Source organism: Canis lupus, chromosome 13 (genome assembly GCF_048164855.1).
Source record: "Canis lupus baileyi chromosome 13, mCanLup2.hap1, whole genome shotgun sequence".
In the NCBI taxonomy this organism is placed as follows: Eukaryota; Metazoa; Chordata; class Mammalia; order Carnivora; family Canidae; genus Canis; species Canis lupus.
The window spans coordinates 32,927,734-32,999,822 of NC_132850.1; the positions used below are offsets into that span (position 1 = coordinate 32,927,734).

At 37.7% G+C, this 72,089-nt stretch overlaps 2 protein-coding genes and 1 long non-coding RNA gene across 4 annotated transcripts; 1 reads left to right on the forward strand and 2 right to left on the reverse strand.

Annotated features, from left to right (window-relative positions):
- Window positions 1–9,601: 9,601 nt before the first annotated feature.
- CCER1 (coiled-coil glutamate rich protein 1) lies at window positions 9,602–11,654 on the reverse strand. Its single transcript, XM_072773037.1, has 2 exons — window positions 11,523–11,654; window positions 9,602–11,393 (listed from the first exon to the last, which is right to left on the reverse strand). Exon 2 carries the CDS (start codon window positions 11,160–11,162, stop codon window positions 9,816–9,818), a length of 1,347 nt encoding a protein of 448 aa, XP_072629138.1. The 5' UTR covers window positions 11,163–11,393; window positions 11,523–11,654; the 3' UTR covers window positions 9,602–9,815.
- A 7,149-nt stretch (window positions 11,655–18,803) lies between these two features.
- On the reverse strand, window positions 18,804–57,301 carry EPYC (epiphycan). 2 transcript variants are annotated; one of them, XM_072773040.1, is made up of 8 exons: window positions 57,277–57,301; window positions 56,789–56,878; window positions 54,243–54,420; window positions 32,756–32,924; window positions 27,688–27,846; window positions 26,443–26,645; window positions 24,998–25,093; window positions 18,804–19,978 (listed from the first exon to the last, which is right to left on the reverse strand). In XM_072773040.1, the coding sequence occupies exons 3-8, from the start codon at window positions 54,405–54,407 to the stop codon at window positions 19,808–19,810; spliced, it is 963 nt and encodes a 320-aa protein (XP_072629141.1). In that variant the 5' UTR covers window positions 54,408–54,420; window positions 56,789–56,878; window positions 57,277–57,301; the 3' UTR covers window positions 18,804–19,807. The 2 variants fall into 2 exon arrangements, with proteins under 2 accessions (XP_072629141.1, XP_072629142.1); XM_072773041.1 differs by lacking the exon at window positions 57,277–57,301 and having other exon boundaries at window positions 54,243–54,434; window positions 56,789–56,882.
- Window positions 34,551–39,269, forward strand: LOC140602197 (uncharacterized). Its single transcript, XR_012005168.1, has 3 exons — window positions 34,551–35,151; window positions 35,820–35,954; window positions 38,604–39,269. It is a non-coding gene; the product is annotated as an uncharacterized lncRNA (long non-coding RNA).
- Window positions 57,302–72,089: the final 14,788 nt, after the last annotated feature.

The window sequence follows — 72,089 nt, forward strand, 5'->3', positions numbered from 1 at the left end:
TCCTGACAAGTGCAGAATGTAGTAGTTGATCCATAAAGAAAAAAGCTGTCTTCAACTAAAGGAGTAGTGAGGCTTAAGGTACAGTTGTTTAGGTTAGAGAAAACAGAAACAGGACGTTGACCAGTGGAAACTATTCTGGAAAAAGAATTTTAAAGTACCACGAAATTTAAATTCCCTGTCTTACACCGTATTTACGGCTGGGTGTGATGGTAATGAGTGGCAGAGGAGTTGTAACACCTTACCTGGTATTATTCCTAGCTAATTCCCTATTTCCTCTGAAGTTTCATCCACATTTCCTACTGAAATCCTTGCCTCCTCTCATTCCTGATACTTTTCATCGTGGTGAAACTTTCTCAGCTTTTACACTTGGACTCTTCATTATATCCAAAGCTTTTTCTTTTCTTTTCTTTTCTTTTCTTTTCTTTTCTTTTCTTTTCTTTTCTTTTCTTTTCTTTTCTTTTCTTTTTTTCTTTCTTTTCTTTTCTTTCTTTTCTTTTTTCTTTTCTTTCTCTTCTCTTTCTTTTCTTTTCTTTTCTTTTCTTTTCTTTTCTTTTCTTTTCTTTTCTTTTCTTTCTCTTCCTTCCTTCCTTCCTTCCTTCCTTCCTTCCTTCCTTCCTTCCTTCCTTCCTTCCTTCCTTTCTCTTTCTTTCTTTCTTTCTTTCTTTCTTTCTTTCTTTCTTTCTTTCTTTCTTTCTTTCTTTCTTTCTTTTCTTTTTTTTTATCATCCAAAGCTTTCAACTGACCTCCTCATATTGGCTCCTGCTTCTATTTTCTAGTTTCTACTTTCCCCTACCAGTGACTGCCATGTGGCAGCCCTTGGGCTCTTATCCTGCCAGTAGCTAACAATTTTCCATTCCCACCCACTTCCATTAGTGACAGCCGATTCCTAATTGAGAGAATTAAGAGCTCTGCGATCAGAACGTGCTTTCTACTCTCACCTTAGAAGAAAGGCGAAAAGGGGCCAGGAAACGGCTCTAATGATGTGAATATTCTAGCACAGTTTGGCACTCCGCTTCTCGTCTCTCTTGAAAAACGTTTCATCCCATAAATAATTTATCACAGAACCTTCGGACATCAATTACTGAGACTCAGCATTTTTTTCAGGACAGGATTACAACGTGCAGTATGACTGCAGACGTTTGACTTTGGAATATTCACTTTGAATTATATGCCCTTGAATGCTCTGAACTGAATTGGAAATTTCATCATACTCCCCTCCATTTCAAGGAGCAGAGCAAGACCGGGGAGGGGGGGTGGTGGTGGTTCCAACCTGGGTCATCAATTGGCCTTGCAACCTTGACTGCAGGAGCTGTTCTGAGTAGCTGTGTGCTTCAGCTTTCTCACTGCTAAACAGGGTTGCATGGCACACAGCTCCTGGCACAGGGTAAGGACTCGGCCAATGTTAACTTTAAATGTGGCATAAAATAAATGTTTACATTTCCAAACCAAGTACTTTGCATTGCAGAATTATAATAAACTTAAAATGTATTTTCAGGTGCACTTTAAGAGGAGAGTTGTCGCTGTGAGCTTTAGCAATCATGGTTCATATTTGTGATTCTGTGCCCCAAAAAGCCAGGGCCACCAGCTTCCTTCTTACATTAAGGGACTTTGTGTTCAGTTCCTATGAAGATCTGTCTGTCCACAAGGACCTGCCTGTTGTGTGACTCAGAGCTAAGGGTGCAAGAGATGCTCTCCAGCCTTCCTGCTGAAAACGGCTTCAGTACCCACATCACAAAATAAGTCACTATGCTTCCCTATGAGAACTACTTTGATCACCGTAGATCATTTCATAGATTTCATTTTATTTTTTCATAACACGAAAGACATCTATTGAGGGCTTTTCATAGGCAAGAATCTGCACTGAAAATAGAAAATCAATTCTTTGCCCTGGGGGATTTCCTAGGCAGAAGAGAACCACTGAAAATGATAATTTTAAAAGGATAATGGAATTATGAGTGAAGTGAGTGTGAAGGAAGTACAAAGCAGGAGCACTTGCTCTTTCCGGAGGTGCTCAGAGCAATTGATGAGCACATTACTAGGCTAGTTGGAAATGTGGAAACTGCTTCTCAGGCTGAGACAAAGCCAATCCTTAGCACTGATTTATGCTCCCAACAGAAGTGGGTAAGCAGCTGGAAAGAGCTGGAAATGGGACAGTAATAAAAATATTCATTATCCTCTGGATGCCAGACAAATAAGCAGGTTTGTCTCTTTCCCTAATAAGTTGTGCTCTAATTAGTGTCTGTGATCGTTAATAAATTAAATGATGCTCAAGTCCCAGGAGGTAATCGACTATCACAGGTCCTGCATGTAAAACGAGGCCAAAATAACATAACACTGTATGTCAATGACTGAAATTAATATAAAAACTTAAATTTTAAAAAATATACATAAAATAAGTAAAACTAGGCCAATGGACACATACTCTTTATTTCTCAGGATAAGAGTATTAAGCATCATTTATTTCAGCGACGTGGACTTAAAATTTAAGCATATAAAGATCTATTCCAAATTTGTTGTCCCTTCTGCTCTTGATATTAAAGTCAAAACAAATACACCATCAGTACAGAGTGCTGATGTTAACTAGAGGTCTAAATGTTAAAAGGAATTCAAAACAGATTGTAATAATACCATTAGATAAACTTTTATTATAAATATGAAAATAATAATTTGTGGAATCCAAGACTCTTGTAGGTCTCTTTTCTTTCTTTCTCTTATAAACTTTGATAGTTTATATTAATATTTAGTTTCATAAGTCAAAAGGACACATTTTACTATTATTAAAGTCCAAAATATCTGGCAACACATTCAAATAAATGATACAAATATCTCCATATGGAGCTTTGTGCTAACATCTTTAAAAATATTCCTTTTCTATGTATTAATATATGTGTCCCCCCAAAAATGTATCTGTAAATACAACAGGAACACCGTGATCATTTTAGTTCACATCTAAAAGTTTCACCTTTGCCACTAGATGGCACCTATATATTAATAGTTGAAGAGCATATGTACCGAAAGAAGACAAAACTGAGTAAATTTTTTAAAAGTTCAAAACGAACTAGGGGTGGTGGAAGGGGAGGAGGATGGGGGGTGGGGGTGAATGGGTGACGGGCACGGAGGGGAGCACTTGACAGGATGAGCACTGGGTGTTATTCTGTATCTTGGCAAATTGAACACCAATAAAAAATAAATGTATTATTAAAAGCAAAACAAAACAAAAAAAGTTAGTTTGACTTTGTTTTGTATTTAAATTTTTGTCCTGGTATATACTTTACGGTGATGGGTTGATTGCTGGAAATATTGTGGAATTCACAAAATTTTTTTTAAGAAAAGGAAAACGTGATTTAGTTTTATTTATTTTATTTTATTTATTTAAAGATTTATTTTTATTTGAGAGGGAGAGAGAAAGAAAGAGAGAGAGAAGGTGAGCACAAGCAGGGGGAGGGGCAGAGGGAGAGAGAATCTCAAGCGGACTCCCCAATGAGAGTGGAGCCCAATGTGGGCCTTGATCTCACTACCCTGAGATCATGACCTGAGCCAAATTCAAGGCTCAACCGTCAACCAACTGAGCCACCCAGGAGCCCCTGATATTTTTATTTTTTAAAGAATAAATAAAATGTGAACATTGACTTTAGAAAATCCACTCAGGGTGGGAGAATGTAGATCCACTTAGTCCTGACCTCAGCTTGTCATTTTATATTTTCTCACAGCTCAAGGGAATGTTACAATCGAAAGAAAGTTAAAACAAAACAAAACAAATACAATTATATATAGCAGCATTCATTTTGCTTTTGGCAGTGCTATTCATGGCAAATGACATATGAAGTCTAATAGTGATTTTTGTGAGAACTGATGAATTAAATTAACACGAGCAAAAAGTCTTGGATTACTAGTACTAAAAGTGACATGCAAAAAATCTAAATGTATTCATAGGAGAGAATATTCCAATATTTCATGATAACGGAAGTATCAATTATTATAAAAAAGTTCAAATGCCACATGAAAATGACACAAGATGCAAATATTAATACCATAAGACAGAACCTTCTATAATGTTACAGTGTTATGACTAATACCCAGGGGTATTACACCCCTACAAAATTAGCTACCACCCCTGTGAATATTTTTCTAACCTAAAATTTTGATTTTGGTTTAATTATAGATGAGAAGCAACACAACATCTAAAACTAAATTGTCCCAATCGAGTGTTTTGTTTCCCATCAGATATATGTAGATTGACACACACACATATATAAAGTTATTAATCAACAGTTTCTAAGATCTTCATCATATGACTTATAGAAATGATTAAACTACTACTAAGAATTACAATTAAGACAGGAATAGTAGTTTCTCTTCCTTAGGCGCTATTATTACCAACCCCACATTGAAGAGACCATAATCTTTTCTCCTCCCCTTGGAACTCAGGTCAAACTTATTAAAGGAAACTTTGTTCCTACACAGGTTGTCTTGAAGAAGACAACAGGGAGAGATGTTCCAATACTACAATGGGCTCATCACTGTAAACTCCAAACAGAGGACTTGGGTCCTGAAACAATTTATTACTTTGAGTTTCAGCTCCTTCATCTGTATTAGGAAAGTAAAGCGTTAGTTCACAGTGTGGCTATATGGTTAAATGTGATAATGGGGGTTAAGAATCTCACATATGCTTACATGGTTTCTGAAATACTAAGATCTCTGTCCTGAATAGCTGATGTGTTCTACGTAGATGGCTTATGGCAGGTATTTAATATTTATTGGGATTTTCATCATCTTTGAGCTTACATAGGACAGAACCTTCTTCTTTAAGCATTACTATGCATGTGTTTGATTTTGAAAAGATGCATTGCCTAATATGAAAAAGAATGAGCCTGACTTGAGTGGGCCATTCTTAGCACTACTAGCTCTTCGGGTATGGAGGTCAGCCATAAAAAAGAAGGAAACATCACTGGCCTGGCGAAAGGGAGAGATGGTAAAGAACAGAAAGTTCTAGCTGCAGAGATTTAACTGATTTGATCATCCTGCACAACGGTAAGTGCAGCTCAAAGTAATGCATTGGATTAGTTATCTACGGGGGGAATGAGACAGTTAATGAATCATTTAATTATCTGAGGTTTTACGTTTGTAGTTGCTTCAATTACTAACAAGTGACGTTTAGACACCACTAATATGTCAACTGTCTCACCTGTGCATTTACTAAATTCTTATTCTGATGACAAGTAGGTACTGAATATCACTGTTCTGAATGTTAAGTTATTGACCCATTTAGTCTTCAAAATCTCATTTACTCTCATGAGGTAGATACTACCAATGAAGAAAATGAGAGGTCAAAATTTCAGTAACATGCCTAAGGTCACCAAGTAGTAAATGAAAGACATTTCGAAGTTACAGACCGAGAGCTTTATCATTAACTTCCCACAAGGGCTCTGTGATGGCACAAATCCCCCAACCACAGAGCTTCTAGATCTCTAAGGTGCATGAGTATCACCTAAAAGTCTTGCTACAAAGCAGATTCTAACCCAGTAGGTTTGAGTGGAGGCTGAGCATCTAACAAGATCTCAGGTGGTATCAATACTGTGGGGTCCATGGACTACACTTTCAATGCTAAAGCGCCAGGCCCCTACATTTGCACACTATTTTACCGGGAGCCAAAACTGAATTTCTAGAGCAAGTTAGTTCACTCTTAGTTTAGTGGTGACAACGAAAATATCTAGGTATTTCAGTCCAATGGAACCGCAATGAGATGACGCTTTCTGAGCCTTGTTAATGAACCTACACTGGTCTAATGTTCACAAATTGGCATGATTATAAGATTAATTTAGCATATAATGATGAACAGTGATGTATAGTGTCTACTGCACTTCTTAAATACTGGGTTATTTGATCTTCATGGTAGGTCTGAGCGGTAATGGAGTAAGACAAGTACATTTGAGGAAGCAGACCCAAGGTAAGTGGCTACTCCATGGGTCTTATGCAGCAGTGACCACACACAGATGCCCAAACTCTTCTCTTCCATCGCTGACCTTTATGTCTGGTTATGTTCCATTAACTGATTAAAAGTAAATAGGTGCAAAAATAAATAAAAAGGAAAAAAAATAAAAAAAATAAATAATAAATAAATAAATAAAAAGGAAAAAGACGCAGAACAATGACTGTACTAAAACAGGTAAGATGGAGCCACATTCCGGTATTGCTTTAAATACACAGATTACCAAAGCTGAAGGGAAGCATTAATATTAAGAGTAATTTTCTATTATTATTCCATTAATATGAATCTATCGAAATCGACATAGCTGCATATATAAGCTTTTTGTGCTGTTAAAATCAAAATTAAAGATGTTTTCTTAGTCCTATTCACTCCTTCGCCCCCAGACCACCTCTGAGATGACATTTGTACCATTTTTTCCCCAGACCCTCTTGGTTTGGTGTAGCTGGCAGGAAACTGGTTATTTCACCTCTTCTGTTTATTTTAATGGAATTAAATATGTTGCAATTACTTCTTTCCCATGCAGATGTTAAAAATTTTATGAAACTATACTCAGAGTTGATCTCTAAATGTCAGATGTCTTTGCATCCTTAGAAGACTAGTATTTTCACAGAAAAAAAAAAATCCCTCTGAGTTACTGTGGAGACAAAGTAATGAAGATAAATCAAGAAACGCTGTCAGTCAGCAGGAAAGGAAAATTACCAGAATCTCTATATTTAAAAACACTTGAGAATAGACAGCAAAGATTCTTATCAAGCCTAGGCCTTCCAAACACATTTGTGATTTATAATGTTATTTTTTTCTTCTCATTGACAAAGGAAATAGTACCTCGATTCTTGACAGAAATGGCTGAGTGGCTCCTCCTTTTTTTTTTTTTTTTTTAAATTCATGAGACACACACAGAGAGAGGCATTGACATGGACAGAGGGAGAAGCAGGCTTCCTGCGGGGAGCCTGATGTGGGGCTCGATCCCAGGACCCCGGGATCATGATCTGAGCTGAAGGCAGGCGCTCAACCACTGAGCCCCCAGGAGCCCCAGTGGCACCTCTTTATCACTGTGTTCACTCATACAGTTTGAGTTGATTTGAAGAAAAATGAGTTTACTTTGGAAAACTTGTGTTTTCGTCAAGTGTACACTTAACTCTAAAACTAACGACTAGGTTTATTCTGAGTTTGTACCGATGCTGAATCATCAAGTTGTCCTGAACACGCCGTGCAGAGGTTCTCCATAGGAGTGCTCCAAGCATGCTAAGCAACAATCCCTAGGGCCCTGTCATTACCTGAGAGTGGGTAGGGAGGTGTCTGAAAAGTGTCATGATGGGTGCACTGGGATGCCTGTCCTCCCCCGCAAACCCCAGCATTATTTTCTTCATTTTAATGGGCCTTTAGGATTGGTGATAGGGCCATCACAATTATCTGGCTGATAAAACAGAGTGTTCAGGTAGAGAATCATCAGTGACTAATCATTTTCTTCCTCCATTAATTTTTGCTGGTGCCTATTTCAGAAGATATAGGTTGTACAGAAGTGAATAGATAATAGAGCTTCTGTCTACTTCTGAAACTCTTCAGTGGCTGCTCCTTCAGGACACTCCTATTTCCGTCCTCAGTTCCTTGAAGGCACTGAGCTCCTCTCAGCTCTTGGCCTTTAGACTCACGCATGGTTCCCTCTGCACACAGTTAACATCCCTAGCTCTACTCTTGGGTTTCCTCGTGATCTGGATTTTCACAGCGATGCATCTCCTTGGCATTGCTTGCCGTGACTAATTTGTCTACCTCATTTAACGTGTCTTTCCTACTAAACTATCAGCAACATAAGAGTAGGGATTTTTTTTTTTCACCATTGTATCCTTATTAAAATTCACCTTGGTTGGCCCCTAATAGTATTTGTTGAATAATGGTTGGGGAAGTCGAGGAAATTCCTGAGGGACTGCTCATGCCTACATCCTCTACAATGGCTAGTGAAGAATGCTTTGTGCCTGTAAAGGTGGTTAATGTGTTATTTTTTTTTTTAATGTGAAAGTAGAATCTTTTGTAATAATGAGCTGGGAATTGTCCGGATGTGATTATGAAGAAGCCCTAAATGAAATCCTAAGTCCTTAATGAAAACATACTTATGATATAGTGAATATTTGAATGTCTTGGATAAAGTATTTATGAGCTATGGTTTGCAAGGATCTGTGGACCAGTATCAGGAGCAGGACTCTTCGTTTCCCCCCTACATATATACATTAGAATGGAGCTAGTCTTAAACTACAATTATAGGTCACTCAGAAATTGCATCCTGGAGAAAGTCATGATCTTTTAGAGTATTATTAAATGTTTGGTTATCCATTGCGACAGTTTGGAATGTTCAGTGTCATTTGAAAATTCCCGCCATGTGTTAGTTGTTGCTTCTGTTCATCCTGTTGACCCCTGAAGCATTACTAATTAGATTTCTGATATTTAAATAATAGTGAAAAGCAGAGTGCTTTCATTTAACGCTATAATCATTTTTTAAGAGTTTAAGCTTATCCCCCCAAAAGCTGCAGTACGCTGGGATATATGAGTAAAAATCAATATCCAGGTGAGATATCACCATACAGTCTGCTCTTCACCAAATATTGAATTGTGATTCAAACTATACTTAGCACAGTTTGTTAAAAAAAAAAAAAATGTAATTTTTGTGAAAGGTTCGAAGTCTTCACATCGAGGGATGTTCTGGAAATATGCTATGGATGGAAACTTTTATTAAGTTTTGAGAATTAAGTGCCCAGGAGGAAATGTATTGACTTCCTAAAAATGTTTGAATAAGAACTATTACTTTGAATAATGTATTCTCTGTAGGTAATTGTTTAGATATTAGAAACTAGCTCACACAGGCTTGCACTGAACACATCTTTGGTTTACTCTTCTTTGAAAGGAAGACCAACTGGGAAAGAAGATATTCCACCCCCAAAAGGCCAACAATCCTTTAAAAAATCCATTCTGCAAAAACTATTTTTATGGTTCCCGTGAACTCATGACAAGGAATATATCCAGGAACAAGGCTTCAAAATCTAAGCTATGTTCCATTGTTTGTAGTTACCTTGGATTTTAACTAGATGTACAAGTTGACTTCTGACCATGGGGAATCCTCTCCATGCATGGATTTATGGATTGTTGAGGCCATGGCAAAACCCAGTTCCACAGAAGCAACTTTGTGTTCTGAGGAAGATCTACAGACTGCGGCACAAGGAATATAAATGAGTGATGCCACGAGAAACAAGTGGGGTTAGCAAATTACAACCCTCAAAAACGAACTCTGAAGGTGGAGAATCTACGAGGAAAAATATTTTTTTGAAATATAGACATTCTTACATGGTGTCACTATGATGTTAAGAGCACTGACAGACATTCAGTAGCTACCGCGTGGGCTCCTGAAGCATGTAACCGCCAAAAAACCTGTTGATTCCAAGCTCAACTGTCTACTTGACAGTTGAATAAATCTGTTACCAAAGAAACAAAACCAAAACCAAAACAAAAAAGCACCCTAGAAAAACCTTCCAGCATTGCCAGAACTTAAAAAAAAAAAATTGCCAGAATTGGAAAAAAAATCTCGTGTCTATAGAGGAAAACACCAAATGAAACCATTCAAACTGCAGTAATAAAATATTTGGCCTTTAATCATTTCCGATTAAATTATATTTGAAAGCTGCCCCTCCCCCACCCATACTCATACACAAACACACCAGTTTCTGAACATTTTATGATGGCCAAAGAAGGGGTTTCCATTGGTATGTTTATTAATGGAACTCTTTTTTTTTTTTTTTTTTGGAACTGGTTTTCAATAAGTGGCTATTCCATTTTAGCCTCACATCAGTTCCATCCCATCCTCAATCCCTTTCCTGCTAACAGTTAATGTCTCAACCACGAGGAGGGCTTCCTGGGCCACTCTAGGAATGATCTGCTTGGGGCTTAAATAAGCACAGTTTAGAAAGTTCTCTCTCTCTTCCTCGGGCCCCACTAGGAACGACAAAGGCATTTGCAGAGGTAAATGGTTCTCTTCCTCTCTTGGCTCCTCCTCCTCCACGGCCTCCTCTTCTGTCTCCTCCTCCTCCTCCTGATCCTCCTCCTCCTCCTCCTGGTCCTCCTCCCCCTCCTCCCCCTCCTCCTCCTCCTGCTCCTCCTCCCCCTCCTCCACACAGTCAGCCTCTTCGACCTCCTCCTCTTCATCATCTGAGGCCTCTTCCTCCTCCTCCTCCTCCTGGCTCTCCTCCTCCTTCCCATCACACTCCTCGTTGTCACACTCGCACTCGCACTCCTCCCCCTCCTCCCCCTCCTCGCCCTGCTCCTCCTGCCCCAGCGGTGCGGCGGGAGACCCGAGCTCCCGGTCGGGGTCGGGACTGAAGACGAGCGACGGGTCCTGCACGCCGCCGTACGGAGCGCCCCACGGGCCGGCGTCCTCCTCCTCCTCCTCCTCCCGGTCCTCCTCCTCCTCCCGGTCCTCCTCCTCCCCCTCCCCCTCCTCGCCGCGGGGGGCCTCGTCGCTCTGGGAGGAGCCCCCGGGGGCGGCCTGCTGCCTCCGCAGCGCCTCCTGCTGGCGCTCCAGCTCCTCCTGCCGCATGTCCTCGTAGATCTGGTTCATGATGAACTGCGTGGTGTTGCGCGGCGCCCGCATGCCCGGCGCGCGCCACCCGTACAGGTTGACGGGCCGGAGCAGGGTGCTCAGCGCGGCGGGCGGGCGCGGCGGGGAGGGGCGGCGAGGCGGGCGGCGCGGGCCTCGACCCCGGCGGCCCCAGCGCTTCCTCCTGCCCGGGGGCCGCGCCCAGCCGCGCTTCCAGGGCCCGCGCCAGCACGAGCAGCAGCACAGGCAGACGGGGTGCAGGCCGTACACCCGGATCACTTGCACGCGGCCGGGCCGCCGCCAGAAGCCCCCGGGGGGCGGGCGCCAGGGCCCCCCGCGGCGCCCCCCGTTAGGGGACACGGCCCAGTAGGGCCGTCGGGGTGGCTGGAACCACGGGCCCGGGCCGTGCTGCTGCTTCGGCTGTTTCCAGGGGGGCTCATACTCAGACTTGGGGCCGTAGCGGCGGCGCCGCTTGTAAATCGGGGCGCCCCTGCGCCTTCGGTGGCAGGTGGACCAGGTGCGCAACGGGGCGGGGGGCGCCCAGCCGCCGCCCAGGTTACGAGGCTCCTCCCGTGTGTAGAGGGTCTGGGTCATCGCTCACGGAGCTCGGGGAGGTGGAAGCGGAAGCGCCCCGGAAGCTGCGGTCGTTTGGCCCGAGCCGAGGGTGTGCAGAGCCTCGGGTGTGCAGAGCCTCGTCCGCCTGCGCGGCGGCAGCACGTGCCGGTCTCCGTCCGCTCCGCTCGCTCGCTCGCTCCCGCTTGCTCCGCAGTCTCTCGTCCTGCGCCCCCGAGCGGTCCGGCCCAGGTGGGCTGGGGCTGGGTAAGGCTGGGGAGGGAGGGGGGGACGAAGGTGGTGGTGGGCGACGCACGGGGACACCCGCTCCCGGGGCCCCCCACGCCCGCCTCCGCGGAGGCGCCGGGAGCCTGGGAGCCGGGCAGGCCGGGGTGCGCGTACCTGGCGGCTCCCTCCCCACCCAGGCGCTTCCCCGTCGGGCCCGGGACCCGGCGGGACTGAGCGGGCGCGGGCGGCGCGGCCTTTAAATAGTGGCCGGAGCCCCCGCGTGCCCACCGCGTCCTTGGTTGCCCGGGGCGACAGCCAATCGGGGTCCAGGTCGTTCTCCTTGGGCGACGGGGGGCGGTTCGGGTGGAACCAGGTGCCGCGCGAGGGTTCGCAGGGGGCTTGTGACGCAGGATTTGAAAGGGGGCGACGGGGCCCGAGGCTGGGGGCAGTGCTCCCCAACTCGGAGGACGCTCGGGGCCGGTTCATGTGAAACCTGCGCACCACCTGGGGGTGCGGGGATGAGGCACCTGGGCCTAGAGTTGAACCTCTTGGCAGCGGGGTGTGGGGTTCGGGGTGGGGGACCTACCTTGTACATTGCAAAACATGCATCCTACACTTGGGGAGGTGGAAGGCCTAGAGGGGAAAGTGCCTGGTGTCAGGAAACTGGGCCCCACTCGTACCTTGGGGGCCGTGCACACTCCCCTAGCGCCTGGCAGTTGCAGCACCTCGTTCGTGAAACGCGAGCGCACACCCTGCTAGCCGTGCTGGCTCCCCGGGGGCCCCGGGCACACAGTCCTTAGGCCCGCGGGCTCTGTGAGCTTGGCATCGCCACCGCGCCCCCCAGCTCAGGGAATCCAGAAGTTAGTTTACCCGAGGTGGTCGGGATGAGGAGCTTTGCGGCCAGTATTCATTCATTCACTCATTTATTAAAGATTTTATTTATTTATTCATGAGAGACACACAGAGAAAGGCAGAGACATAGGCAGAGAGAGAAGCAGGCTCCGCATGGGGAACCCAATGGGGGACTGGATCCCAGGATCCCCGGACCACCCCTGAGCCAAAGGCAGATGCTCCACCACTGAGCCACCCAGGTGCCCTGGGGCCAGTATTTAAACCTCAGGCAGTTTGGCCCCCAACCCCAAATTCTTAACCATATGGCTGCGCTGGACTGCCCATTCACCCTTAAATAGGACTTTTGGGATGCGGACACGAAATCCTATGGGAAAACACTTTAGTAATTACGCTATGGCATGCAAATGTCCACTGCTTAAATAAATCATCCCAGGATGTCTGAGGGTGGTGGTGGTTATTCTTGGGAATACAAATATGCCAATGGCCTCTTTTCGGATGTCCCTTTGTCTACCAGATGGCACATACTCTGGGAGCCTTTATAACATTGCGGTGAAGAATATGGGCTTTGATTTACATTAGCATGAACCTACTCTGAATGATACCATAATAGTGGTGGACATATGTCATTATGCTTCCATCTCAATCCATAGAATGTACAATATCGAGACTGAACCCTAATGTGAGCTGTAGACTTTGGGTGATGATGATGAGTCAATGGAAGTTCATCAGTTGAAAGGACAGTACCTTCCTGGTAGGGGTTATCCACAAGGGAAGAAGCCCTCCATGAGTGGGACGAGAGAGTATATGGGAAATCCCAAATATGGGACTGGATATGGCTACTCTACTCAATTTTAATGTGAACCTAAAACTGCTCCAAAAAAAATGAAATCTGTTCAAGAGAATGTGCTTCAAGTTCAATTCAGCAATGATTAACCTCTGTAAACCTTGTGTTCCTAACCCGAACGGAGACTATGGTTATGATACCTATTCCATAGTTGTGTTAAAGGTTTCGTAAGGTACTTCATTATAGCAGCTGGTGCAGGTACCCATGAGCGCACAGTGGCTGTTAGCTATGGCCATTGTCACACTTCAATACTTTAGGACTTTTAAAGAAGTTGATACAGTGTATGTAAAGATAACTAACCCTGTGAGTGATGCCATGCCCTTTTCTTGGCCCACCTTTTAGAAACATCGTGAAAATGCTACCAAGCTTGATCTTAGAGAAAACCATCCCAGAGTATATCCCTTTATTGCTTTCCTGGGGTGAGTGGAATAGTGGAAACTGGAACATTGCCCACTGGGATCCTGAGTCTATACAAGCCTCCAGTATATGACAGAGAAAGAAATGTGGGGAAGCCCTGAAGCCTACAAAGGTCATTTGCGCCTTCCTGGTTGAAAATTGAGAACAATGTGGGGTTTTTTGGATCAGGACTTCAACCCTTGTTGTGAAACCTGGAGACTCCACAGGCTTCATTCAATTTTGTTTGCTCTGTGGTTTGCTGCTTGACTCCAAGTGCAGAATGCTGACACTTTTAGCCCCCAGTGTCCCTTCTTGGATGTAGAATCACACAGTTGGCAGTTACTATACCCTTATTCTGCTTAATTCAGATTGGAATGCTGATACTCCAGATTTATTTTTCTGAGGACATAAGTAGTATACATATTGGGCTTTAATTGGGAACTTTAGAAATTGACCGTGTTACTGTAGTAGAATTCTCATGAATTTCTTCTTTGTGTTAAAAAAAGGTTGGGGCGCCTGGGTGGCTCAGTGGTTGAGCATCTGCCTTTGGCTCAGGGCGTGATCCTGGGGTCCTGGGATAGAGTCCTGCATCGGGCTCCATGGAGAGCCTGCTTCTCCCTCTACCTATGTCTCTGCCTCTCTCTGTGTTTCCTGTGAATGAATAAATCTTAAAAAAATTAAAAATAAAATTAAAAAAATAAAAAAGATGAACTCACAGATAATTAAGGACATTGGTTTTGTACAATTTTTCCATGATGACCCGCACAGTTCATGTTAATTCTCCTTACTAAAGAACACTGACGTGGTATTGTTCTTGCTCCATCCTTCGTCTTTTTAAGAGAAGCAGAAAATTATGATTTATGATTTTTAGGTTTTTTTTTTCCCTAGTAGATTAGCACGGTAATTCAAATTGTTCATGACTGGTAAATCACCTGAGAAAATTACCACCAGAGTGTGTTAAACACAACTTTCAAAAATGCAATTAAAGAATTCCTTAGGACACCATTTAATTGGCCCATATTCTTTAAAGACTGTAAGATGAAGTGTTCTACTTCAACATTAACATATAACACACTTACTGTGCTTGAACATGTAGTATTAGTTTTCTACGGCTGTGTAACAAATTCCCACAAACTTACTTAGAACGACATAACATTTGTTGCCTCAGAGTTTTCTGGTGTTAGGAGTCCAAGAGTAGCTTAGCTTAGTAGCTCAGGATCTCGCCAGGCTATGGTCAAGGTGCTTGGCTGGCTTGGGTTCTCATCTGGGGGCTCCATTTGGGAAAATGTTATTGCAGAATTTATTCCCTTGAGGCTGTCTATGCGAGGGCCCTGCCTTTTAGCTGTCCGTTGGCTGGAGGACACATGCAGGTTTGGAGGCCACCAACAGGTCCTAGGGGTCAGCAGCCATTCCTGGAGACCGTTCTCACTTCCTTGTCATGGGCTTCCTCAGTAGGGCTGCTCATTCCAGAAACTCAAAGCAGATCTCCCTAGTGCTTCCTAGCACAACGAACACACACACACACACACACACACACACACACGCATATGAATCGTACTCTGGGCTTGACATTAGCATTTGCGACATCCACCTTCTTTGTCATATTCTATGGGTTAGAAACAAGACCCAGGTCTTACCAGCATTCAAGTGGAGAAGGTTACCCAAAGGCTTGAATACCAAGAGATGGGAAGTTCACTGGGGGAGATTACCTTAAAGTCCATTCACCACATAGACCAAGTAAATTTAGTTAAATATGTCCTTCATTTTAACTGGTTATGACTTTATTTGGGATATTTTAATGACATTCAGCATTTTGAAGTTCCATTAAATGCTACATGACAGCATAGGTTATGCTATGCTTTATGTTACACAGGCCATTACATGGCCAGTTGGAAAACACACTGCTCTCTTGGTGTTATTTTTTGTGCATTTGTATGAATTGACTAGGATGAATTCTAACACTTGATGGCAGTAGTAACTCATTCAAGATTCAGTCAGTGAGAGCTCAAAACAGAGAGAAGAAGATAGGTACTTCATTTATCTTTATCACGAATATCATATTTAAATTCTTCCAGGTTGCCAACGTTAATTACCCTTTATTCTGGTGCAGCGTAATTGGGTATGTTTATTAGATTTCATCATTTTTCAGTTGGCTTTTAGAAAGCAAGCCTCAGCTAATTAAACCTCTAAATAAAAATTTTTAGAGATAAGTTGGATATACCTGATATAGTTGGTCATATAAATAAAATTCAACAAATATTTTTAGATCCATATTTGGAACCTATTAAGTCCTATGGGATATTGAAAAAATAAATGGAATGCATTTTATACACTCTCAAAAACTCGCCTTTTGCAACTGCGAAGATATCCATGTACAGTTATTTGAAACCAAAAAGGTAGGCGCCATCTGTTGGTCATAGAAGCTAAATACAAGGTATTAAGCCTTTAGAGCTTTTCAAAAAGTGAGATGAGATTAACTTCGTGTTTCCTCTTGATAATTTGGGAAGTTGTGGGGTTAGTTAGAAAATTGGTGAGGCATGTTGTGCATCAGGGAGTAACATGGTGGAACTTCCCCATTTATAAATCTTCATGTCATTCAAATACATTATGAAGAGAAACTTAACTTTGTAAAGAGGTAACTACAAGGACAGTTTCTCCAGATATAAGAAGTAAGGATGGGAATTTTGCAGGCACAATAGAACTATGTGTAGGTATTATTTACTATCACCCTTTGAAAATATTCTTAATCTTTTTAATAACTCAGGATTTGCAGAGAATTAACCCAACATATTGAATTTGGAACATCTGAAAAACATGTGTAGGCAGTAATGATCAATTAGGAATTATTATTAGCATGGAAATGTGTGTTTATAAATAATTTTAAAGTATGCTATATTATGGGGCAATAGAAGGAAGTGCCTTCCCCCAGTGAAAAATGACCTGTTAATTTTGAGAAAAATAAATACGTGTAACAATTGAATAAAGGAAAAAAATTATTAAAAAATACAGCATTTAATCAGGGGTCAGTTTTAGAATGAGAGCTTTCAATTAAGAATGTGAAGCGCTGGAAATGGCCCCTGAAATAGGATGCATTTAGAACGAATACTAAAATGCTATCATCACATTTTCAGGGCTATTGTAGCACCTTGTCCTTATAGAATTCCTGGTAAATTAAATCTGCAGGGTAGCCTTGTGAGTAGGAAGCCACAATGGCTGGGAACATGTCATTTGTCTCTGTGTTCCCACAATAATGCCCCTCTCATCCTTGTATTTTATTTCATTTCACTTTTTGTGACAGCTGCCCACCCCAATTTTGTAGTAACAGTATTCAGGGGAGGCTATGAGGACAGAGGTTTTTAGATCATTTGTGGGGAGATCTAAGATCATCAGTAAGATTCCTGTGGGCAAAGCCTCATTATGACTTTTTCACGAGCCCCTTCCTCCATAAGAAAATTAAAATAAAATTTCTAATTTATGACTTGTTGCAGTAAAGATAAATATAAGCCAGATTAGATTCATTACTCCATGTTTGTTATCATCGTCATCATTATTGTCGTTATCTTGCTTTCTTTTATGTTAAAAGAAATGAAGACATTTTTCATGGGTCTCTAACATCATTATTGGCCCTTGGCACCTGCGGAATCCTAAACTGAGAACTCCGTTGAGTCACAGAAGATTTTTTTACCTACATGAATTGAGAGATAATAAACTGCTAATTTTGAGACAGTTTTTTAAAGGCAGTGATAGAAAACAGAGTTGCAATATTAGAATTCTACTTTTAGCCTGATTCAGGATAATGTATTTAAAGGCAGTATATCTAAAAAGTCAAAATGAGGGGCATCTGGGTGGCTCAATCAGTTAAGCCTCTGCCTTTGGTTCAGGTCATGACCCTGGGGTCCTGGGATCCAGGGTTAGAGCGGAACCCGGTACTTCATCAGGCTCTCTCCTTAGTGGGGAGCCTGTTTCTCCCCCTCCCTCTTCCTCTGCCCCTCCCGCCGCTCTTGCTTGCTCCTTCTCTCTCTCAACTAAAAAAAATAAAATCTTAAAAAAAATTTTTTAAGTCCAAATGAAAATTCCATTTCTAAATATCACTGGTTTATAATGATGGATTGATGGTTATGCTTTTTTAAGTTTTATAACTTTGGGTATACAAATTATGATTAAGTGAGTGCATGATTAGTTTTCCCCAAGAAAATTGATAGTCTCAAGAAAATTGATGGATATTTTTCAATATTACAGACGTATCAATGTTTGTACTTTAAATTGAAACAAGGAGATTCTTATGCACCTACTGTGGAGAACCATGAGAACAATTCTCTTCAATTGCTGCATTACAGAAATTCGGAATTTAGCTATCGTGTCTACAAATAATGGCATCCGATGGGTGATAGAGACTAATGAGAAAAATTCAGATATTATAGATGAAGAAATATATTTGCCTGAAAGAGACAGTTGAAAATAAAAATATAGATTGTATATTTTTAAATGTTAGGGGTGTACTATGGCCAATTGTCTCTTTTTTTACTTTAATAGGTTAATTCAGGAATAGATTACGCAATGATGAAAAAGTTTGACATTTAACCATTTTTGAGAGGTAGAAGAGAATCATGCACTCTCCCACACTGTCGGTGAAAGTGTAAATGGGTATAACATCTTTGAAGGCCAATCTAGTAATATTTATTAAAATTTAAAATGATATATATGCTCCTTGACCCAGAATTCCACTTCTATGAATTTATCCATAGATGTACTCTCATATGTCCACAGAGCTATTTATGTTTACACAAGGCCAGTTTTGTAATTTAATTGTAACTACAAAAAATAAAATAAAATGAACATTCATGTCATGGGCTGATAGATGCTTTTCAGAATCAGTAGAGCTGTATGTGCTTATATGGAAAAATCATCAAGAAATCTTTTTAGCGAGAGAAGCAAGATTTAGAATAATGATTATCTCTTGTACTTAAAAATCCATGTTTATACACATAATAATGGTGATGTGTATGTGTGTGTAGGACCTGCACATGTATATTTGTATAAGAAAGGGAAATTGCAAAAAAAGAAGAAAAAAAAAAAAGGGAAATTGCTTGGAGCACCCGGATGGCTCAGTTGGTTAAGGGTCTGACTCTTGATTTTCGGCTCAGATCACAATCTCAGGGTCATGATCTCAGCATCGTGAGATGGAGCCCTGCATGGGGTCCCACGTTGAGCCCCGCAGAGCCCAGTGCATGCTCAGCACAGAGTCCCCTAGACATTCTTTCCCCTCTTTCCTCCACCCCCTCTGCTCCTCCCCCTACCCACACTCCCACGCACACATCTCTCTCTGTCTCAAATAAATAAATCTTAAAAAAAGAAAAGGGAAATTGCTTATGTAGAAGTTTTTATTTCTCATGGAAACTTTCACAAAAGCATTCAAGAAACCATTTCCTAGTTATTTCTCAGGAGTAGAACTTGGAATTTGCAACTGGGAGGAAAATCATCTTTCATTCGGTCAATCTTTCAGTTTATGACCATGTGCTGGTATTTTGATCATACATTTCAGAAAGATCAACTTCCCTTAGCAGGCGTGCCTTAGCTTCTTCCCTAGTGCGGTGATCATATCATCATCTATTTTCCATTTTCTAAATTTTACTTTATTCAAAGGCACAGAAACATACCTATAGAAGGATTTGATAGCTGTCTGGTTGTGTTTGAGGGACGAGACCAGGGTCAGGTCCTCCTGTAACACCATCATCTCACGAGATCTACCAATAAATTGCCATTTAACCAAGGGTCTAAAATGAGTAGTCATATCTCTAAGGTGATAAAATATTATTATGCAAAAACTGAAGCCACGTGTTTTACTGTTGCATATGATTATTTGTGTGTTACGATTATAATGAATATTTTCCCACAGCTCCATTGTAAATTTAAAATACTTTTATTCTCACCTTCATTTTCTTTAATAGATTTGGAAATAGAAACATGCTTTAGTGAAAAAAAAAAGAATAGGAAAGCTAAAAAACATCTAAATCTTGGCAATACACCTAAAGTGTTGATTTTGTATTTTTCTTTATTATATGCTTAACTTGAAATTGTATGGGATATAAATCCTCAAAACTTGCAAGTTACATGTGATTTACAAGAATATCTGTGAAATATTTTTTAGCATTTAGTTTTGCTCTTACTGTACATCATTTGGTTTTATTCCTGACTTACCTGGTGTTTGCTTAAATTACTAAATTGTCATCTTAGCTCAAAACTTTTAGGTGTACACCATTTTTCAGAATACAATTTGAAAGTATCATTCTGAGCTTCTGTTTTTTGAAGAGAGCAGTAAGAATTGTTCTATTGTAGTGGGCATCGTAATGCTAACCATTATCTGAAATTAGACAAGGCTTCCAATGGGCAAGCGAGGTAGGCACATGTACGCTTGAGGAGTTTTGCTGAGATTGATAGGGTTTCCATCCAATCGAATATCCTCTAGCGCCTTACGAATATAAGTCAAATTTTTAACATTGCAGAAGGTATCTTCATGCATCTCCAAAATGTTGTTATTCTAAAAGAGATGACAATAAGTAATAAGGCAAAATATAGCATACACTTAGTATTGTTTAATAACATAGTTCATTTTGCCTCATCCCCATTTTTATTCTTTTGTTCCTTCTCTTATCCAAAAAAATGCATGTTATGGGATCATTACGCATCATTGGGCAACTTCTAGGCAGGAGGAATTAAGTGACTGGAGCACAAAGTAGAAATGGGCTTGCACTTCAGTAATAGAAATGAAAGGGAGGTGAGAAAACTAATTTAAAGAAAAAGTTATTTCTAAAACTGATGAGTACTGCAAAGGAAGAATGGTAACTGTGGAAAGTTATCTGAAAGAATTATAGTGATGGAGCTGAGAATGGAATAACAACACACAGGCCTTGAAAGAGCCAAGGTAGGAATATTGCAGGGAGAGAGAACACCAAGTTCATTTTGAGTAATTACAGTGGAATTTCAAGAATGGGAAAAAAAGTCAACATGGCTGAAGTAGGGATCCCTGGGTGGCTCAATAGCTTAGTGCCTGCCTTCAGCCCAGGGTGTGATCCTGGAGACCCGGGTTAGAGTCCTGCGTCAGGCTCTGTGAATGGAGCCTGCTTCTCCCTCTGCCTGTGTCTCTGCCTTTCTCTCCTCTCTCTCTCTCTCTCTCTCTCTCTGTGTCTCTCATGAATAAATAAACAAAGTCTAAAAATAATTAAAAAAAAAAACATGGCTGAAGTAAAATGAGGGAGAAAGGGAGCAACTGTCAGGAAGATAAACAGGGCCCAGAAATACATATTTAAAAATAGCTTTATTGAGTATATTTCACATACCATAAAATTCATTCATTTTAAGTATATGGCTTAGTGGTTTTTAAGATAGTCCCAGAATTGTACAACCATCACCATAATTTATTTTTAATTAATATTTTTATCATAATTTGATTTTAGAACATCTTAAACATCCTCCAAAAGCCCTGTAGATATTAGCAATTACTCTCCTCACCTCCATCCCCTATCTCCAGCCCATGGGGACTTCTAATGTACTTTCTGTTTTTTTATGGATTTTCTTATTTTGGATATGTTATGTAAATAGAATCATATATATCATCTTCTGTGACTGGATTCTTTCGCTGAGAACTGCATTTTCAAGGCTTATATTTTGTACCATGTATCAATACTTGTGCTTTATTGCATGATAATATTCCATTGTGTAGATATACCACATTTTTATCCATTCATCAGTTAATAGAAATTTGGATTTAGAATTTTCCAAATTTCGTTTTTGTTGATTTCTTTTTCCAGGAAGTGTCGAGTTTTTCCGAAGTAGCTGCACCATTTTAGATTCCTACCAACAATGTATGTGTTCCGATTTTCTCTGCATCCTAACCAGCACTTGAAATTATGTCTGTCTTTTTTATTTTAGCTGACCAGGTGGACTTGAAGTGGTATCTCATTGTGGTTTCATTCATGGCTACTGTAGTGAATACAATTGGTATATTATATTGATTTTATTTTTTTATTTTTTTTAATTTTTTTTTAATTTTTATTTATTTATGATAGTCACAGAGAGAGAGAGAGGCAGAGACACAGGCAGAGGGAGAAGCAGGCTCCATGCACCGGGAGCCCGACGTGGGATTCGATCCCGGGTCTCCAGGATCGCGCCCTGGGCCAAAGGCAGGTGCCAAACCGCTGCGCCACCCAGGGATCCCTTATATTGATTTTATAAACTGCCACATTGCTGAACTCATTTAATAATTCAGAAGGTTTGCTGGATTACTTATGACTTTCAGTTTGGGGAGTATTTCCATCGTAATAACAAATCTTCCAAACCATGACTATGGACTACCTTTGCTTTATTTAGATCTCTTTCTCTCCAGATAAAATTATGTATGTTTAAGGAGTACTGTAGAATGTTTTGATATATGTATACATTATGGAACGATTACCACAATCAAGCTAATTAAAATTTTCATCACCTCCCGCAGTTACCTTTTGTATGTGTTTCCGGGAAGAACACTTAAGACCTCTCAAAAAATTTCAAGTACGTAGTAGGGTACTCTTAACTATAGTCCTCATGCTGTATTACGTTGTATCTCCAGAACCTATTCATTCTGAATAACTAGTATTTTATGTCCTTTGACTAATATGTTCCCATATCCCCTAGTCCCCAAGTCCTGGCAATCACCATTTTACTCTCTGCTTCTTTGAGTTAAACTTTTTTAGATTCCACATATAAGCGAGATCTTAAAATATGTATTTATCTGTGTTTGGTTTATTTCATTTAGCATAATATTCTCATGTTGTTGCAAATAGAATTTTTTCTTTTTTTTTTTTTTTTTAATTTTTATTTTTTTATTTTATGATAGTCACAGAGAGAGAGAGAGGCAGAGACACAGGCAGAGGGAGAAGCAGGCTCCATGCACCGGGAGCCCGACGTGGGATTCGATCCCGGGTCTCCAGGATCGCGCCCTGGGCCAAAGGCAGGCGCCAAACCGCTGCGCCACCCAGGGATCCCCGAATTTTTTCTTTTTTTTTGAAAATTTTTAAAGTTTGAATAATATCCCATTGTATACATATACATACATACATATACAATTTCTTTATCCACTCACCCATTGGTAGACACATAGGTTGCTTCCATGTCTTAGCAATTGTGAATAATGCAGTGAACATGAGAGTCTCTCTGAGACAGTGATTTCATTTCTCTTGGATATATACCCAGGAGTGGGATTGCTGGATCATATGGTAGTTCTGTTTAATTATTTGAAGAACCTCCTATCATTTCCTATAAGGACTGTACCCCCTACATTCCCACAAATAGTACACAAGGGTTCCCTTTTTTCCCACAACTTTATCAACCTTGTTATCTTTGGTCTTTTTGATAATAGCTCTTCAGTGAGGTGACATCTCATTGTGGTTTTGATGTGCATTTCCCTTATGATTAGTGATGTTGGGCATCTTTTCATATACCTGTTGGCTATTTGTATGTTTTAAGAAATATCTATTTTGGCCCTTTGCCAATAATTTAATCAATTTTCATTGAGTTGTTTGAGTTTGGTACATATTCTTGATATTAACACCTTATCAAATGTTTGGTTTGTAGATCTTTTCTTCCATTCTATAGATTATCTCTTCTCTCTATTGATTGTTCCTTTTGCTCTGCAGAAGTCTTTCAACAACATGTAGCTTTCAGTCTACAAATCTTGTACTTTTCTTGTTAAAATTGTTCTTAGATGATTTATTATTTTGTGATTAGTATAAATAGAATTATTTCCTTAATTTCCTTTTCAAATTGTTCATTTCTAGAGTATACATATATAATTAATATTGGTATATTGATTTTATTACCTACTACATTGCTTAAATCACTTCTTAGATTTCTTCTTAGACTCATTGTTTATTAAGGAAAGTGTTGCTTAATATCCATATGTTTGTGAATTTTCCAAATTTCCTTTTTGTTGATTTCTATTTTAATTCCATCATAATCAGACAAGTACTTTGATAGGTTTCAGTTCTGTTCAATCTATTGTGGCCAGTTCTGTGGCCTAGTATATGACCTACCCTAGGAAATGTTCATTAAGCACTTGACAATAATGTACATTTTGCTATTGTTGGATGAAGTGTTCCATAGATGACTGTTAAGTCTAGTTGATTTTTAGTGTTGCTAAGGAGTTCTTGAACTATTTCACAGTTGATCTTAAGGCTAGTTGTTCTATCCATTATTGAAAGTGAAGTATTAACATTCCAACTTATTGTTGAATTATCTATTTCTCCCTTCAGTTCTGACAGTTTATTCTTTATACATTTTTGAGGCATATTGTTTATAATCATTATTCAATGTGTGTTATATATTATATATAATATATAATATATTATATATATAACAATATAATATATTGTTAGATGTATATATGCTTATAAGCATTAATTCTTTCTAATGGATTGACCCTCTTCTCATTGCATAATGTCCATAAGGGATAAAAGTTTTAGTGCCTATGTGCTGTACTACTCCCTTTGATAGGTAATAGGTACCTGCTGTTAATAGCAATTGTGCCTTACATGTAAGTACTTATCATGTTCCAGTAATTACTATTTGCTTTATAAATTAAAACTGTGGTGCAGGGAGGCTCACATATTTTGTCTAATCTTTAGATAGTATTGGAAGTTAGAATTTCAGCCCAAGGAATCTGTTTTTGCCAGAGCCTTCATTCTTAATTACTATACTATGTTTTGGCAAACATTTTGAAAGGAACCAAAATTAGGGATTTTTATATAAGCATTAAAATATAAATTGAAAACAATGTAAATTAAAAACAGCTATATACTCAATATTGGTGAGGTGGTCATTAGAAGAGATTGTTTTAAAAAGAGTTCATTGAATGCCTTTTTAAACCTTAGAATAGAGAATATGAAGCCAATTACTTTTTTAATGTCACATATACACAAGCCCATTGTGTTTGAATAAACATCAGAGATGCTGTTACTTTCTAGGGTCAATATTATCACAGACAATTGTAATAAAATTTAACTCAGAATTAGAAAACACATTGGAAACAGATTTTCTTAATCCAGAGAGATGAATATCTGTCATCTCTCAGCAGATAGGAATGCCCTAGGATTGAATTTAATTCAATACATAAAATCTAAAATTAAAAGCTAAAATTGATACTTTTTTCTCCTGAAAGCTAGAAATCAAATTAGGTTTTTCTTTCTCCCATTTTCTCTTCCATTTCTAATTCTTATACATTTCTTCAGAAGATGAAGTTTTCATTTTTTTTTCAAAAGTAGTTTTGGGTGCCCGAAAGATGCATTATGATTTAACAAAGACTGAAAACCTCTAAATACTAAGATTATCAGTAATCAATCAGTATAGACAGAGGCATGAAGACCTTGCACTCAGATGGAGAGAGAGAGAATGAGAGGAGAAAAAGAAGAAAATTGGTGACAGTGCGTCAACAGGCCATTATAAACAGTCTTTGTGTCTCAACTTCCTCCTCTTTGCTTTTGTTTTTCATGGAGCTGTTGGGCATACCTTACCAGTAGAAGCCTACCTGGAGGTGAAGAGCCCGTAGGTTTTCTGGGAGTGGCAGAGGGATGTGGTCCAAATTGTTATCAGTGAGGTAGAGATGATGGAGATCATACATATCCTGTAAATATTCCAAATGTAGGGACTTAGTGGAAATTAGTGGAGCCACAGTTGTATTTTCCATTCCCTGTTCATACAACTATTTGTAAAATAGCACGTGCCTGTCGAGGTCTGGTTTTGCAAAGGTGAAGCAGATTAGTTTTTTTCAGGTTACTAGACAATTCAAGTGAGTTTGGAAAGAATTAACTGTAAGCAAATATTTCTTGATGAAAATGCAAAGTGTTTCTCAATCTCTACAAAGAACCTTGCTTTGTTCTAAATTACTTAGTTTAAGCAAGGCAGTGTTTTTCCAGGGAAGACACTCTGCAGAGGATTTTGAGGATTTGGGTAAGACGTAGGAGGAATGTCCTTCATGTTACAGGGATGGAGAAAAGAGAATTTCTCTCCAACAAAATCCTCTTCTCTCTCATAAAAGTACCAGGAAAAGAGTCACCTGCTAAGAGATATTGTCTTGCTAAGACAATAAATATTTAGACAACAACAGGTCTACTCTCTAGCCAGACACCACAGAACAAAGTGTGACTCACCACTGCCCATGCCAACAAAAGCTGCTGAATGGAGAGACTGAACTTTGACCCTTGGCAGGCTCCAATGAGGTGGCCCAGCTCCCTTGCCTACCAGGGTAGTGTCCCAGGAGAGCTAATGGAGAAACAGGAGTTTCGCCATTGCTCAGTCCTAATGGGTCCACACAGCCCCCTGAACGCTCCCTGTGTCCTTTCAAACAGTATTTTAAATTTGCTCTTTTAACAGAGATTGAGAAGGACAGTTTGGATACAGTAAGAGTGGGTAAGAAAGCTGGTTGGTGGGTGTTCCCTTACTCTATGCTGTTATTCTAAGTAAGACCATCTCGCCCCAAACTTGCTTTCTTCACTCAGAAAATACAATTTCTCTCTCTCTCTCTCTCTCTTTTTGAAAACACAATTTCTAAGATGAACTGAATCCATCCTTTTTTTACAAGGTAATGAAAAGATTTGAATGTCAAGGCACCACCCACACCCTGCACAAGTAGTTACCCTTAAAGCCACATAAAATATTCGCCTTGAATGGAGTTCTTGGAAAATACAATTTGTCTGGCTTGTACCATTTTCAAGTGCTCCCTATAGATTCGTGTTCCAGGTAGTTACTCACTCTTTATTCCAGTTCTGTTCTCTGTTCTTGCTGTTTAACCAGCCTCAGAACTTACCAAAGCACAATATTTCCCCAAAGCTTGATAAATAGGATTGTATAGTTTACTTTAGGAGGTAAAGGTCTCATCACATTGAATCTCCTTATGGAAATAAAAACGCTAGTCATTGACATCAAAATGGGATGGAAGGATGAAAGTCTTCCATATCCAAATTTAAAACTCACTTTAAATGCTTCTTGTTTTATTCCTTTCCTTCCCAGCCTATTGTTGCTGATATCAATAAATGTCAAAGTGTTTGGCAGTTCTGGGAGCTGCCTTATTTTATTGTCACGCAGGACGAGCTCCCGGAGGTGAGGTAGCTTTCTGAATGCATCCTCATCAATCTCAGATATTAGATTTGAGGTCAGATCAATCCTTCTTAAATCATCTAGAAGGAAAAATGAAGGAAGTAGTTAGATACGTATGAATATGTTTTGCTTGCATAAAAATATGAAGAAAAATTTTCTCACATATAAGTGAAGATAAATACGAAGTTAATTAGGAATGAACAATTAAAGAAATAATTATGTATAACTACTTTATATAAAAATTCAATTGTTTTCACCCGATACTATACTTATTTACGTACTTGTAAGAAAGATTAATTTCAACAAGGAATTGATACATTATATTTAAAATAATTGGTCATTTCCCTATATTCTTCATAAGCTTTGTCTAGATTTTTACTATTTAAAAGGTTTTCCTCAGTGATGACAGATTGCTATAGTTTCTAATAGTAACAGATATATTAGCATTAAAATACAAAGGCATTAAAAAGAAATTTTCAAATGATTAAAACACTTTATAAAGACAAGTATTAAAGTTCTTCTAAGTTGGCAGCAATTATAAAGTCAGAATGTAGGCTTGTATGCATCAATCATAAAGCAATTGTGCTTTAATGGAAGTCTATTCAAACAATCCAAATTCTAGTAAATATATGACCATGACGTTTTACTCAATGCCTTAACATGATAATGGGTTCTAGCCTATAAAATATACATATTTATGGTTCTATTTCTTAAAAAAAATTTAAAGGTTTTATTTATTTATTCATGAGAGACAGAGAGAGAAGCAGGCAGAGACACAGGCAGAGGAAGAAGCAGGCTCCACACAGGGAGCCCGATGTGGGACTCAATCCTGGGTATCCAGGATCACGCCCTGGGCTGAAGGCAGATGCTCAACCGCTGAGCCACCCAGGCATCCCTCTTAAAAATATTTTATTTGAAAATATCAACTATGTAGTTTCATCATGACCTTTAACTCTTCATCATATAATTAAAACAAACCTTCAAATATTTATGTAAGAAAAAAAGTTGATTTATGAGCCATATTTTCATATTCAAATTTCATTTTTTGTACCAACATTTTATAGTGCTAAAGTTTAGGAAAGTCTGTAAGGAAGACAAAGATATTAGTGTTATCATACATACCTAGGCTTGCAAAATCATTTTTGTTGATCTTTTTAATTCTGTTGAAGCGGGAATAGAAATAAGCGGTGTTCTTGGGCAGTGGAGGAATAGCATCAAGTTCATGATCATCACAGTATACAGTGGTGCTTATACATGTACATAGAAGACAGGTTGGAAAGTCTAAAAGGTAGAGGCAAATAATTATATGTAAGTAACAAAAGCAATTTCTAAGAAATAATGTGATTAGATGTTTGCTAAATAAGTTTAGTCTCATACAGACCATCCTGGTATATTTCATATTTTCTCACATGGTTTTTCTGTAAGTGGAAATTAAAGTCCAGTGTACCAACCAAAGCAGCCACAACAATTAGTATATTCTTTGTAATGTCTTACATTTTATTTTAAATTCCAGAGTGTGGTTGTTGCTTTTATACTTATTAGAAATTCTCTTTTCCAATGTAAATATTAAGACTATGGTTTCTGTAAAGTTAAAATGTCACGCATACTATTTTTTATTAGGTCTTTGGTTCCATATTTAAAGACCACACTGAAACAAAATCTGCTTCAAGAAAAAAGATAGGGTAATCATCATTAATATTAATTGACTCAATCTCTAATTATTGAATCCTTTCTAGGTAAATGACACTGTGCTAGCTGGTGAAACAGTGAGGAGCACAAACAGATACAATTCTATTTATGATCTTCTATGGCAGATACATGTGAATAACACGAATAAAATGATGACTGTGGAAAATGTTATGAATATAGGAGCATAAAATAGGGGAATTTGACTCAGTCTGACAGTCATGGTTCTCTGAGGAGGTGAAACCGGAGTTGAGGTCTGCAAGAATGGAAGGAGTTGACCATGCAGGTGGGAGTGAAGAGTATACGGCGGAGGAAGCAGCATGCGCCAAGGCCCTTCACTTTGGAGAGATTACAGAGAGCATTGAAGTGTATGGACAGACCACACAGAGACCTTAGTGGCTGTGTTATTACAGGTGTCATTTCTTATCCTAAGGATGGGCAGGGTATTGCATAATCAAATTTGCATCTTAAGAAATCACTCTACTTGAAGGTGTACTAGGAGACTGAGGGAGGGCAAGTGGACAGATTGAAGTTGAGCTGTTGTCTAGATAAAAGATGATGGTTACTTGGCTGGGATCATGGTGAGGTGTTGGAAAGGCAACAGGTCCAAAAGATATTTATGAGGCTGGATTATATCTCCACACATTGGTCTGTCTCTACCATGCACGTGCACCTGCGTACACGCCTCCTACACTCCCTGTTTCCTGGTCCAGTAGAGGACAGTGAGCTTCTAGGGAAGAGAGAAAAGCGATGACCAGATGGAAAGAAGGAAGACAGAATGGGGGAGATGTTATGGAGGCCAGTGGAGAGAGAAAGAGTCTGAAGGACAAGGTAATAGAAAGCATTCAAAAGCTGCTGAGGTGCTCAGGAAGTTAAGGACTGAAGATATCTGTTGGATTAGTCATTGTGGTGATTACAGGCTGCTTCAGCAAGAGTTGAGGAGTCATGGGGCCGGGAGCCAGAAGAACAGTCATTTGAGGAGGGACTTGGGGGGTGCAGAAATAGTGACAGCAAATGTAGACAATGCTATTGAGAATTTGACAGTGAAGGAGGAGAGAGATGGTGATAGGTTTCAGCAGATATATTTGCAGCATGTAAATTGACCGAAGCAGGGGTAATTTAAAGAAAAAGGTCCAAAGTAGGAGAATTTGACTATTAAAAGGATACTGAGAGGGCAGGAGGAAGTGGGACCAAAGCACAGTGGAAAGGATTGCATCCTACCTGTGAGAGGACAGACAGTTGGTCTGTTGTAATAGGAGAGGGAGATAAGGTGTCTGCAGGTGCTTGTAAAGATTACATCTGAAAACAGAAGATTGAAAGGCTGCTACCCAGGAGATCGCATTTTACTCTGTGGAGTAGGAGGCTCAGCTTGAGGAGTAAAGGGAGGAAGAGAAGGGTGGTAAGATGTGAAATGAACAGAGGATGTAAAACAGCCATGAAGACTACGTGGAAGATGCAAGAACTTTCTTGTGATTGCTCAGTGGTCAGTTCATCAACCAGGTCACTTTCCTGTTTTGTTTTGGTTTGTTTTTTTAAAGATTTTATTTACTTATTCACAAGAGACACAGAGAGAGAGGCAGAGACAAAGGCAGAGGGACAAGCAGGCTCCTCGCAGGGAGCCTAATGTGGGACTAGATCCCATTACCCTGGGATCAAGGCCTGACCAGAAGACAGATGCTCAACCTCTGAGCCACCCAGGAGTCCCGCACTTTCCTGGTTTTAGCTTTGAACTCTCCCACCGTGGGACCAATCTCACTCTTAGGCAAACCAGGACACTTGGCTGCCTGAGTTGAAGGATCCATTTGTGGTTTGTGATCAAGAACTAGTTATGCACCTACTGGGTCTTCTTACTGTCATTAAGTAGGAGTTATTCATAATAATAGTTTTGGGAATGAAAACTATTTTACGACTGGAAATCTAGGAAAGACAATTTAAGGGGAAGTTGTAAAATATTTAACACCAATTTTTCAGATCATTATAAATTAATATTTTCCACTCATAAAATGTTTTAAAAAGTAAGGCATTTGATTCTTCAATGTATTCATGTCTTTGCTAATTTAATAATAATTGCTTAGGGTAATTTATATATATTCACACCAGTTATAACTTAATTCTCTTTTTTCCACTCATAACCCAAGTCTACTTTATATTGCTTCAGAACACTGTTTTGAGAAATTGGTATATGAATAGTAAAAAATACAATATTTTGATTACTAATGCTCTAAATATTTCTTTCTAAGCCATTTAACTTTGATGAACATTTAAGATTTAAATTTCATCTTAAGGTTTAGAATTTCTGGCAATGCTTCATCCATGGAAATTAAAATGTGAATTGAATTTTAACTTCATTACTCACCTTCAGACTACTTTGGAAATAACTTTTATTTCCCCTAAAGTCATAGGTTTTTTTTATATGGTTTCAAAGCTGACATTATTAAGCCATAATTTTAACTAAAGCTTTTGAAAAGATTGGGCATCATGTTTTTTGTTGTGCTTGGCTCGGCTGAAAGATCTGAGTATAGGTAATTAGTCAACTTTTGACAGATCCGAAATTACTTAAGAGTGAGTAATGTTCCAGATAAATTTAATTGCCTTTTTGGAAACTTTCTTCTGGGTACTTAAATTTCCTTCTATTGTAGGTGTATCTCTTTGGTTTTATTTGTCGAGTGCTCTCCTACTCCGCAGAATGCTAACTATGTGGAAGGACTATGGTGTACTCACGAGAGGTACTGGCTTAGGATTTAGTGGTCTCTCTTCGAATTTCAGCACTGCTGTGAACCACCTCCATCATCTTGGACAACTTCTACTCTATGTTGGGGTTTTAGATTTCCTACTTGTAAAGTGGAAATAATAATACCTAGCACACAGTATCATTCAGACTCTTCAAAGAATTAATATACCTGAAACACTGTACTGGTTTGTGTAGACACCACATTTTACAAAAGACAACTTGTTACACCACTTATTGGTGAACAGTTAAAATCTGGTAGGTGCGGAGAGTCGATTGGTGGTTACCAGGGACCGGGTGGGGAGTGATGAGGGTTTATTGGGCAACACACACAAAGTTTCAGTGATGCAAAATGAGTAAGTTCTGGAGATCGGCTGTACGGTATAGTGCCTAGAGTTAATGAAACCGTGTTGCACACTGAAACATTTGTTAAGAGCAAAAAATAAACTGTTATCAATAATAGAGTAACGAGAATAACTGACATTTATTATGTTTATTATGAGTCAGGCACTAAATCCATTCATTTAATCCTTATGATAATGCTTTGAAGATCTGTTATTTATGATCCCGTATTTTAGATGAGGAAGCTAAGGCAACACTGGTGAATGGCTTGCTCCAGAATGTGTAACCAGCAAGTCCCAAAGCTGGGATTTGAATGCCCTCCCTCTCTTTTGTTCTCTCAGTATGTTCTGCACACAATACTGTCATATTATCCACAACACATTATTGCCTCCTCATCTGTTTGCATGTCTGTCTCCCTGTACTAGATAAAACTATCCATGAGAACAGTCATCATTTTAAGATAAGTTTTGTTATCTCCAGAACTTACAGTACAGAGACACTCCAATGCTGTGCTAATGAACCTTTGCAGTGGGAACTCTACTCATTTTCCCACACCCCCTTGCTATGCCATTCTCTGTATGGGAAAGTATCCTGGTGTGAGTCCATCTGAGTACCCCCAAGGAATGCACTGACAAATTCTAACAAGAAACATAGACAGATCATAGAATCACGTTGAACACCGGGAGCTTTTTCTCATTAACGAAAAGGCCCTGGTTTAGATCACCTTCAGGCTGTACAAGAGGGAGTCCAGTGTTAGGGAACACCTTCCACTCTGCTGTTCCCCAGGACTGAGAGAGAAGCAGCCCATGTTCCAATAAATACACAGACAAGAATCAGGACAGGCTGGCTTTAAACCCAGTGTGTGAAACTAGCAGCTATGTGATCTCTGACAAGTTTCTACTCTTTTTGAGCTAGTTTCCTTTGTAACAAAGGCCTAAGGCCTTTACATGGTGGTTGTAGTCATTAAATGAGAGAATGTGAGGTGCTGAGCATGTGACATTGTGACACATAGCATGTGTTCAATCAATGTAAAATATTATTACCATCACCATCATCATAATCAGCCATCCTTACCTTCTCACCCTGAGCCGCTGTGGCCTGCACTGTCAGGCATAAATTTTCATCTCACTGGTAGTGTAGTGTATTCTTTGTTCTAGAGATGGATCCCACCCCAAGGGTTTTGAGTTATGTATGATGCTAGATAAATACTTTCGTCCCAAATCTTTGGATATTTGATCATTTCCATCATGCCAAAGCTGAATTATTAAAACCGCTTTATAGTTGTTACAAAATACATGGGTATCTCCTGCTTCTAACCCAGCCTATGGCACAACTTTCTCTGTGGGTGGTGCGGATGGCCTGTGGCATTGGGGCTTGGCACTTCTGAGGTATAACCAAGTGGACTTAATTCAAATCAGCCTTGATGGGCCTGACCTTCATTGGTGTGTGGGCCCAGAACCCCGGTGAATTCAGGCTCCTGTGGAGAAGAGCCATCGATGAGTCTGGGGGTTGACTCCTCCTCCTCCTCTTCAGCCTCCTCTGGCTGTGGGGGTGGGGTAAGGAGCTCTCTATTCCCAGAAGGCATCACTGTGGCTATTTCAATCTGAAAAAGAAACAAAATTTCATCAGGCAACCTTCTCTCTCCCCCTGTGAGGCAGGAAGACAAATTTTGAGTGTATCCATTTTGGCCACAAGAGGTCACTGCTGTTCTGAAGTTGGACACCGCAGGGCCTGCTCCCCTGGAGGGGTACATGTGGTTCTAGTTACTATTATTGTTGGTTTTAATAAATTTTGCTTCTCAAATCTTAGTAATAATTTCCAATGCCCATGGTTTTGGGTTTGTGGGTTTAGGCTTTTGCTTTTTCAAACATTCTTACATGTTTATTCATTTTTTAAAAACCCTCATTTATTGTTTTCTAAATACATAGCATTGCAAGAATGCATTATTGTGGTGGAAGATTCAAATTAATCCAGAAGCGTGCAGAATAAAATCCCAAAGTCCTTTTAACCCTGAAGTCCTGACCATTCCCTTGGAAGATAAAAACCGTTAATAAATGAAGGTGTATATTCTAGTCCTTTTAATCTTGGTTTCCTAGGTTCAGATAATCTGGTTTGCTTGTTTGTTTTTTAACAACTTACACTTCTTCCAGTTGTTTTACTGTAAAATATCCTTTCTCCTAAAAGAAAAGTATATATGGAGATATGAAAACTATATGGTTCGATTATGCTGTGCCATTTCTCATATGCTTTCAATATTATTTTGAGTAACAAGCATTACCAACAACATTTGGGTTTGTTAAAATTGACCTTTTTGAGAGCTTTTACAACAGAGGGCATTTATTAAAATTGAAAAAATACTCAAATATTTTCTCAGGGATTATAGTTTATATTCTACTTGGTTTTCTCTTCTTGCATATTTTAGGTAATGAGGAACTGCCCTTAAGAACACTGTTTGCATTTAGAATAAATCCTTCTCTCAAATCCCTTCCCATGCCTCAATGAGACAATTCTCCTGTATTACTTAAAAAATGTGTACCTCCCTGACAATATTGTCACCTTAGGCAGGAAATCTGTTCAAGACGGTTTGCTAGTAATATGCAGCACCCACTTTTGGGGGCACACTTTTCTTATGGCTTCCCCAGGAATCCCAGCTTCCCCTTTTATCACCCTGACTGGGCTGCTTGATCCTTCCCACCCTTCTTTATTTGCACTTATTAACCAAGCAAAATAACACACAAATTACCTTCTACCTTATTTAATGTCAAAATGACACGTGCAATATTATTTTTGTGTGTAAAATAAGTACATGATTAGGCCAGATATTCCCTGAGTATTTTAGATAGATGTTCTATTTCATCACAACATTTTTAAAGATACATTTATTATTTAGTATTATTTTTTTAATAAATTTGAATACATTGCTTCACAAATGAAAAATTATCCTTTTAAAGGAACACTAAGCTCTCTGGTCAGGTCACACTTTTGAATTGTTTCTCTATGTTTCTGTAGACTCTCCTCATTTCTGCCCTTTCTGCACTGTATTGTGAGGGCTCCATCGGTTCGTGCCTATCCAAGCCCACTAGATGGTACACTCCGAGTTACATGTTTTAGCTTTGTAACTCAAGGCTGTAGCATAAGAGGTGATCAACAAGTACTTATTAAATATAATTTTAAAATTGCTTGTCCAAAATGTATCTAATTCACAGCCTTATATTTAATTTCAGAAATTCTACTGATAAGAATCATGAATGTGTTCACGCTCACTTTGATGCACTTAAAGCATGAAATCCAAGCAGAAGCAGCTCATATTGTATTCGGTGCATTAGGAAGCCATACATAAAGATATTGTAAACCTTGGCCAGAAATCTCCACTTGCGAAGATTGGGCATACTTCCTTAAACAGGGAGACATACGGTTTCCATCTGCAGGATCAGAATGAAGCAGATTTAGAAGGAATAGATCTGCAGAGACCAAAAGGAGGCTCCAGGAAGGGCGGAAATTGAGACAGATGTTTCATGGAATGGAGGCAGCCTAAAGGGAGAAACACATTCCAGACACGTCGCCTTGAATCTTCAGCTTTGTAGGGAAAATGTTTGCACATACTTTCTACAGATAATTGTTTTTCCACTGATCTGATGTGAAGCTGTAAGATCTCACTTGTCATCTGATATAATGAAGCAAAACCAGCTTTTGTGTTTATCAGAACCTGTTTTGTTCATGCTTACTTGCTAATAAAATGTGAACGTTGAACAATTTTGAAGACCAAGGAGAAAGAATGCTTTTTCAGTTCAGCGAAATCCCAAAACTGTAAACTCAAAATGCTGTTCCTGGTAAGCTTTTCGAATCACAGATGCATTTATTCTCACTATTGAATAGAAATGATTTAGGCTTCTGTCTTTTTTTTTTTCTTTTTCTTTTAACAATTTTCATACTGTGTTATGAAGCTGTAAGGCAATGCAAGCAAAGAAATGAAGCCAAGGAAGTATGACCACCTGGCTCTCCATGTGGCTGACTTTTATGCTTATGCTACAGAAGCCTAAATTTGGGAATAAACACAAATGGCCAGAAAACATCCCAGCCCCTTTTTCTCAAGCTACAACTGGCAACACTCAAATGCAGATATAACGAGGACTCTGATATAGATATCCATCCTTCCCAAATTCCCCTCCATTATTTTTCCTTTTACCTCCTTGTTTTACTCTGATCTGACTCCTACTGAATTGTTTTAAGCCAATACTTATTATATTTACTTGAATTTTACAAACACAATAAATACAAAGGATCACTCCTGCATATGGCCTTGGACTTGGCCACCACTGTACTTGCATATCTTCTCAACATAGGACCATCAGGGCATATCTCTGAGTTGACTTATTTGTAATAAGTTGTCTATTTCTTTCACCTTTTTACCAGGCTTTAGAACTATAGATAGTTTATGTCATGGTAGACTGTGTTTAGGAGTGTACTCCATGCCCCTGAAAGAGTATGTCTATTCCAGAGATGACAAATGCTTGGCCCATAGAACGACCTGTAGAGCGAAGTATCAGCAAATGTCAGATTGGAGTGATAATAGTGCCAAGAAGAATCATCAGACCTGCTTCAGCCTCTGCACCCCACGCAGCCTTGACTCCATGTAAGCAATCCAGAACCTTTTTTTTCTTTTTTTCTTTTTTTTTCTGTGTCCAACACCATCACCATAATCTAAGTCACTACCCTGTCTTGCTGGGAATACAGTAGTCTACTTACAGGAAGTTGGCACTTCTTCCATTATACATTCACTCAATAATGAGAATAAGCTCTTAAAAAGACAAAGCTGATTATGTCAACCTCTGCTTAAAATATTCAAATGGCTTTTTTATTGTTCTTAATACACAAGAACAGTGGCCTTGCAGAAGCACAGAAACATTATTGGTTAAGAGGAAGGATTCTGATAACATGAGCATGACTTTAGCCTACCTCTGAGGCTTTGGGTGAGTTACTTTACCTCCTGGACCTCAGTTTCTCCATCTGTAAAATCCTGGTATATATAGTATATAGTACAGCTGTGTTAGGATGAAAATGTTACTACACATAGTTAAGCGCCATGGAAATTTACTATTATTATTTGCTATTTTCTTTTTTGCTATTTTTATTTTATGTTTGCTATTATTATTAAAATAAATTTGGGCAGCCCCAGTGGCTCAGTGGTTTAGCGCCACCTTCAGTCCAGGGTGTGATCCTAGAGACCTGGGATGAGTCCCTCATCAGGCTCCCTGCATGGAGCCTGCTCCTCCCTATGCCTGTGTCTGTGCCTCTCTCTCTCTCTCTGTGTCTCTCATGAATAAATAAATAAAATCTTTTATTTTTTAATTTTTTTTAAATCTTTTAAAAAAATAAAATAAATTCAAAACTCTTTGACTTACAAAGTCCTGCATGGCTTGACCCTTCTAGCGTCCTCATCCTCCATTTCATACCAACTGGGCTCTTCTGCTGCACTGATTATCTGTAATTTCTTATGCTCCTTGTTCTATAAGACATTTGCATGTACTAGTTGCTCTACTTGGAATTCCCAACATTCCTCATTTTTTCCCCATTCTTATTTTATTTTTTAACAGCTTTATTGACAGTTCAGTAAATCCATGTAGAAAAAGAAAGTAAAAGTATGTATACACTGAGATTCTTGTTGACTCATTGATTTTCACTTAAGGATGAAGAGATCATTGTTTCTATTAGAATAGAAAAAATAATGCAGTTTTAATTGTAGATATGAATAGGGTCTAGGATAGAGTCACAGTGAGGTTTCCATTCCAAGAAATTGAAGTTACTTTAGGTTGTTCTCATGATATAAAACTGACCTTAAAAATGCACAAGAAGGGGCACCTGGCTGCCACACTGGTTGAGCATCTGCCTTTGGCTCAGATCGTGATCCCAGGGTCCTGGGATCGAGTTCCTCATCAATCTCCCTTCAGTGATCCTGCTTCTCCCTCTGCCTATGTCTCTGCCTCTCTCTGTCTCTGAATAAATAAATAAAATCTTAAAAAAAAAAAAAAAAAAGCACAAGAAAAGAGCATTCCTCCCAAGCGTTTGGGAGCAGCTTCCTGACTCTTGACTTACTAGTGATATTAGTACAGCTAAAGAAAAAAAAAAGTGAAGAGAGTGGCAGGCTAAAAAAAAATCAAGTTCAGGAAAGAATGGTTTATTATTGTTACCAGCATTGTTTGGAGCAAAGAAATATTAAATTTGTTGAATATATACCAAAGTCACTAAAGAGATCATCTCTGATATGAAAAGAAGTTTTACTGGATCTCATCAGAGACCAGATGAAAATTAACTGGCATGGATTGAATATTCACTATGTGAGAAACTGTTACGTTCTTTCCATTGATTCATGTGTAATTATCAGAAGAAATCTGTAGAAGGTGCAATAATCGTGCACATATAATAGATTGGTAAACTGAGAACAGGAGGCGGGAGGACCAAATAAATTGCTGGAGGTCACAGAATTTCTAAGTAGTTAGGCCAAGATTTGCATCTAATTAGTGCTGCCTCAGACTGCTTGCTATACTTAATTTTGATTCTGCACTCAGCCAAATAAATGTCTGTTGAGTAACCTGGTTTCTTAGGAACCTGCATTCTGAGAAAGAGGGGTTCTGGATTGGGGAAATGAGGCTTATCATTTTAAGGATTCATAAATGAACCTTCTTGTACACATTTTAAGCCTCACATAATTTTTGCATGGAATAACTCATCAACCAAAAATCTTATTTGATCATCACTGATTATGTTAGTCGGTTGCTAATCCTGAAGGCTAAAGATCACACCAAGGCCATGTTGCCCTATGGAAGCAGTTGACAGCCATTCAGTTTTCCCCTGAATGACAAGTACAAAAAATATCACATAGCATTGGTGTAGATGGATTATAAAATTCAAGTAGCATTTATTATATTTCTCATTTTTTTAATAAAGATTTTATTTATTTATTCATGACAGACACACACACACACACAGAGAAAGAGAGGCAGAGACACAGGCAGAAGGAGAAGCAGGCTCCATGCAGAGAGCCTGATGTGGGACTCCATTCCCGGACTCCAGGATCACACCCTAGGCCGAAGGCAGGTGCTAAACCACTGGGCCACCCAGGGATCCCCATAATTCTCATTTTTGTGAGAAATAAAGTATTGTGTCAGAATAAACTTTAGTCTGGTTAAACATGATGGCTAAGACAATTCCGTGTATTTACCACAGTTTCATTTTCCTCCGGGGCATTCAGCTAAACTACATTTTCTACTTTCTTTGAATCTAGATTGGGTCATGTGGCGAGCTTTAGCCAATTGAATGAGAAGGGAAGTAATGCAGCATATCTGGCCCAAATTAATGAAGCACAAGGATACTTGCTCAATCTGTCAATGGAAGATACCATTATGACCTCGAAGTCTCAAGGTGAAGATGGTGAAGTTCTAGCAAGAAAGAAGTTTGAATCCCTGAGTAGCTACTTGGAGGACAGAAAATCTATTGACTTGTATTGGACAGTCATGTCAGCAAGATATAAATTTTTGTTGTGTAAAGCCATTGGGATTTTGGAATTGTTACTGCTGCTAATGTAACTTGCCCTAAAATACATTTTTTCAATTTTTCTTATCCATTTCTTAACCATACTGAGAGACTAATTTTTAATACGTTTATGGATTGATTTACCTAGCACATGTCACTGACATTAGAGAAAAAGTAAATGCATATTTTTTTGTCACTCTTTCCTTTCTGATTTCTTTTTTAAAATAACTGTCCTTTGAGCTTGCTTATTTGGTGGACTACTTACTGAAATAGTATACTACCACATTTGAATGAATTCACCATTATTTCAATTTATTTATTTACAAAACTTAGTATTTTATTAGCTGGATTAAGTAAGAGTTAATAAATCTATATAATTGTCTACAAGTCCTATATCAAAATTAGTTAACAGCTTTTTATTTACTTCAAAAATCATAATATCACAATATTTGATATTGACTTACTAGGATGTAGTTATGAAAATGTGAATTCTTTCATGTTTTTAAAAAAATCTATCCTAATAAATTATGGTTCATCATAAATTCATAACTCTAAATGGTAATGCTTTTTTGTATTTAATGCAATGTTTAAGTGAAAATTTTAATGCAAAAGCAAAGAGAGCTGATGATTTGAAAGTCTCATTTAATCACACCCTCTCTAGTCTGTGTCTCTTCTGGGACTACAGCATTTTGTTGTTCACATGTTTATTTTCTCATTTCCTTTCCTTTTTGTCAGAAAGTGGCAATATTCCATTTTTAGTTGCCAGAAAATAATTCTACTTCGGTTTTATCCTAGTTTATTAAGGTCTCCATTCACCATCATCCTGCTAGGCTCCAGAAACTTAATAGACTTTCAATATCCTAGTTCTCACAAAATGTATCATCTAGTTCTAATTGAATGTCTCCAAATAATATTGGTAGATAACTTTGGCAAAGGCTTTAGAAACATTATCTAATAACAAAGTCAGTTCACATTCCTTCCCCCCTTACTGCCCTTGTTCCCCAAGTAAGGATGCCAGGAGGACAATTTAGTGTAGGTTGAAATCAGTAATCTCATGAGGATAGGGTTTGGGGGAGAGTCAATCACAGTAATTGAAAACAAGAAGTTGGACTGAAAACCAAGAGATTTGGAACTTTATAAACTCTAGTTTTTTTTGTGTCCTTTTTTTTTATGATGGAGTAATTTAGAATTTTTTTTAAGTTTCAATCTTTCCTATCCTAACACAAAGCAAATTGTTCCTTCTAACACAGACTTTATTGATTCAGAAAGCATAATGAGCCATGGCTTTTAATAAGTAGAACTTCTCTGTATAAAATTGCTATTCAGTCATGTTGATGATGATGACAATGAGGATGATGATGATGATGATGTATATATTATCAGTGGGTAACAATTGACATTTTGAATAGGAAAATACATGCATTTATAGAGGATGTCCCAGGGAGGATCAGTGAATAGCCAATTGCCTTTAAAAGGATAATTAGTAAATTAATTTGTTTCTACTATCCAATTTCGGTAGTAAAGCCTTAAAAAATTTTACAAATTTAGAAACCTGACTATCTTTTAGGGTCAGAATTACTTTAAGCAAATTCAAAAGATGTACTAACCCAGAAAGCTAACTTAAATTCTTCTACTGCCACCAATATAGTCTCTGTAGCCTTTGTAGTCTCACTTGGGAAGCTAATTATGATCAAAAGATTATTGGTGACCATAGAACAGAACAAAGGACTCTAGGCAAGTCAGTTCTATAATACCATAAGGTAAAGGAAGAGCTGTTTTCAAGGGATCAGAATCTTTAAATTTGTTGATGACCATAGGTTTTTGCTATTATTACTATGATTGAATCACCCTGCCAGTAAAAGACTGCTGAATAGTAGTTAATTGGCTTTGAAAATATTTGATTTTATGATTTTTTTTCTCTTAGTACCAAAATATATCATTTCCCTTCAACCTCCTTTATGTCTTCATATATGTTACAGATTCAATATAGTTTTAGTAGAAGGATTTTTCTCTTAAATGCCCTGGATTTGATTTCTTTCATATTTATGTCTTCAAGCAGAGTTTTGATATCATAATTCCAAAGAAAACACTTATGAGAAAATTTGATCCAGCCTTAATATCTTTTATACATATTTTCTTTATTCTTCTTGTATATGTTAAGAAATGGAATATATTTTTACTTCTTTAAAGCCCACATTAAATGTGAGCAGAAAGACTGGCATGATGTCACTGTGATTATCCTTTAGAGCTCACCTATCTGCTTCTCATATTGGCCTCATTGACATCAAAAGTCAGTGAGTATGCAAACTGATGGGTGACAACATTACCAACCAATAATTCTTGCACTATTTCCATCTTGTCTGTGTGGATCTTTTTGTGTGTGTGTGTGTGTGTGTGTGTGTGTGTGTATCTTAATAAATACAGGGTAAGCTTGTCTATTCCTGGAAGATTCAAGACAAGGTTAGCCATAACTTGTCTTAGGAGTATTAAAAGGATGAATCTGTGGAATTGGGAAAGATTTAGTGAAAATTAGGCATATTAAAAGAGAGGCAGGACAATAACAGGTCAGTTTCAGTCTTTAGTGAGATATTAGTATGATGGGAGAAAATGTCCAGGGTAGGATTACCCAACTTGAAAATATGAAAGGTTCCAAAAAATTTTTTGAACAGTGTTACTTCTAGAAGATTTATAATTCAAGAATCTTCTTAAATGTTTTTTAAGAGTTTGTTTGTTTATTTATTTATTTATTTATTTATTTATTTTAGAGAGTGGGGAGGCATAGAGGGAGAGGGGGTAACAAGGATCCAAGCAGACTCCATGCCGAGTACAGAACCTGAGATCATGATCTGAGGCAAAATTAAGAGTTGGATGCTTAGCAGACTGAGCCACCCAGGTCCCTTTAATTTCCATTTAAAAAAATATATATTTATTTATTACCTGAGAGAGTGTGAGGGTGAGTGGGGGGAGGAGGTGAGGGAGAGAATCTTAAGCAGACTCCCTACTGAGCCAACTGGGGGCTTGATCTCATGACCCATGAGATCATGACCTGAGCCAAAATCATGAATCAGCCACTTACCTGACTGAGCCACCCACGTGCCCCTATTTCTTTTAATCTTTCCCTATGTTAGATGCCACAAGACAAAATCAATAGGACTATGTTAGAAAAACAAAAGTCTGGATGAGAAAAAAAAAAGAGAAGGCACACAGGTAGCACACAGTCCTAGGGCAGTATGGGGACCAAATTCAATGCAGATTATAATAATTCAGGAAGAAAAATAAACACCAACTGACTCACACTATAAGAGGAGCCGAGGGAAGTCAAACACTTGATCTGACCCATCCCAAGAGATTCTGATTTCAAAAGTCGGAGGTGTGGCCTAGGCATTAGGATTTCTGAAAGCTCTACAGATGAATCAAATATGTAGTCAAAGTTGACCACACTAGAGGGGAAATGTACTCCACTGAATAGTATGTAGAAGACAGAAATGCTAATTAAGTCCCAGAATTTTGAAAGGTTAGTAAAGTCTTGATGAGAATGTGATAGAAGGATTGTTTTACACTGTGCTCCGGGGGCCAGAGGCTTTACAAACATTCACAACAGCCTCAGTTCAAGAATCTGCTGAGGTTGATTCTTCAGGAAAAAAAAAAAAAAAAGATGGGGAAGAGCGGAAAGCTCTCTGGGAGTTGGATTTCTTGAATTTTGGAGCAGGAAGCCAAGGAGAAGCCACTGGCAGAGCTTTCAGGCTGGAGAACCCCACCAGCTGAAAATTCTTGCTCACAAGATCATCTGTCACCTGAGAGAATAAATAAAGCAGCATCAAGAGCCAGAAACCCAGGGCTTAGCAGAAAAATAGGCATTCAAAGACTTTGAGTTGAGCATGCAAAAAGAGGAAGAAACTTCTGATTGACCTGGTGGCTGGGCTGGCCGCCATCATATGTTTTAAAAACATTCTGGAAAACAGAACTATCTCAAATGCTACTCTGAGAAAAGAGCCATTATACTAGGGGATGTTTCCTGGCTCAGTGCTGCTCAAATGACAGGTCTATCAGAATGACGGGGAGGAGTGATGTCCCTGATCACTAACCCTCTGGGGCTTCTGATTCGTTAGGTCTGTGGTGGGACCTGAAAATGTGCATTCCTGACCAACTCCCAGGCGATGCTGATATTGTCAGTTCAGGAACTACATTCTAAGAACAGCTACTCTAAGAACAATAAAACAGTGCAATAATTTAACTCCTGATGGAAGATTTCTCCAAGTGTTTGAGCTCAAAATTTGCAAACTAGGGACACTAAACATGAACTGACCAACATCTGGGTGAGGCTAAACCAAGATTTTTTTCCACCTCCTAATTTTTCTTAGGTACCCCATGTCTTTTCTTGGTATGGGTCTGCCCATACCATGTATTGGTTCTGGGGAATCTGCTTTTGCTCAGATTGATTATTTTGGAGACTCAGGATCAACTTGTCTTTAAAATAGAGTTAGTTTTGTGATAATACTGTATGTGCACTTAATCCCTCATTCTTTTTCATATTAAGGCCATGGGAGACTTGGTAATGAACTAATAACAAAGGATCTTCTTGAAGGAACTACACCTGTATCTAGAAGAATTCACTTATGTTGTCATTACTGGAAGAGTCCAGCTTGACCCAGGTAAGATGAAGATAAAGCAAAAGGAATTAGGAGAAGGACTATTTAGATTTAAATTTTTTGGATTTTTAAATCAAAGTCAAGCAACTCTGATTTTATACTATAATCATTTTGGATTTAAACAAGTTCAGACTTAATTTGCAGGAGAGGTTAATCTATAGTTTCTATTTTTCCTCCAAAACTTCATAGAAGTGGAGGAAATACATACATATTTGTGTTACGTTTATGTTTCTGGTATTGTTTTATTGGAGTGTATTTACTTAGCATTTAATTTCATTTCAGAGTCTTTTCTAAGCTCTATTATTAAGGTGGCTTTGATACAATTTGAGGTAGAACATAGAAGTGAGAGTGAAATTTCAATTTCAGGTACAGGAAGGCCTTTGAGATAAATTCATTGATGCTCTTGGATCGATTTTAGAGCTTCTGGGATCAAAATCTACATTCTGCCAGAAGCCACCTAAGAGTGATTGTTGGCATGGTGGTAGGTCTCATAAAGGCAGGACCACAATTGTCCTAAAAATCGGGGTTTTTCTGTTGAAGGGGAGAGCTATATTGAATTTAGTAGTTAAGCCTAATGGCTGGAAGGCCACCATCCTTGGGGCGGGGATGGGGGTGGGGTGGATACATCCCCTGTTGGCCTCTTTACTCACTCTTCCTGAGGAAGAATGACTAGGCTAATTGGTGGGTGGGAGAAAATACTAGGGCTGAGTGTTCACCCTCTCTTTTCTGGGGAATTTCCTGCCTGTCAAGAGCATAGATTGTTTTGTCCCTTCCTGCACTAAGATTTACTGGATCAGGCACTAATCTGAGGATGGTGGTTAACCACTGTTGCTGAAAACTGATGGCATATCTACTTCTGGAATTTTATATTAGGATGCTCATAATTGCTTCATACCTAAGTCATACATTTCAACCCAGCCTTTATTGGTAGTAAAGGAGATATTTTGGACTTCATTTGTCTGAATCTTATTCCTGTTACTCTACTAGGTCTGAAGTTAGGTAGTGCAATAGGAGGAGCTTATATGGGGTCCCTTAAAACCTAACACTTATTGTCCAGAAAAAAATCAGTATTTTATGTGTCTATATGTATTATAATACAAAATAATATGCATTTTATATATGTACCTGACTCTTGGCTTCATATTATGTTCCTAACTCTTGTTTTCTCTTTACCTTACTTTCCTAATTCATATTTTTTGTGTCATAATGTAAAAGAATACATAATCAATCATATATAATATAAGATGTGATATTGTAGATATCTACAGACTATATCTACAGTCTATAATATAGACTATATTATGTAATTTTAGAAATTCTTTTGTGAGATGTTGATGTAAACGGGTATTTTATCTCTATAGTAATATTCACTGTATATATCTTTATCTGTTGCTGTACACATTATAGCTTATTATACTTATTCATGTAAGTAGCCTTAAATACTGTGATGGATAAACACATAACTAAAATAACATGTCTGAGATTCTCAACTGAGGACATATTTGGGGACAATTTCTCAGCATATATATTTTGTAACAGAATTCATAGAAGCCTTATGTCTCACCAGGTAACTACAGATATGTGTGTGTGTGTGTGTGTGTGTGTGTGTATTTCACTTCCTGTATTGTGTTGAAGATGCAAATTTATAAGATGAGTAGATAAGTAGGTACTGAGGGTCAGAGAAGAACAGGTATGATTTCCCTGCCCCAATATCCTTGGCTCTCAAGAGAAGACGGGATGTCAGATGTAAAGTGAACTCATGCCCGATGCAGTCAACCTGAATTACAGCTGAAATTCCATCCCTTTCCTGAAGGTTTCCATGACCACAGTGCCCAAGCTTCAGTGGCTATTGACTGAGTGATTTGATGATAAAGCTAACATTTATTAAACATTTACCATGTGCCAAGCTCTAAGTTAGGCAGTTAACAAGCATTATCTTACCTAATCATCATAAGGTAGCTTATAAGCAGGAAGCTGAAGCTCAGAAGGATTGTATGATCTTCCAAGGCTGTACAGTTGGTGTACAGACCTAGAAGTCACACACAGTAAGTCTGGATCCAAAACCCACGTCAATCAACACCATGACAAAGTGCTTTTTAAGGATGAAACAAATGTACACATGAGAAACACCCAAAGCCAGTGGTTTCTTTCATTATTCTTTGCAGTGTGTGGGTTGATTGTTTAAATGCCAGGCAAATTCAAGTTAGGTAAACAAATGTCCTCATCGATATATTCACTTCAATTAGGATCCTCACTGTGCCAGTCAGTTCTGAACCAATAAGGCCAGGCCTTCAAAAGATAATATTTAAATTATAGGTCTGCTTCTCATTAAAAAAAGAAAATGGAAATCCAGAATGTTATTTGGATTTTCACTCTAGCACAGACTAAAGTTTTTGTTAAACAGAATGGAATTTTACATTTATCTTTTTCCAAAATTGTCCCACACAGTTGATAATAAATCTTGAAGCTATTGCTTGTCATTACGATTATGTCAACAATTGGCTTCTGAAGGTTTTAAAAGGAGTGAGACATTCAGCCTGGGTTACTAAAGATGTATTCTTAAGGATTTCATAGGATGGTGTGTGGTTATCTTAAAGTGCAATGGAATTTTTCTCTGAACATGAGCCTGGTGCTCAAACTGATTTAAGTGATCCATATTAATTATCTAAAAGAATGCGACCATGAAGACTGGCAATGAAAGCTCTATCTTATTTTCTATTTTATCTTGAAAATGGAAAAGGAAGAAATGTGCTTGGCAAAGACTGCTCAATCCCCACATTTCTCACAAAGCAGCTTTCAGTTCAGTATTGTGTTACCTCTCGATCCCTTAAATACTTTGACAGCTAACACAGATGCTTAGATATTGTGTTCATTATAATCACTTGAAAATTCTTGCTTTTCTGATTCCTAACAATCAAATTACTTAATTTCAGAGGAAAGAAACCTCAATATTGGACACAGCTAAAAGAAGTAAAGATTAAAGAGAAGAAGGAAAATAATGGGAGTTTTTAATGCCAAAGTCTCTCTGGTTTGGCATTAAAACAATCTGGTTTAAATTTTACTCTGAAATTTACTAGCTGAATAACCTTGGGCAAAATTCTGATCCTCAGTTGTTCTTAATAATAATAATAATAATAATAATAATAATAATAATAGAATAATTTCTCATTTCAAGGGACAGTTATGAGAATTAACTTGTGTTTGTGGTCTCATAAATGAGGTATAATTCAAACACAAACAAGTCACTGACAAAGACCATCAATGTTCTTTCATTTCCTATATGAGCCTATATGGTTGTATATGATGAGCCTATATGATTGTATGTTTGTTGCTACATTTTTTTCAAGTTTTCTAATAGTTTTAAAATAATATTCAAATAGTTTAACACTGTTTTGAGAGGAGCATATGGAAAGTTAATCAGACAACCATATTAAAAGCTCATCAGCAAAATTCTTCCCTCCCTTCCTCCAGAGTGTCTTCCATGAAGAAGATTAGCTTTTATTTGTTGCCAAATTCTGAAAAGAACATTTAATTCAGGTTGAGCCTAAGTTACTTCTTCCAATAAAAAGTGTTTTATATGCAAACCATAAGTTTGAAACCTTAAAATGTATTGTATAAACTGGCCAAAGAGAGACATCATTTCAAATATAAGGATAAAATTATTCCATGCCTTCATCATCAGAGGAAATAAATAGTAGAAATATTACTAATTTAATTACTTTTTGTTTAGAAACTACAGAGATGGTTTTTGAAATAAGCTACCTGTTAGCATTACCAATCTATTACATTTAGGTAACCTAATTAAAAATATCTTTACGTATCATTTCCAAAGTGAACATTATTTCTATAAGTCACCCAAAATTAATTTGATTCTACTTAAGCAATTTCTAGTGTTAGAGGCATCAACATTTATTCTAAAATTATTTGCATGGCACCATATTACCATGATGACAACTGAAAAGAAACCAAAGTTCAACAGTTACTGAATACAACTGCCTTCACTGAGTTTTTGTCCATTTCTACAACTCCACTAAATTTAATTTTCATTCCTTTAATGAATCCGGTTCTTCATCTCTGAAAGCTATTTTTTAAGTTTAATTAATTTGTTTCCATGGCAGTTTTCTTTATAAGGATGATTTTAAACAATTTAGCTACTTATTCTCTTTACGAAAGAGAAAAAACAGGCTAATTTTAAGATCAATGGAGAGTAATAGCAAGGAAAGCATGTCTCTTCAAAAAATTTCCTGTTGGTCAATTATTACTGATATCCCTTTTCAGTTGTTATTGCTGTTTATTTATGAATGTATACCCCACCTCATTCCAGAAATTTATAAGGCATTTTTAAAAGCATTTGTGGTAATGCTTCAGTCTATACAAGGACATTAGGATGATAGGGAAGTAATATAAAATGAGGAGAGGCTCCTGGGTGGCTCAGTTAAGCATCCAACTCTTGGTTCAGCTCAGGTCATGGTCTCATGGGTCCTGAGATAAAACCCTGCCTGGGGTTTCTTGGTCAGCAAGGAGACTGCTTGAAGATTCTCTCCCTCCCCCCTTTTCTCTACTCACACTTACTCTCTCTACATAATAAATACAACTTGAAAGAAAAAAGACAGAAAGAAAAAGAAAAAGAAAGAAAGAAAGAAGAAAGAAAGAAAGAAAGAAAGAAAGAAAGAAAGAAAGAAAGAAAGAAAGAAAAAGAAAGAAAGAAAGAAAGAAAGAAAGAAAGAAAGAAAGAAAGAAAGAAAGAAAGAAAGAAAAAGAAAAGAAAGAAAGAAGGAAAGAAAAGAAAGAAAGAAAGAAGAAAGAATAAGACAAAAATTCTGGCTCCAGATTTCTGAGCAAAATGACTAGCACAATTAGTTCCAAGATGTAGGGCCCAGAAAATAAGCAACTTTCTTAAAACTTGCAACCCATTTGGACAATTCCTAATCCATATCCTCTTGAAGAGCATTGTATGGGATCATTGCAAATGCCCTTCACACTGTCCTACATTAAATACAAACAAGTGTTCCACGGGGTTCTGAAGTAAAACTATTCATGTTGTCTATTGAAGATGCAGGGACACTGCAGATTCAAGTAAGTAAAATTAACTACATATAAGTAAGATAGTGTAGGACAGGATAAGTCTGACTGGGTGGAGCCAAGGAGAATTTCCTGCAGGAATGGTAGGTTCATATCCTCCATAAATATTAATATGGCCACTTTTCTGGGGAAAAGAAATAACTCATGGGCAGGAGGTGTTTCTCTTAGATTTCAGAGAAATGAAAAATCAATAACCCCAAAACTACTATGAAACTGAAAACACCAAATACCTACCTTATTCAAGACACAGTCTCAATTTAAGTCACTCAAAAAATACCAAATTTTGAACTTATGAAATCTTCAAGGAAAATAGCAAAATATTTCCCTGCATTCCAAACCACCCAATAAGTATGATTTTTATAAATCTATATACAGATTAGATAGATAGCCCATGACATAGATATACTATGTTGGAGAATGACTATCTACATTTATTCTTTGAAGTAGTTAGTCTTAAGCCATTCTGTATTACAGTAATTAGGTAAGTCTATCTATAAAGGTTACTTCCAGTTTACATTATTCACCCATAGAACAATGCTTTCTTTCTCGTTTAGTAGTGTGGGAGCACCAGGGTTCAGTTCAACTAAAACAGATACCAAGTTAAAAGAACAATTTGGAACCTGGTAGAGAATGGAGGGGAGATAATAGAATTTTTTATTCATCTGCTGGAAATTATTTTCCGATATGAGAAGATAGTTTCACTATAATTATATGTCATTAGTAACTATAATCTTAGTCACTTACTTTCTCTTTACCTCAATATTCTCATCTATTCAATGAAAATGACAATAGCATTTCCTAGTTTTGTTGTCAGAAATGAAATAATGCACATGAAAGCCTAGAATAATATTTGGCATATAATACATGCTCAACTAATATTCATCAGAAAGCAAAAAGTTCCTATTTTGGTCTTATGGGTTATATCCATTCCTTCTTATATCATTAAAGTAAAATAAAAGCTAAGTAAAAAAACTCAGAAATTTTATGTTATACCAGCAAATTTATCCATTATTCACTGGGTAACATAGAGTATCATGATGGAATTGCTGGGCCTAAGATCTGCTCTTAACATCAAATCTAGCAGAGCTTGGATATTCTAAATCACCAGAAATCATTGTTTAAGTCAGCAATCTGGAGTACTATTATTACATAAGATTTTCAAACCCAGAAATTCTTTCATGACCCTTTCCAATCACTAGGGAGGTAATGAATATCCTATCAGCAGTAGAAATCAACAAAGCTCTGTTGCGATTCTAACTCCAGGGCTGGGGGGGCGGGTAGTAATTTGGCTCATTGTTAAATAAATCACTGGATTCATAAATGCAAGCCTTGCAGCAGTGTAATTCAAATTTGGTTTTCAGGAAAAAAACATAATTATGGCATATTGTATTAGTTTGCTATGGCTGCCTGACAAATTGCCATACATTTAGCAGCTTTAAACTATATTCATTTTTTTAACAGTTTCTGTGGGTCAGAAGTCCAGAGATGGCCTGATTAGGTTCTCTACTCAGGCTCTCACAAGGCCAAAATCAAGGTAATGGCCAGGGCTGTGAGCTCATGTGGTGCTCTGTGTTCCTTGGATCTATAGTATGTGGTTTTCATGTGCTCACTGGCTGTTGCTTCTCTCAAAATTTAGAGACTTCCTGCACTCCTTGCTATGCGGACCCATCCATCTTCAAAGCCAGCAACAGATAATTTCCCTCGCCTTGAATTTCTCTCATGCTGCAAAACTTGACCCTGACCTCAAGACACCATTTTAAAGGGGGCATGAGTATACAATGGAATATTCCTCAGCCATCAGAAAGGATGAATACTTACCATTTACATCAACATGGATGGAACTGGAGGGTATTACGCTGAGCGAAATAAGTCAATCAGAGAAAGACAATTATCATATGGTTTGACTTATATGTGGAATATAAGAAACAATGCAGAGGATCATAGAGAAAGGGAGGGAAAACTGAATGGGAAGTCATCAGAGAGGGAGACAAACCATGAGAGACCCACTATAGTAAACAAATTAAGGGTTGCTGGAAGAGAAGTGGGTCAGGGAATGGGGTAACTGGGTGATGGGCATGAAGGAAGGCACAGGATGTGATAAACACTGGGTGTTATATGCAGCTGGGGGGGTTATGGAACACTCCATCTGAAATTAATGATGTACTATATGTTGGCTAACTGAATTCAAATTTAAAAAGAATTTAAAACAGAAAGGGAGCATAAATATAGGTCAAGCCAAGCAAGAGAACTTCCCTTTTTAAATTTCAGTTGTGCCATATAAAATAACCTAATTATAGGAGTGATATCCCAATATATCCATGTTGTTAAGGATTATAGAGGGTGTGGACATACTAGGGGATGGGACATTTCAGGTACATCTTAAAATTCTGCCTACCTCATATGTCAGAGGCCTTAAGGATTAATTATTTAGTCTAGAGGGTCTACTATATTGGCCTACAATGCCAAGCCTTAAAATTTAGAAGAAAGAGACTGTCATATATTTTAGAAGCATTGTTCAATTTTTCTATAAATTTGTAATTTTAAACTATTAAAGCTGTCTTTTCTATAGATGATAAACTCTAGGCTAAGATAGGCAGAACCATACTCTTGGCTTTGAGAACAAAAAATAAAGGAGCCTAGTTTCAGTACTCTCCATGTGCTTTGTTTACCATGAATTTTTTCATCAACCACACCGGTATGTTACCAGTGTTCATGCAAAAAGTATCACTTAGGATCGAGAATGTATTAAACACTTGCTCTTAATTTCTAAAGGTGAGATAAATAAGGTTATCAGGAGTTATCAGAATCTGAATTTCCAGGACTAAATTCAAGAAATTCATATCATAAGTAATTGCATTCTAGAGTCCATTCACATGGCTGGATTCATTGGCTTTATTTTACATTTTTCCATAAGGAATTGTTTATTAGTTCTTTGTTTATAAAGGAATTCACATTAATGATTTGTTAAGATCTGAGATGATGTTCTGAATTTTGTTCCTCATGTTATTTTATTTATTATATCATATTGTTTTTATCTCTTTTTTTAATAGGTGGTGGGTGAGTAGGTTGGCTAATTGAATTTTGCTACTGTGCCAATTTGGTTAAAAATATGCATAGTTTTTAAATGTACTATGTTTTCATTATAGCACGGGTATATGTATATATGTGTATCATGTATCTATACACTGGTTTTCTGATGTTGACTTCATCACAAAAGATTATGAAACCCGGGATAACTTACGTATTTCCATTAGCAACAAGAGATTATTTAGTAGCTCCCTGGAGCTCTCAGTTGTTAAGAATACTGGGTTTGGCTAGGCCAGTGTGAAAATTAAGGAAGCCTGAATGAGGTAAGTGGGTACAATGCCACGTATTTGGTACCTTGCAAGAAGTTTGCTATCAGAATAAGCAAATACTGAGGAAATACTAAATATAATACTAAATTATATTTCTCTCTATACACTTACTAGCTTAAATTTCTTGATGGCAGAAAGAACTTCACAATCTCATGAGAATATCTGTTCATCAAAAAGGAAAACTGTGTGGAGGTTCCTCAAAGAGTTAAAAATAGAGCTACCGTATGACTCAGCAGTTGCACTACTGGGGATTTACCCCAAAGATACTGATGCAGTGAAATGCCAGGACACCTGCACCCCAATGTTCATAGCAGCAACTTCCACAATAGCCAAACTGTGGAAGGAGCTTTGGTATCCATCAAAAGATGAAAAGATAAAGATGTGGTCTATATGTACAACAGAATATTACTCAGCCATTAGAAACCACGAATACCTATCATTTGCTTCGACAGGGATGGAACTGGAGGGTATTATGCTGAGTGAAGTAAGTCAATCGGAGAAGGACAATCAAGGGGTTTCACTCATACGGGGTATATATAAAAAATAGTGAAAGGGATTATAGGAGAAAGGAGAGAAGATGAGTGGGAAAGATCAGAGAGGGTGACAAAACATGACTCCTAACTCTGGGAAACAAACAAGGGTTAGTGGAAGGGGAGGTGGGCAGGGGGATGGGGTGACTGGGTGATGGGCACTGAGGGGGGCACTTGATGGGATGAGCACTGGGTGTTATACTATATGTTGGCAAATCAAACTCCAATTAAAAAAGGGCTTCTGACAGCAAGCAACAGCTTTAAAGAAGTCTTCAGATAAAGCTGGTCGCCTTCACAATTTATCTGGGGCAGCCTTGAGCACTTCCTAGCATCCACTCCCAGGCCTACCCAAAACAGAAGATTCACTTACCGTACTTGCCAAGCCTCTTGATCCTATGAAATATCTTTTGAAGAAATGACAAGTAAATTTAAACTACAATATTTAGTTCTGTAGATAACTGCAGATACATACTTGGTCTTTTTTAAAAAAATATTTATTCAATGGGAAAAGGAGCAGGGCAGATGAGTTCAGCCCTGAAAAAGTTTCTCCTTATATTCTCCGCTGATGCATTAGGTTGAAGGTATGGAGGTCACGTACAGCAAGTCTGGTATTAATGAGCATACACTCAACAGAACATGCCATTAACGTAACAGAAGATGTACAGCATAATGAATCAAACAGTGAAAAAAGACCTGAAAAATAGAATCACAACATGGCAGAAAAAAAAATGGTCTTCTGATAAACCTAAGACTTTACTAACAAGACAGAACGAGAAAAAGGGAGACAAAGAAGGAGTGGAGGCCAGGCAGGGGAGAGTGAAGACAAAATAGAGGAAGATGGAAAGGAAAATGGAGTCTGGGAGAAGATGTGAAAACTATTGTATTGTGAAAATTTGATTCTTGAATTTCATCAAGCAACATAAGCAACAAGAAGGTTTATCCTCTTAATATAGAACTAAGTTCCATTTGAATATATGCTTTTGTCTAAATATTTTATTTCCCTAGTTATCAAAAGTAATATTCTAGGAAGATTTACACTTGAATGACTGCCCAAAATATGTTATGATCCTGTAAAGGTGATGTAATTTCCCTTTTGGTTGATTTCTACTTAATTAGTTTTTGTCAATGTTGTACATTAATTACACTCTAACATTTCAAGGTCTGTTTGTTTTCTGATTCAGAAAAAAATTAGTCTGTATCCTTTAGTTATGTAAAAAGTCTAACATTTAATTAGAAATATGTCATATCAGATTTATGTAATGGGCTGTAACCTTGCCAATGCCTACATTACTGCTGAGAGATAATCAGTCATTTCAGAAAGCACATTCACTCTTGGAATGCAGTGGAGTTCCAAATCATCATCCTTTCTTTGCATTCTTTTTATTTTCTCTTAATTTATTTTAATCTCACATCTTTTTCCTTTGCTCCAAACTTCCCCAACTTTCTCATCATTGCATGTATATTATCTCCACTCTTCCTTATTGACTGCATTTTCTTCTAATTTTCTCTTCTAACTTGCTAGAAACTCTTTTGTTGTTGTTGTTTTAATTTTACAAGAAGATGTAAAGGAAATGAAGTGAACTTTGAGAAAGCAAAAGAGTGTCCCAATGTTAACTTTCAACAACAGATTGAACAGATTCTGGAGAAAAGATTCATATGAAATTATTAAGCTAGAACATCTCTATTTACAAATAAAAATCTATTTGAAAGGAACAAACTCAGTAATTCCCCATATGCATGCTTTTAAGTCTCAAGAGTGGGACCAATCAGTTACCTCAGCTTGACCAATAGGTATGTTTTCATAGTTGTACAAATTATCCAGGTCTTCCAAAGTGGCATCATACGTTTCTGAGTCATAGTTGATGGGTTCCAGAGTTGGAGCAGTCACAGCAGCATCAAAGATGACAAGTCCCAGAATGAGCCTTGCTAGCATTTTCATTTTTCAAGCTTTCCTAATCAAAAAATACTAAAATGTATAAATACTTAATTGATAATAACTCATGAAGACTTTTCACTAAACAGGAATGATAAATCAATATGAGTGCTTAGAGCTCAAGCTTACACGGATCATTTATAAGCATAACACATGAAATTGTGTAGATTCTGAAGATTATTGATACCGATGCTCAAATTAATTCAGAAACCTATCTACGTTTTTATAGTAGATACTGTAATTACAGTGAAATTAAGTTTATTTCATAGAGAAACAGAGAAAATGGGATGTGGAAATATTGTGATACACTTATTGACAAAAACTTTGCATTCATTAGAGTTTTACCTTTTACTAAACATTAAGTTTCTTTCATCAACTCTGGGATGTAGGAAGGAGAAGGAGAAGGAAGACTGGAACTGTCACTCCATTTTACAGATGAGGAAACCAAAACAGGTTTGGCTAGTGATCTAACTGGACTCAACTGTTTTTTTGTACATTCAAGCCAATGGCTTTTTACAGACAAAATAATGAAAGTTTTTTTTTTTTCCTATTACTTCCTTGTTGTCTCTGGGTATCATTAATGTATATATAATTTAATGTATGTATAAATCAATATTTCATGCAATATTTTTCAAAACTTATTCTTAGCTAAATGGAGCAGAAAAGACAATTATTTTTCCTTTAGTGCTCAGTGTTTTATTTCAATTCTTAATAGCCATCTGAGCTTTGAACTCAGAATCAATAGGAATCCATGTCTAAAAGACACTATTTGGTAAGATTTCCTTACAGGAGGATTTCTACACACTTGGATTAAAAAGTCTTTTGATTTCTAATTCTTATTTTCCATGATTATAATCCTGGTTTTGGGAGAGATTCAATCAAAATCTTATAATTTTATTTATAGTATATATAATATGTTATACATATACATGTATATATGTATAATAATATTTGTAATTTTAATTATTTTAGTTCTCCATGTACTCCTTTGAATACAGTTTCGTTTAGAAAAAGAAGTCTCTCATGTTTAATTTTAAACATCTAAGTCGGGCCCATCAAAAATGTTACCTGGTGATCATTTATTGAGGAAGCAAAGCATTTGTAAAAGTTTTTAACAAGCATGTCTAATTTTAAAGGTTTTGTATTTTGGAAACACTTCTTAGGCTTACTTCAAGAACAGTAACTACGGTCTTGGTACCTATGCACACATGTAAAAGGGAATTCATGATAAATATTACTTTTAAACTTGAATGCACCGGCAGACAAACTGACCTTCAGTTACTTGAAAGAAAGTCTTTATGAAGCAGGTTTAGGCAGAAGGATATGAAATCCCTCTGAGAATAAGACACAGTACAAGGAGCTCCTTTTTCTTCCCTCCTATGCTTTCTTTAAATCATTTTTTTCATTCACACTGGGTAAACTAGGCTTCTATTTTACCTGCCTTTGCAGGGCTCTCTGCAGGACTGTAGATTTGGAACTGCTGTGACCAGTCAACAACAAAAAGTCCTACTTAATCAAACATGTGATTTACAAATCTTCTAGGAACCATTCTTCCATTTTCAAGTGGGAGGCATTCACAGTGGCCACCACTAACCTAGAAAAAATATTTTCCTTCTCCATTTCTGGCAACTTTCATTGTTCAAAGTAATTATGCACTTGCTGATTATTTTTCTCACTTCATGCTCTGTATCTGATTATAAGTGTCTACATTCTTAGAGTTTATTTGCATTGTGATCATCCCTTAGAGCTATCAGCAGTAAGAAAGTCTGTGCAAACTCTAAAACTATGAAGAACCCCTATGTATGTGTAGTTTAAAAAGGATTTTTCTTCTTCAAGTAACTATCCTAACATTTAATAAGTGTGTTTGTTGAAACTTTGAATTTGGTGTGCACTTCACTCCATGTCATATTTTGAAAATTATGCTTATATAAAACTTTAAAACATATATCTTAATAAGACAGGTCAAATGCATAATTCCCATGTGATCATTAGTATATTTTTAAAACACCTGAACTCTCCCCTTTTTCTTCTTTTGCATAATATTTCAATCAATACTAATCAATAGTGCCGGTCTATACTGTCAAGAAACATGGTCTATGTCAGGGCACTCGATTTAAGGAATATATTGGAAACTACTATAATTTTATTGGCATCTATCCTGACTATTAAGATCAACTGTTTTACTGTATGTTATTAATTCCTGAGCTAATTCAAATTTTTGGATTTTCCAAGAATAATAAAAATATCAAACAGCGAAGTTAAGCCTAGTCCATTGAATCAAATTCACCATGAGATATTAAAGCAAGTTGAATTATTTTTTAAAAGGTTACTATAGTAGAAAAAAAAAAGTCTCTAAACCCAAGAAGAAAGCAAGTGTAAAAACTTACCTTTGGCTCCCACTTGGTGAAATGGCATGAAGTGACTGAAGACGCAGAGCCAGTAGTATTTGCCCCTGACCAATGGTTGTGAATTCTGGTCTGTGGGAGGTGGAATTTATAACACTCAATTTTCTGTTTGGAAAAGCTAACCTTGAGAAATGCTTCTCAGTCTTTAAAACCCCCAAATTACTTTATAGTCACTCAAAATAAGCAATAGAATCCAAATGACATAGTGTATAGAGCTCTTGAAATTATATTAAAGGAGTTATAATTGCCAATGTGCCACCTTCAATATTTTAAATGGAAAAAGTTGGTTTTAATATATTTCATCTATAAAAACTTCACCAATTAAGGAAAAGTTAATGTATACAGTGATACTATAGATGAATATGTTAGAATTATTCTAATAAGAAATAGTTTTCCTTGCATGTCTTGAATTATTTTCTTCACTTTTCATTAATGTTAGAAGAAATTCAGTAATGTTGCAAAAGCCTTACCTGTTTTAATGTTGGATAAGTAACAAGAAAAAAAATCCAAATTATTTTGATTGCTTAGAATGCTCTGAGAGCAATGAAACAATAAACCCTCTGCATGCCCATGTACAAAAAAAAAAAAAAAAGTTGTCCTGAAACAATGCATAAATATGATCTGAGTGGTTTGAAAAAGAGGCTCCTTTTTCTCTCTTTTATCTATCAGAGCCAAACAAATCAAATTACATAAAAACATTTTCCCACAGAATACAAGATTTGTTGTAGGCTCCTGCTACCTGACATGGTTTGTGAAACTCAGAATTATGATAGGTTTGGAGAGAAAACACATTTGTGTTAACTTCCATTTTCACCTCCACTCACACTGCAAAATTCTAGAGGAAGACGGAACTTGTGTCATGTACGTTGGCAGGCTTTACATAAGTCCCGGAGTCTGGTTCTAAATTGTGCATCAGGAATCCTTGTTCCTTGACCAGAAGGGAATAGCTGTGTTGAAGTTTGCAAGTGCGTTAGGGCAAACTGACGGAGGAGAATATCTGTCTTCAGGACTCTCACTCCTCCTTCCACCTTCCCAGCCATCCCCCCCACCCCAACTTCTTTGCTTATATGGATTCAGGGCGCTGCCAGCCATCCTCCTCATCACCCACACCTGCTTCCACACTTCTACATGATTTGCTCTCCGTGTGCCTTATTTTTCTGAGGACCAGTTTTATTTGTAATGGAAGCACTGATTCTGGGTGAAGTCCAGAACCTACCAAGACCTCTCCAACAGCAGAGAGGCCATTCTGGGGGTGGGGACTCCCTTCCTGCCTCCTTGAAGTTTCACATCCTATGGAGGCTACTTCCAGAAGCACTTCTGGAAAGAGGACTGGATATGAGTTCACCGGTTAGATGAGTTTAGATATTGTTAACTCTCAACACATTTTCAATCAGATGGGTGACACACAAGCATTAAATTATCCAGTGTCATGTGTGATGCAAACAAGGAGAAAATCAAATTGAGTCAGGTTCCCAGATGTTACTGAGACCATCTGAGGGATGCAGGTAAAGGTAAAAAGGCAGGGTGTCTCTCATCTTAGATTCTAAGGCTGTTTACCTGTCCCTGGGTGTTAGGCTCTTTTAGGTGTTTGAGGATAAAACTAGATGAATAGAATATCCATGAAAATACCTGATATTTCTTCTTCTTCCTCTATTATTTAATCTAATACTCTGCCCACATTGTCAGGTGAGAAAGATGGCATCTAGGTAGTCCCTTCTTTTCTGAAAGGCTCTCTGGCTAAACCTCTAAGACTCTATTTCCAAAAATAACATTTTCACACTATCCTTTAGTGACCTGTTCGTTTAAATGTCATTGTTCTTCAGCTTCAGAACACTGTCCACTAATGTAGTTGTTCGTGACAATTTAATAACTAAATTACTTGTCCTAATATAGGATTGATAGCAGAAATGATCATTCCCGAGTCTGCTCTTTTTTCCAAATTAGGTAAATCTTTCACTTTTACTTATAAAATATGGATAATTTTTCAGTCACTTCTCTTGGTCTTACTTGGACTCTCTCCAATATTTCAAGATCTATTTTGAACTGTGGGAGCTCAAATTTGTAACAATCTCATGAGGACCTAATCTCTATTTAATAGTGGAAGGATTAATTACCACTTCCAGTCTTTCTTATCCTTAGTAAATATCTTTTAGCTTCATGATAATTTTCTTAATAGAGCCTGAGCTTGGTTATTAGAAACCCTCTGGGGATCTTGCATTATCTAGCAACTGAGGCTTTCTGGCTTTCTCTCTGTAAGCCCCCAAACATTTTGCAAATCCTTTTGGCTACGATTCTTAACACAATTAACTCAATGTCAGCCTGCTTGCTTAAGTGGAATTAATTTTAAGGTCTTCTCTTAATGATTCTCTTGGTTCTGTGGCAGTGGTGATCAGAGAGGAGCACTCTGAGGACCGCACACGGCTGCCCGTCCTTGTCCTCAGCCCCCAAAAGCCACATCGGTGGGAGCTACAGGTGGGTGTCAACATCCTACCCCACTGCTTATAAGGAAGAAAACCATTACCTGAAATGATTAGCTACCTTCTTACAAAGAACCCCTATGTTGCCTTAGGGACTCTATGCTCATCAGTGCAAGTCCTGCAGTTTCAGACCGTAAATGCATGCATACCTGTACCCCCTACTCTGATCTCATCACCTCCTCCAGCATCTTGCAAGGCTGACCTGCAATCTGCAAACTCTCCTTTGCCCTCAGTTTCTTTTTGGAACATTTCCCTTTGCTTCTTTTATCTTAAAAGAATCTGGCTGTCCCCTGACCAAGTTTTGTCCTACTGTCCTTTACAGTGACGGGTTTTTGTGTTTTTTTTTTTTCTACTTCACTCATATAACTCAAAGATGGAGCATTTTCTCTTGTTCTATATTTTCCCTTCCAAATGATTTGTCATCTTTATCTTTCAAGAAAAAACCTTGCTCATTCTGAAACTCATGGCATTTGGTTTAACTCTCTCTAACCTCTCCCCAGTCATCAACTGGTTGGTCTCCCAGCCAAACCTGTTGTTGTTGATGACTGTGGCTCGTGGCTCGCTCATGCCCTCCACTCATGCCCTGTCGTCATTTCAGGGATTCCAACCTCCATGTGCATGATCCATCTATCACGGTGACTCCTTTATCTTCACATGTATAGTAAAGTCACAGCATTCCGAGCCAGCCACTCACCATCACTGTCACACCTTCTAACTCACCATCACCAGGTCTTACATAACCCTACTAATGGGCCACTAGTATCATTTTTCCCTTTGCCTAATGAGACCTTCTTGCCATAGCCTTCATCACTTTTCCACAATTCATTACATCTTCCATCTTGACCTTTCTCCTTACCTTTGGATTTGATGCGCCGTTATCATATATTTATACCTTTTCAAGCACTTTCTGCTCTTTTTTGTTCTTTCTCCTTCCACCCTACTCACCTGGAAAAACCTCAACTTTAGGTGAATACAGCTCCCAACTTTCTTCTCCCCTGTATCTGAGCAGCTGTATTTTACTAGTGAAAATCATACACAACAATGATTGGTGTCACTCTAAATTCTTTAAACTGATCTTCAACCCTGGCCAACAGACTATTTTAAGATGGCTGTTTTATAACATTTCTTCTCTTATCAAACCTTCCCTATTCCTTTTCTCTTCGCAGAAAGTCATTAGAGTGATGGTCGAAGTCATCACAAATATACTCTCTACACTTTTGCCATCCAAACCACCTGCACCTATATGCATCCTCTCTGCTTTCTCCTTCTGTGACCGAGTAAGACGTTAAAGTAAATTCCTTAAAGGATGACCAGGATCTTAGTCCCTTTCCTCTTTTTTAAGATCTGTTTCTCTAATTATGTCCTCCCTCCCAGCATCTCCCTTTCTGCTAGGTCAGTTCTCTGCATAGACACATATGCTCTGGACAAAACTGAGGCAGGAATTCCCTCTGACACAAGTGAACTGAATGAAGGTCAAAGATGGTGGCTTCAGCAATATCATTGAGAACACATGTGTAAGTCCAAAGACATGAAAAAGTCAAATTATTTTCAAACACTGCTGAGTCCAAAGCTATTTCTGCAGACTTGATTCACTCTACATCTGAAATTATGTCTCAACTTTATAAAATACATCTTCATCTTACTACCATCCTGTTTTTATGACCCCTTTTACAGAAAAAAAAAATTCCCAGACAAATGGTGTTCATTGGCTGTTTCCCTTTGCTCTGTTCCTGTTCAGTCTCCATTACCCTGTAGTTTGGGCTCCGTTGGGGTAATTTTCTGGCTTTGTCTTAACTGCTGTCCTAGCAGCCAACTTTGGTTTCCCTGTGGTTTTCCTCTTACCCCACTGGCTATACCTTTTCCGTTCTTTTGTCAGCCACCTCTTTCTCTACCCGGCCTTTACATCCTGGAGAGCCTCTGGTTTTTAGTCCAGTGAGTCATCTTTTTTCCATTTATCCTTTTCTCTGGAGTGCCTTCAACTATTTCCATGCTATAATTACAACAAAACAAGAATAATGTCAATACTAACTAACATTTTGAATGCTCACTCTACACCTGGAATTGTTTATTATCCTCACTTGCTAAGGTCCAGGGAGGTTAAGTGACTTCAACCAGTAAGAGGCAGAGCCAAAATCAAAGCTGAAGCAGTCTGGCAGCGAAGTCCAACTTCTTAACCACAACACTAAACCACCACTTTATGTTGAAATCTTCTAGCTTTACCTCCCATCCCAGCCCTCACCATTCATTCTGAGCTGCAGATTCTTCAGTGCTGTTGACTACATTGAACGTGACATCGTCATTTAGTTCATCGGTCATTGGGCCATCACGGTGTGCCTGAGATAATGACTCTGGACCCATCTTAAATTTTGTTCTTTTGCTCTTTGTGCTCAATTAAACAATATCACATCCCTCTCAGATGGCTACAATCTGAAGCCATAAAAGTATTGTAGATTTCTTCCATTTCCCTACTTCCCCCCATCTAATCCACCAAAATGATGTTGGCTCTATTTCCTGTGTATTTCATTGCACCATCCTCTCTCATCTGGACTATCAAAAAAGCCTGTTACCAGGTCTCCTTCTTCCTCTTCTGTGCTTCTATCATTCATTTTCCAAACCCCAGCCAGAGGTCATCTAAAATGTGAATATATGAAACTCCTCGGTTTTTCATTGAGACATTCAGTAGCTTCCTATTTCTCTTCAGATAAAATTAACTCTTATGCCATGTCCCAAAAAGCTCCCCATCAGCTACAGCTTACTTACTTCTCCAGGCTTAGATCAAGCACCATGCCCTCTGTCACTTGCTACAGGTATACGAATGACCTTTCTGTTCTTGAATCATGCCCGATCCGGCTTCCTCAGTGTTGCACTTAACGTTGTTACCCCTTATGTTAGAATGACTGGCTAGCTTTTGAAACTGTTCATGTTTTTACATAAATACCACCTCGAAGGAGCTTTCCTGCTTAGCCCCCTCTCCATCAGAGTAGACCCTCTTCCTTTGCATCACACTAATGACTGCACTACAGTTGTGGGGTTTTTTCATGTCACTTGCTGCAATCTGTTATTCTATTTTTCTGTCTTTTATATATCTCCCCCAGGTGTATATAAACACCATGATGCATAACATTTACTGGTCATATTCACAGTCTAAAATAGCGTCTAAAATAGTCCTTGGCCCAAGATTCATGCCCAATGTTATTTAAATGAATCAATCAAATAATGATGACTTAAATCAAATGCATAGCAATTCAAAGTAATAAATATTTATTACTAAATACTTAAATAACTAATATGATTTGTTTGGGCTACTCTAAAATATATAGGATTACTTGCATTCATGAGAAGTGGTTTTTGGCCTTTCTTTCCATTTCCTTTTTTTTTGAAATTGCATCTTTCTGGTTTTTGTCTTTTTAAGATTTTATTTATTCATGAGACACAGAGAGAGAGAGAGTCAGAGACATGAGTAGAGAGAGAAGCAGGGTCCCTGAAGGGATCCTGATGCAGGACTCAATCCCAGGACCTCGGGATCATGACCTGAAGCAAAGGCAGATGCTCAACCACTGAGCCACCCAGGCACCCCACCTACTTTATTTTCTTCGCCAAAATGTGATATTCACAAAAATGTGATATATCTCCTTTGTTTATTGTTGCATTTCTTTTCTGTAAGCACACAGTAAGCAGTCAATAAATATTTGTTGAATATGTTGATGAACCAACTTAGGTCTCTGGCTGAATGCTTTACCCCTGAGCCTGCAGTGAACTGAGAAAGGAGTGGTTTCCAGCAGGCACTAGTAAAAGAAGAGCAAATGAATCATGAGTTGCAAACGTCTTTGAGCTTTAGCACATAGATTTTCTGAAAACTGTTTTGTGTGAACTGAGTGGTTTTCCGTAAAATTTATTATTTTTATCTGTCTTCCCAAAGAATAGACATCAGGTATCAATGAATAAGATGTTAGAGTAGTGCCACTTGATCTCTGCTTCATGCAGAGTTTATGGAATACTGTGTTTTCCGTATCATTTTCACATTACTCATGCTTAATCAATAGTAATTATAATAACAATTATAGACACTGTTAGTTCTGTTTAATCATCACTTAGTCTTTGAATTATTACATTTTATTTGCCTGTTTTATGTTGCGTCTTTTTAAGAAGTTTATCATTTTGGTATAAATTATACGTTTCCGTCATTATAAAAATTCCAAGACTACGTTTTGAGAAAAAGGGAAAATAAATCATCTGAATGCTCACCACCCAAAATGTTGTTATCTCTGTGTATCTACAGACAACAATGCTTTTAGCTGTATTTGCTTCCAGATTTTGTTTTTTCCAAAAACATTTCATATGTGCCAAATTCCCTGAGGTCTTGCATGTTTGAAAATGTCTGAATTTTTTACTCTGAGGACAAATTGTTTGGTAGGATATTCTTAGGTCACATTTTTCTTAGGACATTGAGACATTGCTTCATTGTCTTTTGGCTCTAAAGGTTGCAGTGGAAAAGTCTGAAACCAGCCTAATTATTTTCCACTGTTTTGGTCATTTTCTTTTCTCCTCTGGAGGCTTATGTTTTCTACACCTTGAACCTTGGTAACATCACTAAGTGATGGCTTGACATTTATGGTTCTGTATCAATCTTTCCAAGAGAAGAATGTGCCTTTTCACTTGAGATCAGTTACTATTCTTCATTTCAGCACAAATCTCTTCTAGCTTACCTTTGAATTTTGATTTCTGTTTAGTTCATTGTAATCTTTTTTTTTCGGAAATAACAATTACATCATATTGAAACTCATTTTGTTTTTATTTTTTCTATTGCCATCTCTTTTCACTCTAGTCAATGTTATTATTTTTCTCTTTCCTGTATATGTCCTTAAACTGGCTACTCTTCTATTGTTTTTATTGTTTTTATTTTTTCTTCTATTGTTTTTAGTAAATATTTTGAAATATGCCCAAGGGAATATTAACAGAGGCTTTTTCTTCGTGGGAAGCTACCCTACCAGAGGCCCCTCTGACTTGATGGAAAGGCCATCAGCCAACTCCAGCTCCCAATAGCCTCTTTGTCTCAATAAAGTAAGAGAGAGAAAGAGCACTAAGGCATATTTCCCAGGGACTAAGGTCTACTAAAAATCTGAGATTTAACTATAAAAATACATAATGCTTATCCTCCCCAACACTTTATCAGCACATCAACAGGGCTTCAACATAAAAACAACAGATTAGACCTGAGAAAGCTTCAAGACACAGACTCTGCTGAAGAAAGAGTTCTTAAGGGAAACCCAAAGGCAACAGAGACTGGGGGAGACATCCAGCAAGGAAACTAGAGAAAACTATACCTTCTGGCACCTACATCTGTGGCAAACACTGAACACAACTCAACTCTTAGCCAGATAACATGAAACCTCACACTAAAAGTCTAATAACCTCAGTGTCTAACACTCCATATATCATGTCCAGATTTCAATAAAAAATTACAAGACATACTAAAAGACAAGAAAAACAGTCTGAAGAGACAAAGCAAGTATCAGAACATGACTTAGATATGACATAGATTTTGAAATGATCAGAGAGAGAATTTAAAATAAATATGCTTAATGTGTTCATGACTTTATTGGAAAAAGTAGACAACTTGCAAAGGCAATGGATAATGTGGTGTATGGACAAGTAAAATGAATGACAGTGATGTTGTAAAGGATGGGAGAAAGGAGTTGGGGAACATTCTGGTGATAGGGGTTTCATTCATACTTGCCCAAAACAGGAAGCATTCAAAATACCCTTCAAAGGTGAGTGGATAAACTGCGGTACCCCTATAGAATGCAATATTATTCAAAAAAAATTTTAATGAGTTATCAAGCCATAAGAGAACATGGATTAAAATTGAATATATAGTTGCTAGATGAAAGAAGCTAATCTTTAAATTAGACATATTGCATGATTCCAAACATATGACATTCTGGAAAAGGCAAAACTATGAAAAGAGTTAAAAAAAAATCAGTGGTGCCAGGTGTTTAAAGAACATGATTTTTTTTTTTTTTTATAGGAGTTAGTAGGTGAAGCAAAGGGAGTTTTTTAGGCATGGAAACCATTCTGTATGATACTATGGTTGATACATGATGTTATGCATGTGTCAAAACACACAGAACTCTACAGCACCAATAGTGAACCTTAATGTCAACCATGGACTTTAGTTAATATTGGTTCATTAATTATGACAAATGCCCCATACTAATGCAAGAAATTAATAATAAAGGAAAAGTATATGGGGCACAAGAGGTGATAATCTACAAATCTCTGCTCCATCTGCTCAATTTTCCTATAAATCTAAACCTATTCTTCAAAAATTAATTTTAAAAAAATCTAACGTTTTCATTTCACACACACACACACACACACACACACAAAGATTAATACATTAATTTACTCATGAATTTGCCTTAGTTTGGGTGTACTTACTACAGACATACCTCAGACATATTGCAGAGTTGATTCCAGACCACTGCAATAGAGTAAGCCAAACAAATTTTTTTTGTTTCCCAGTGCATGTAAAAGTTATGTTTCCACTATACTGTGGTCTACTAAGTTGTGCAGTAGCATTATATTTAAAAAAACAATGTACATACTTTAATCAAAGAAACACTTTATTGCTAAAAAGTGCTAACCATCATCTGAGTTTTCAGGGACTAGTCATTGATGATCACAGATCATCATAACAAATACAATAATGAAGAAGCTTGAAATATCGTGAGAACTACCAAAATGTGACGCAGAGACACTAAGCGAGAAAATATGCTGTGGGAAAAAATGGTGCCAATAGAGTTGCTCAATGCAGGGTGGCCACAGACCTTTAATTTGGGGATGGAGGGGACAGTATCTGTGAAGTTCAATAAAGCAATGGACAATAAAATGAGGTATACCTGTGTATCCCAGGCACTGTACTTGACACATACACTTTTATGGAATTCTCCTGATGTAGTGAGAACCTAAACTAAAAATACAGTATCATATTAGGTTAAGGATAGACTATATTTTAAAATGACTTGTATTATATGACTTCAATCACTCCTACTGCTACTACCTTTAGTTACAGATGGATCCCTGGATTAATCTGCAGGGATAACCCACATACTGAGTACATTATATTATTCATATACATACACTGTAAAAGAAATATGAATAATACATATATATACACACACACATATATATATGGGGCAGGTCTATATAAGTGTGTGTATATATGTTTTATACAAATGTATATATAATATATGTATTATATATATTTGAGAAATTTACTCCTTCAGCAAATATTTTCTTCTAAAGAAAAACATTTAATCAAAAGAGGCCTTTATCAGAGCTGAGAACTGTAGCCCACAGTATGTTTATGGTGTTCTTACTACAGAATATTGCCTCACTTCTAACTTTGTGTCTACACATGGATATAAATGCCAACAGTCTTAACACTTTGCTCCCTCGTTTTCTGACTCTGATGTTTGTTGGCTCCGTTACAGTTAACATCTAGTCTTCCCCTGGCTGAAGTTCCTTTATGTTGTCTAACTTGGTTAAATCACTCGTCCTGAGCTGAATAAGTTAATTCATGTACTTGTTTACAAGATGATATGTTTTTTTCATCTTGGCCTTCACAGCTGGTGTAGGTGAATTGGCTTTTTGCTCCAAACTTGATTTCCATCCCAGAACATCATCCAATTTTCACTCTTTCTATGTTTCAAACATTAATTGGACTCTCATGTGTGTAGCTTGAGATGGCATTCAATATAGCTTTTAAAACTTGCTACTGTTTTTCCCTCTTTATAGGTTTCCCCAGTTACAATCATATTTTAGACTCCAGGTTTTTTAATATGCCAGTGCCAAAGCCATTAACAAAACGATAGATGATAAAATAAAAATATACACCTAAGAGTTAAAATGGAATTTTAATAAGTTTATTAATAACCAGTGAAATATTTGTAAAAGCAACTATATGATATAATGGGTAATATGGATTCTAAACCTGAAGATTTAATTCTATTTAGCCTTTTATAATTATTTGTGTAAAGTTCTGACTTTAATTCCAGTATAATTAATATATAGTGTTATATTAGTTTCAGATGCACATTAGAGTGATTTAACACTTCCATACAGCACCCAGGGCCCATCACAAGTGCACTCCTTAATCCCCATCACTCATTTCACCCATCCCCCCACCTTCCCTTTGGTAACCACCAGTTTGTTCTCTAGAGTTAAAAATCTGTTTCTTGGTTTGCCTCTCTGTCTCCCCCCCACCTCCTCTGCTCATTTGTTTTTTTGTTTTTGTTTTTTTTTTAATTCCACATAGGAGTGAAATCATATTTGTGAAATCATATTTGTCTTCCTCTGACTGATTTACTTTATTTAGCATTTTACTCTCTAGCTCCATCCATGTCATTGCAAATGGCAAGATTTCATTCTTTTTTATGCTGAATAATATTCCATTGTGTATACAGACCACATCTTCTTTATCCATTCATCAGTGGATGGACACTTGAGCTGCTTCCATAATTGGAAGCTATTGTAAATAAGGCTGCTATAAACATGGGTGTGCACATATCTTTTTGAATTAGTGTTTTTGTATTTTAGGGGTAAATACCCAGTAGTGAGATTGCTGGATCATACAGTAGTCCTATTGTTAACTTTTTGAGGAACTTCCATACTGTTCCACAGTGACCACCGCACCAGTTGTATTCCCACAAACAATGTAAGGGGGTTTCTTTCTCTCCACATTCTCCCAAAACCTGTTGTTTCTTGTGTTATTGATTTTAGCCATTCAACAGATGTGATATCACATTGTAGTTTTGATTTGCATTTCCTAGTCTTTTTTTATTATTATTTAAACTACTAAGTAAATGCCTCAAGGAATCAGAGATGTTTCTCTTCCACAAGAGAAAACATAGACAATCTGTTAATGACAACTAGAGACTTTTTCCATTTAAGTGACTATGGAATTTATCTTTCTATTTAAGGAAATGGTCTGCGTTTCTTTAAAATTGTCTATAATGCATCATTTTATACTGTTCTTATTTTTAAAAATCCTCTGATAACATTGTGTATAGTGACAACAGAGCAATGACCGATGCCTTCTTATGCTTGGAATTAAATAAAAAATCAATAACATAGCTGAAATATGTTTTCTGTTGTGGCTTAGCACCTTTCCAACCTCACCTTATCCTGTCATGTTCTTTACTCACGAAAGATTCAGTCACATTAGTGTTTTACTGCCCCCACTGTACCAATTTCTTTCCATTTCAAGTTCTTCACCTCTGTGGTTTCCTTTTGTCTCATATGTACTTTCATCCTCTCAAAACACCACAACAAATCATCTATGTCTCGGAGAGACCTTCCTGAGTCCTGCAAACTAGAAGTCATATTGTTATTTTTCCCCATGGCCTCTTGTTTTATTTTTCCATATTTTTTCTCATTGAATATTTTGAGCTTATTTATTATCAAATTTAATTTCCACAAAGCTAAATTCCAGAAGGGCAAAAATCACATTTTATTTTCCTGTCTTTGGATGTCCATTATCTAGTTCTGTCTCTGGAACAAAAGAAGGCTCCAAATCAATGTTTGAATAGAGAAAATCGAGTTTTAAAATTTATATTGTGAGGCCATTCATTGGGTCAAATTAGTCTAGAAATACATTAAAACCAAGTAAATACAGGAAGACCACTGGGATGATTGTTGCCTCACATGACCAAAGTGTCTACTGGTGGAAATAGTAGTTGGTATTGTCGATTTTTTAGTATGCCTTGTGTCAGCTCTGGAGCTGGTATCCCTTACTGACCACCAGGTTGTCTGTTGTCTGATACATAGTCCTAGCCACTCAGTGGGTAACTGTTAGTTGAGTTTTCCCAACTTTTCTCTTACTTGGCATTTCCTAAGAGCCTGCTGAATGAATGAATTATGAATGAAGATTCAGGAAGTCTTTATTCAGTCCTGATATGCATCACTCATGGCATAGGGAATACAAAGTAATAAACATGATAAACTTCAGAGCTGAAGAGGTTGACAGAAGGCAGCAGAGAGAATATAACACCAATTCTCCACTCTGCTTATCATATCGATGCACACACGCACACACACACACACACTACCAGAGGGAAATACATCATGATAAGGTTTAACTACCTGTGTTAAAAATTACAGATAATACAATATTTTCTTTCTTTTCTTTCAGGCAGGGAAGTTTTTTTGTTTTTATTTAGTTTTTTATTAGAGTGTGGTGGACATACAATATCATGTTAGTCTCCTACTTAATATCATACACAATAGAGTGATTCTACAATTACATACATTACAAAGTGATCACCCTGATAAATCTAGCTATCATCTGTCACCATACAAAGGTCAATATTATTAACTACATTCCCAGTGATGTAAATTGCATCCCTGTGACTTATTTATTTTATAACTGGAAGCTTGTACCCTTTTTCCTTACTTTTAAGACAATTTTTATTTTTCAGAATTATTATTTCTTAAGATAAAAAGTGTTTTCTCTTATCAACTCTCACCGTCTCAGGGTAAGATGCATTTTGAACTATGCTACGTGGAAACACCAAATCTCTTTAAATCAGCTTTTATAATTATAATTTATTATAGAATTCTTATCAAAATTAAACTAAAATTGCTAAATTATGAATAATTTTATCAATATTATTATTATGTCAATAGCAAGTGTGAAATTTTACTCTTTTGTTTGATTTACTCTGTAATTATATCTCTCAATTACTGATAAGTATTGTCAGATTTAGGAAATAAAAATACAGCAACACAGGGGCACCTGAGCAGCTCAGTTGGTTAAGCATCTGCCTTCTGCCCAGGTCATGGTCCTATGGTCCTGGCTCCCTCATCTGTCTGATTCTCTCTCTCGCTCTGCCCCTCCCCACCCTTTCTTGTGCTCTCTCTTTCTCAAATAAACAAATAAAATCTTAAAAAAATATATAACACCACAGTGAAATTTCAATTTCAATGAATGACAATTTTTTAGGGTACAAGTATGTCTCATGTAATATTTAGGACAGATTTATACCAAAAAATTACTCATTCCTTGCCTAAAATTAGGATTAACAGCATGTCTTGTATTTTGTAGTCAATCCTAATTAGTTTAAAATTTGAGCCAGAAAAGGAAGAATGGATCTCTTCAAACTCCAATAAGTCATTGCAAAGATTCCTCATAGAACCTCTGAATCTCTAGAATGGCAGGGAACTTACAGGTCAGGTAGGAAAGTAAAATGTGCAAAACTTAGGTACCTCTCACAGGGTATTCTGATGAGGTTTCACTGAAGGCAACGGAATCCATCTCACTTAAGCATTTGGGAGCATGTGTGTGGAGCCTGGGGCAGTGGCAATAGACCAGGGGAAGTTTATTTATCCTTTGAAATCTAAGGCGATATCCTTGAAGTTCCCGAAATCTTAAAGGTGTGTGTGGTTTCACAGCAGAGCTAGGATTTCTGAAAGTATGCATGGTTTCCAATGGTCAGCATGAGTCAGCATGTAACATAAGAAGATGCCATATATAGGTTCTGTTTCAGCAGTCTTTTTTTTTTTTTTCCAGCAGTCTATTTTAAGCACGTTTTTGATCAACACCTTACCTGAATTTTTAGATATGTGCATGATGTAAGTTAGGGTAGGTGTCAGTACCCCCAATATTAGTCAAGGTTCTCCAGAAAAACAGAACCAATAGAATACATGTATATATGCCATGGAGATTTATCTTAAAGAATTAGCTCACACACTTGTAGGGGCTGGTAGGTCCAAAATTCCTAGGGCCAGACATCAAGCTGGAAATTCAGGCAGTAGTTAATGAAGTAACCTTGAGTCTGAAATGTATAGGGCAGGATGGTAAAACTCATAGGAGATCTCTATATTACAGTCTTGAAGCTTAATTTCTTCTTCTTTTGGAAATCTCAGTTTTCCTTCTAAAGACCTTCAATTGATTGGATGAGCCTCATTCTTATCATCAAGGATAATCTCTTTCACTTAAAGTCAGCTGACTATAGATGTTAATCACATCTACAAAATATCTGTACAGCAGCGTCTAGATTAGTGTTTGACCAGACAACTGGGCACCATAGGCTAATCAACTTGACACATAAAATTAACTATCACACTCCTTATAACTGATACACACTTAAAGGTTCAAAACATTTCATTCCTAACCTAGCATGAAGAATCTTGGCTTTGGACTTAGATGGCCTATAAGTTCAACATTTACTGGCAATGTACCCTTGAAAAACTCATTTATTGGGCAGCCCCGGTGGCTCAGCGGTTTAGCACCGCCTTCAGCATGGGGTGTGATCCTGGAGACCTGGGATTGAGTCCCACGTCAGGCTCCCTGCATGGAGCCTGCTTCTCCCTCTACCTGTGTCTCTGCCTCTCTCTCTCTCTGTCTGTCATGAATAAATAAATAACATCTTTAAAAAAAAAACTCATTTATTCTTTCTTTACCTCAGATTATTGTCATGTAAAACAAGAAAAACAATACCCTTTTGGGATTGACCTGAGGACTGTATATTTAAATAATCTATTGCATGTAAAAGTGTATAGCACAATTTCCAATGTACTGGAAGCATTCAGTAAATAGTAATTTTTGTTTATACTGATAGCTATTATAATTATTTCATAATGTACTATGATTTTATTTGAATTCATGTTGTTCTCTGGGTTACTTAGCTAGATTGACATTTTGCCTTGACTACTATTCCTCTTCCTAGTAGATTTTCTTTTCTTTTTTTTTTTTTTAAGATTTTATTTATTTATGAGAGACACAGAGAGAGGCAGAGACATAG

What these genes read in the sequence shown, in the direction of transcription:
- EPYC (XM_072773040.1), bottom strand. Translation starts at nt 54,407, where the DNA reads ATGAAAATGCTAGCAAGGCTCATTCTGGGACTTGTCATCTTTGATGCT. An exon ending in TAAAACAAGAAGCATTTAAA is followed by an intron (nt 25,094 to 26,442) that starts GTGAGTTTTAAA and finishes GAATATTTACAG; the next exon opens with GATATGTATGATCTCCATCA. An exon ending in TACGGGCTCTTCACCTCCAG is followed by an intron (nt 19,979 to 24,997) that starts GTAGGCTTCTAC and finishes CATCTCTTTTAG; the next exon opens with AATAACAACATTTTGGAGAT.
- CCER1 (XM_072773037.1), bottom strand. Translation starts at nt 11,162, where the DNA reads ATGACCCAGACCCTCTACACACGGGAGGAGCCTCGTAACCTGGGCGGC.